Genomic DNA, 69,085 nt, shown 5'->3' on the forward strand with positions numbered 1-69,085 from the left:
ATTTTAATATTCATAGTAGGCTTAACAGCAATAGAATATTCTGGTATTTGATAGCCTATGTTATGTATGATAGGTATTTTGCAAAAGACACACGATATATAATATATACACACACATAAAAAAACACTAATGGTCTATATATGATAGAGAAGCATATTGTGTAGGCCTATACTCAGCTATTTTAATAAATTGAAAAATGAAGAAACAATAATACATTATACATAGACAGAAGTTATATCATCAGTAAAAATGAATATCTATGTCATAAAAAATGAAAATGTACTTCTACATCTATATAAAAAATGTAAATGTTCAAGTTAAACACAAGAACATGACACCACCCCGCCCAAACCATATTTACACAAAGTTGCTCATGACACCCGAATGCCCCGTGCATGCGGCTCCTCCAAAGCATGACTGAGAACCTCTTTCTCATATCTTTGTCTTTGGGAAACCATCAAAATAAAAACGGGAGATTTGAGAGTCAACACAAAAACATTTTAAGAAGGAGGTCAAGCTTATTTTCTTCCTTCTTCTTCCTAGATAGATTAGATTAGATTTTAGATTTAGATTAGGACCCTTTGTGTTTCAGGTGACAAAGACTTCGTCAGGTAATATGCAATGGGAGCCTTCCAATGTCCGTGTAGGCCAACCACCATGAACACAAGAGCCTCAGTAGCAGCATCGGTTCATTGTTTCCATCACCCATGTCTACAAAAGCAGACATTGACTGGTTATGTGGATTATATTGCACATGTTTTCTGATGGCCATGTCATCCAACATGAGTGAAACACATCCATTTAGCCTGGTCGTCCTGGCATCTTCTCTCCAGCATATCCAGCATCATCTTGTTCAGGCCAGGCTTGCCATCCACCGAACACAGCCACCTGTAAAAAATTGAGAAGTAGCTATTTAACGTACTTGCAACCGTAATTTCCAAAAATGAAATTGAACAACATTAAGACTACCTTTTTTTGTAGTCTCTCTGAGGTATTTGTATGCCTTTGGACCATGTAGATGGAGTGTGAGGGCACTCTCTGTGGTCCTTGGAGTACTCATGGCCCTGCTTTGCCTTCAAGTCTATTTGAAGATCTGAAATTGTATGAGAAAAAATTAATAAATCCCCTTCATATAATAACAAAGGAGTTTAATAAAGAGTGTAAGAGTAAGATGTACATGAATTTCAAAGTGCTACTTTCATCTTACCTGAGTAGAAATCAAGCCTCTTTGAGTTCTTCATTAATGAGGTTCTTTTCCCTCAAATCCCCCAAAAGACTCCTCACTGTGGTCTCTGCCCTCTTTTCTCTAGCCATGGCATTCTTCCTCTCTCGCTCGAGACTCTCCACTCTTGCTAAAGCTTCATTGAGTCTGGCCTTAAGAGCAGTAGGAGAAGCAGGCGAGACATAGCTATGATCCTAGAAAGAGGGATGAACATGGTTTGAGTGATGTTTCACTTCACACACATCACTTTGACACAACTAGAGTATGGCCCACATTCTTTCTTATAGTCATCACCTGTCAAAGCCACTGCCAGCATCATGCGTGTGTGTGTGTGTGTGTGTGGTGGTGGTGGTGAGTGAGTGTGCCAGGAATGCATGTTCAACATGTCTTCAATTGTGTGTGTATGTGTATTTGTGAGTGTGTTTAATATGAGTGGCAGCAAACAAGAGAGATTTTACTTTGTCTAGGACCATTATGATGATGTTGAAAATAGAAATACTCACATCATTAGGCTGAGGTTGTGAGTGTGAGGTTGAAGCTTCTGGGTCGTCCTGAGGGGCCACAGACAGGCTCTCTTCAGCTTTTCTGGAAGTAGACGTAGTCCTGCCCTTTTCTGGCTAAAATGAAAAAGCAGAAACCACACACACACACACACACACACACACACACACACACACACACACACACACACACACACACACACACACACACACCACACACACACACACACACACCACAACACACACACACACACACACACACACACACACACACCACACACACAACACACACACACACACACACAACACACACACACACACCACACCCTGCCCTATTGATAATAGAATATTTACATTTATGAATGCTAATAACCGTATGATGATACACCTACTCTTTGGAGGTGAACCGGGAAGCTGAAGATGGAGGGAAAACACCATCTCTGAGTCGGACAATCTGTCCTGTCAAACTCGTCCTGCTTAAAATGCTCACTGCAAATCACGGATGACTCGCTTGCAGTGAACCCTTCCCTCCTCAAAGCAACTTCCCACTTCTTTCTCATATCTTTGTCTTTGGGAAACCTTCAAAATAAAAACGGGAGATTTGAGAGTCAACACAAAAACATTTTAAGAAGGAGGTCAAGCTTATTTTCTTCCTTCTTCTTCCTAGATAGATTAGATTAGATTTTACTTTATTCATCCCACAACGGGGACATTCACTTGTTACAGCAGCGATTTATAAAGTCTCAGTTGGCCATGAACATAATTTTGCTGGCTACGATTTCGCTGGCGGACATCAATACAGTACAATAATATTCTATTTACAAAATACAACCAATTATAATGTGAATCTTACTTGTGAAAAGTAATCCCCCGACCCCTGTTCGCAATCGTCCGCCGATTTTGCACAGCAATATGCTGGCACAGTGCTCTGGCATCTTGAAACCGTCTGCTGTCTATGGGGTAGAATGTCTGTAGGATGACCGGTCCAAGATGGCGGCCGTATTTCTTGCGCCCCAGCAGCCAATGCGGTGTCTACTCTTTATATGTCTATGGTCCAGGAGTCCAGGGGGGAAATTTGAGTATTGAGAAGCCTCTCATGTTGCTCCTCTGAGCGGTCATTTTAAAGAGACGTCCATTAAGAGTCAGATGCTTGACAACATCTACTAATACAAAGTACTTCATGCTAGTGGTCAGCTTTTATACACAATAGTGTATCTTCGGTAACTTTCTCAGAGAATTTAAGCATAAATCTGTCAAATGTTCAAAACAGCCTTGTTTCACTGACATAGCCTCAAAATCACAAACTGCCATTAAGAGTCAAAATCTTAACGAAATCTACGGACACAAAGTCTACTTCATTATCTACTTTTCAGCTTTGAAAAATGTGTATATGCTTGACGAAAACTACTAAAACAAAGTACTTCATGCTAGTGGTCAGCTTTTATACACAATAGTGTATCTTTCGGTAACTTCTCAGAGAATTTAAGCATAAATCTGTCAAATGTTCAAAACAGCCTTGTTTCACTGAATAGCCTCAAAAGACAAACTGCCATTAAGAGTCAGATGCTTGACGGAAATCTACTGACACAGAGTACTTTCATGGTAGTGGTCAGTTTTAAAAAGAAAAGTGTATCTTTCAGTAACTTTTTGAGAGAGTGAAGCATACATCTTTCAAATGTTTCAAAAACAGCCTTGTTTTACTGGCATAGCCTCAAAATCAGAAATTGCCATTAAGAGTCAGATGCTCTTAAGACTCTTAAGGGCAATTTGTGATTTGAGGCTATGTCAGTAAAACAAGGCTGTTTTGAAACATTTGAAAGATTATGCTTAACTCTCTCAAAAAGTTACTGAAAGATACACTTTTCTTTTTAAAAGCTGACCACTACCATGAAAGTACTCTGTTTTATTAGATTCCGTTAAGATTCTGACTCTTAATGGCAGTTTGTGATTTTAGAGGCTATGTCAGTGAAACAAGGCTGTTTTGAACATTGACAGATTTATGCTTAAATTCTCTGAGAAAGTTACCGAAAGATACACTATTGTGTATAAAAGCTGACCACTAGCATGAAGTACTTTGTTTTAGTAGTTTTCGTCAAGCATATACACATTTGTATTCAAAAGCTGAAAAGTAGATAATGAAGTAGACTTTGTGTCCGTAGATTTCGTTAAGATTTTGACTCTTAATGGCAGTTTGTGATTTTGAGGCTATGTCAGTGAAACAAGGCTGTTTTGAACATTTGACAGATTTATGCTTAAATTCTCTGAGAAAGTTACCGAAAGATACACTATTGTGTATAAAAGCTGACCACTAGCATGAAGTACTTTGTATTAGTAGATGTTGTCAAGCATCTGACTCTTAATGGACGTCTCTTTAAAATGACGCTCAGAGGAGCAACATGAGAGGCTTCTCAATACTCAAATTTCCCCTCCTGGACTCCTGGACCATAGACATATAAGAGTAGACACCGGCATTGGCTGCTGGGGCGCAAGAAATACGGCCGCCATCTTGGACCGGTCATCCTACCCATATTGTACAGACATTCTACCCATAGACAGCAGAGGGTTTCAAGATGCCAGAGCACTGTGCAGCATATTGCTGTGCAAATCGGCGGACGATTTGCGAACAGGGGTCGGGGGATTACTTTTCACAAGTAAGATTCAACATTATAATTGGTATGTATTTGTAAATAGAATATTATTGTACTGTATTGATGTCCGCCAGCGAAATCGTAGCCAGCAAACATTATGTTCATGGCCAACTGAGACTTTATAAATCGCTGCTTGTAACAAGTGAATTTCCCGTTGTGGGATGAATAAAGTAAAATCTAATCTAATGTATCTAGGAAGAAGAGGAAGAAAATAAGCTTGACCTCCTTCTTAAAATGTTTTTGTGTTGATCTCTCAAATCTCCCGTTTTATTTTGAAGGTTTCCAAAGACAAAGATATGAGAAAGAAGTGGGAAGTTGCTTTGAGGAGGGAAGGGTTCACTGCAAGCGAGTCATCCGTGATTTGCAGTGAGCATTTTAAGCAGGACGAGTTTGACAGGACAGATTGTCCGACTCAGAGATGGTGTTATTCCCTCCATCTTCAGCTTCCCGGTTCACCTCCAAAGAGTAGGTGTATCATCATAAGGTTATTAGCATTCGTAAATGTAAATATTCTATTATCAATAACAGGGCAGGGTGAAGTGTGTGTGTGTGTGTGTGTGTGTGTGTGTGTGTGTGTGTGTGTGTGTGTGTGTGTGTGTGTGGTGTGTGTTGTGTGTGTGTGTGTGTGTGTGTGTGTGTGTGTGTGTGTGGTGTGTGTGTGTAGTGTGTGTGTGTGTGTGTGTGTGTCGTGTGTGTGTAGTGTGTGTTGTTCAAGTTATTCTAGCTTTTCATTTTAGCCAGAAAAGGGCAGGACTACGTCTACTTCCAGAAAAGCTGAAAGAGAGCCTGTCTGTGGCCCCTCAGGACGACCCCAGAAGCTTCAACCTCACACTCACAACCACAACCTAATGATGTGAGTATTTCTATTTTCAACATCATTCATAATGGTCCTAGACAAAGTAAAATCTCTCTTGTTTGCTGCCACTCATATTAAACACACTCACAAATAAACACATACACACACAATTGAAGACATGTTGAACATGCATTCCTGGCACACTCACTCACTCACTCACTCACTCACACACGCGCGTGCACACACACACACACGCATGATGCTGGCAGTGGCTTTGACAGGTGATGACTATAAGAAAGAATGTGGGCCATACTCTAGTTGTGTCAAAGTGATGTGTGTGAAGTGAAACATCACTCAAACCATGTTCATCCCTCTTTCTAGGATCATAGCTATGTCTTGCCTGCTTCTCCTACTGCTCTTAAGGCCAGACTCAATGAAGCTTTAGCAAGAGTGGAGAGTCTCGAGCGAGAGAGGAAGAATGCCATGGCTAGAGAAAAGAGGGCAGAGACCACAGTGAGGAGTCTTTTGGGGGATTTGAGGGAAAAGAACCTCATTAATGAATAACTCAAAGAGAGGCTTGATTTCTACTCAGGTAAGATGAAAGTAGCACTTTGAAATTCATGTACATCTTACTCTTACACTCTTTATTAAACTCCTTTGTTATTATATGAAGGGGACTTATTAATTTTTTTCTCATACAATTTCAGATCTTCAAATAGACTTCAAGGCAAAGCAGGGCCATGAGTACTCAAAGGACCACAGAGAGCTTGCCCTCACACTCCATCTACATGGTCCAAAGGCATACGAATACCTCAGAGAGACTAAAAAAAAAAGGTAGTCTTAATGTTGTTCAATTTCATTTTTGGAAATTACGGTTGCAAGTACGTTAAATAGCTACTTCTCAGTTGTTGTACAGGTGGCTGTGTTCGGTGGATGGCAAGCCTGGCCTGAACAAGATGATGCTGGATATGCTGGAGAGAAGATGCCAGGAAGACCAGGCTGAACATGGATGTGTTGCACTCATGTTGGATGACATGGCCATCAGAAAACATGTGCAATATAATCCACATAACCAGTCAATGTCTGGTTTTGTCGACATGGGTGATGGAAACAATGAAACCGATGTTGCTACTGAGGCTCTTGTGTTCATGGTGGTTGACCTACAAGGACATTGGAAGGCTCCCATTGCATATTACCTGACGAAGTCTTTGTCACCTGAAACACAAAGGGTCCTAATCTAAATCTAAAATCTAATCTAATCTATCTAGGAAGAAGAAGGAAGAAAATAAGCTTGACCTCCTTCTTAAAATGTTTTTGTGTTGACTCTCAAATCTCCCGTTTTTATTTTGAAGGTTTCCCAAAGACAAAGATATGAGAAAGAGGTTCTCAGTCATGCTTTGGAGGAGACGCATGCACGGGGCATTCGGGTGTCATGAGCAACTTTGTGTAAATATGGTTTGGGCGGGGTGGTGTCATGTTCTTGTGTTTAACTTGAACATTTACATTTTTTATATAGATGTAGAAGTACATTTTCATTTTTTATGACGTAGATATTCATTTTTACTGATATATAACTTCTGTCTATGTATAATGTATTATTGTTTCTTCATTTTTCAACTTATTAAAATAGCTGAGTATAGGCCTACACAATCTGCTTCTCTATCATATATAGACCATTAGTGTTTTTTTATGTGTATGTATATATTATATATCGTGTGTCTTTTGCAAAATACCTATCATACATAACATAGGCTATCAAATACCAGAATATTCTATTGCTGTTAAGCCTACTATGAATATTAAAATACGCCGAATCATGTGTCCGGTATCATGTCTACATATATGACGTTTGCAGAAAACCCCCCCCGTGAAAATCAGTTTTGTATTCAGCGAGTTATGATTGATAAAATCCGCTGACACTTCATTGCGCCTGCCAGACAGATTACACTGAGTGGAGCGGGTGACCGGTCCAAGATGGCGGCCCCACGGCTCGTCAGCGCCAATAGGCAGTAGCGGTCGATGCGGCGTCTACTCTTTATATGTCTATGTCCAGGGCTGAAGTCGAATAGTCCATTTAGCTTAGGAACCTTCCTAAAGGAGTGAAATGACCCGGAAGTCCCTCAGTGGCAGCCATGATAAGTGCCGTTCGAATTCTCTAGAATGATGAGAATGATAGGAAAGGAGGTTTCAAACTTGCTTTATAACCTCCTTTAGCTTAGGAACCACTGGACCTCCCTCACCGACAGGAGAAGCGAAAATGCTGCCCCACAATGCCTTGCAGCCGCAGCATTTGCCGTCACTCAACAGTCGGCCGTTCACGGAAACAACCGATTATGACCGAGAAATTATATCATGAAAGTTACGGTGCTTATTAAGCATTTTAAAACATAGGTGGTAAGTTGCCAAAGTGCTTTGTTTTGAACGTTCATCAGTATTATAATCAAAAAGAGAAATATGAACGTTAGTTTTCACTGAAATTATCAAATAAAGTCAACATTTCAGTCTTCACTGAGCTGTGTGGGGTTTTTCAACTTTTAAAAGATGTTTGAATGGTGATATACACAGTGATAGATGTTAGGGACTAACGTTTATAATAAATACATCTGTATTGATTTTAAGATCTTTAGTTCATACAATCATACGTATTGGGATCATTTGTATTAATGTGGACCGGAGGGAGAGGGTGACGAGCATAAGTTTCACTTTCCTTTTTTATTTCAATTCCAACTTTGGTCATGAAGAATATGTTTCTCTGTTGTCCACGTTCATAAAGCAAAGCAGCAGCATCAGAGCACGGTGCAGAGTCTCTAGATGAGTTTACAGTAGTCCGTCGTTCTTATTAAACATCCATGTTGTAGTCCGCTGCGGCTGTATAGAAAACTGTGGTTTCCATAGTTTCCCCACAGCAGCAGACGCACACAAACGTTCGCTGGCGCATCATAAACACGTTGGATAGTGAAAGTGCATTCGGATTCTCTAAAGTACCGCAGTCTCTTCTCCTAAGTCCTTTTGAATTCTCCTATCCACTATCCCTTAACCCCGTGACGTTTCACTCAGAGGTCAAGGAATAGACGATAGGGTTAGAACTTAGGAGCTGATTTTTAAACTATCCGACTGCAGCCCTGGACTCCTCGGTCATGACCCGGAAATGAATTTCAGTGCGCCATTTTGAAGGACGTCTCATTTCTCTAAATGCACACCGAGGACCGAGGATCGAGCGTCGAGGAGGCTCTCTGGAGGAGCTATAACCGAGGATACACTGATGGTTCCTCCACGGCTCCTCCGCGGATGCATTTCCGGGATCGGTGGAGGCGTGACGCACGGCCGGACTTATCTCAGCCAATGACAGCTCTGCATGCATCCCCTGGATATTATTTTAGAACCTGCTCTCATCGCAACGCGATGTTTACAGTGAGAACAGCTGTGAGGTCCTTCAGAAAGCAGAGCAGTGTGTACAATATATATCACTCAGTATAACAGGCATACTCTCTTTATTTGCTTTAGTTTAGTAGATATCTACAAACAAAGAGTCGATATTTTTCTAAAACCATTTAGTGCTTCACATAATAAAATACACAACGGCTGTAGCCTGATTATGCTTTAGGAGCTGTAGGTGTGTGTGGTGTGTGACACACACCTACACACTGTACCACACGCACCTATACACTGTAACACGCACTGGTACAGTGTGTAGGTGCGTGTTGTACAGTGCGCAGATGCGGTGGACAGACAGGTCTCAGTTGGTTTGGTGTCCTTACTTTTAATACTTGCAAATACAACTTTTGGCCCGTAATTTCAATTCCCCATTTCAGCGACCAGAGAGAGGGGGGATATATATCCAGTCTCTGATTGTGTTACGTTATTATGAGAGTGCTCTCATACTTTAAATTGTAGGCTATATATTTATATAAATATATTTGTGTGTGTGTGTCCACATCTGTAGCCTGTTATTGTCTCATACCGCACTCTCAATGAATTCAAAGTAAATATGTGGGGGAACAATGTTCAGCTGATCTAACAGAGATTATAAAATATGACGAAACACCCGACAGCTGATGCAGCTGTTGCCACGTAATAATGAACGGACGTCGCTTTAATATGACCGCTCAGAGGAGAGGAGTTCTCATTTCTTTAAACGTCTGCTGCTTCCCCTCCTCGGTCCTCCGCTCGCATCTCCTGTGGGCGGGACTAAGTCTCGAGGAGGGGAGTCGAGGAGGGGAAATTTAAGAATTGAGAAGCCTCTATGGTCTAGCTACGGCCGCGGCCATAGACATATAAAGAGTAGACGCCGCATCGACCGCTGCTGCCTATTGGCGCTGACGAGCCGTGGGGCCGCCATCTTGGACCGGTCACCCGCTCCACTCAGTGTAATCTGTCTGGCAGGCGCAATGAAGTGTCAGCGCATTTTATCAATCATAACTCGCTGAATACAAAACTGATTTTCACGGGGGGGGGGGGGGTTCTGCAAACGTCATATATGTAGGCATGATACCGGACACATGATTTGGCGTATTTTAATATTCATAGTAGGCTTAACAGCAATAGAATATTCTGGTATTTGATAGCCTATGTTATGTATGATAGGTATTTTGCAAAAGACACACGATATATAATATATACACACACACATAAAAAACACTAATGGTCTATATATGATAGAGAAGCATATTGTGTAGGCCTATACTCAGCTATTTTAATAAGTTGAAAAATGAAGAAACAATAATACATTATACATAGACAGAAGTTATATATCAGTAAAAATGAATATCTATGTCATAAAAATGAAAATGTACTTCTACATCTATATAAAAAATGTAAATGTTCAAGTTAAACACAAGAACATGACACCACCCCGCCCAAACCATATTTACACAAAGTTGCTCATGACACCCGAATGCCCCGTGCATGCGGCTCCTCCAAAGCATGACTGAGAACCTCTTTCTCATATCTTTGTCTTTGGGAAACCATCAAAATAAAAACGGGAGATTTGAGAGTCAACACAAAAACATTTTAAGAAGGAGGTCAAGCTTATTTTCTTCCTTCTTCTTCCTAGATAGATTAGATTTTAGATTTAGATTAGGACCCTTTGTGTTTCAGGTGACAAAGACTTCGTCAGGTAATATGCAATGGGAGCCTTCCAATGTCCGTGTAGGCCAACCACCATGAACACAAGAGCCTCAGTAGCAGCATCGGTCTCATTGTTTCCATCACCCATGTCTACAAAAGCAGACATTGACTGGTTATGTGGATTATATTGCACATGTTTTCTGATGGCCATGTCATCCAACATGAGTGAAACACATCCATATTTAGCCTGGTCGTCCTGGCATCTTCTCTCCAGCATATCCAGCATCATCTTGTTCAGACCAGGCTTGCCATCCACCGAACACAGCCACCTGTAAAAAAATTGAGAAGTAGCTATTTAACGTACTTGCAACCGTAATTTCCAAAAATGAAATTGAACAACATTAAGACTACCTTTTTGTTGTAGTCTCTCTGAGGTATTTGTATGCCTTTGGACCATGTAGATGGAGTGTGAGGGCACATTCTCTGTGGTCCTTGGAGTACTCATGGCCCTGCTTTGCCTTCAAGTCTATTTGAAGATCTGAAATTGTATGAGAAAAAATTAATAAGTCCCCTTCATATAATAACAAAGGAGTTTAATAAAGAGTGTAAGAGTAAGATGTACATGAATCTCAAAGTGCTACTTTCATCTTCCCTGAGTAGAAATCAAGCCTCTTTGAGTTCTTCATTAATGAGGTTTTTTTCCCTCAAATCCCCCAAAAGAGTCCTCACTGTGGTCTCTGCCCTCTTTTCTCTAGCCATGGCATTCTTCCTCTCTCGCTCGAGACTCTCCACTCTTGCTAAAGCTTCATTGAGTCTGGCCTTAAGAGCAGTAGGAGAAGCAGGCGAGACATAGCTATGATCCCAGTAGAAAGAGGGATGAACATGGTTTGAGTGATGTTTCACTTCACACACAACACTTTGACACAACTAGAGTATGGCCCACATTCTTTCTTTCTCACCTGTCAAAGCCACTGCCAGCATCATGCGTGTGTGTGCCAGGAATGCATGTTCAACATGTCTTCAATTGTGTGTGTATGTGTTTATTTGAGAGTGTGTTTAATATGAGTGGCAGCAAACAAGAGAGATGAGATTTGACTTTGTCTAGGACCATTATGATATGATGTTGAAAATAGAAATACTCACATCATTAGGCTGAGGTTGTGAGTGTGAGGTTGAAGCTTCTGGGTCGTCCTGAGGGGCCACAGACAGGCTCTCTTCAGCTTTTCTGGAAGTAGACGTAGTCCTGCCCTTTTCTGGCTAAAATGAAAAAGCACACACACACACACACACACACACACACACACACACACACACACACACACACACACACACACACACACACACACACACACACACACACACACACACACACACACACACACACACACACACACACACACACACACACACACACACACACACACACACACACACACACACACACACACACACACACACACACACACACACACACACACACACACACACACACACACACACACACACACACACACACACACACACACACACTTATTGATAATAGAATATTTACATTTATGAATGCTAATAACCGTATGATGATGCACCTACTCTTTGGAGGTGAACCGGGAAGCTGAAGATGGAGGGAATAACACCATCTCTGAGTCGGACAATCTGTCCTGTCCTGTCAAACTCGTCCTGCTTACAATGCTCACTGCAAATCACGGATGACTCGCTTGCAGTGAACCCTTCCCTCCTCAAAGCAACTTCCCACTTCTTTCTCATATCTTTGTCTTTGGGAAACCTTCAAAATAAAAACGGGAGATTTGAGAGTCAACACAAAAACATTTTAAGAAGGAGGTCAAGCTTATTTTCTTCCTTCTTCTTCCTAGATAGATTAGATTCGATTTTACTGTATTCATCCCACAACGGGGACATTCACTTGTTACAGCAGCGATTTATAAAGTCTCAGTTGGCCATGAACATAATGTTTGCTGGCTACGATTTCGCTGGCGGACATCAATACAGTACAATAATATTCTATTTACAAAATACAACCAATTATAATGTTGAATCTTACTTGTGAAAAGTAATCCCCCGACCCCTGTTCGCAATCGTCCGCCGATTTGCACAGCAATATGCTGCACAGTGCTCTGGCATCTTGAAACCTCTGCTGTCTATGGGTAGAATGTCTGTAGGATGACCGGTCCAAGATGGCGGCCGTATTTCTTGCGCCCCAGCAGCCAATGCGGCGTCTACTCTTTATATGTCTATGGCCGGGGCCAGTACACGGCGGTACACGATGGTACACGACACGCCCACCTGACACGACACTACGGTGGCTGAGAGACACCACCGTTAAAAGCGAATTGACGAGATTTACATCATACAGCCCATGTAGTATAAACATTGATTTTCATTTCTTACAGTAGGAGAGGTTTTGGGGTTTAGGTTTAGGAGGGAGGAAGGAAGATTAGGATTAGGTAAAAATGTAGGGAGTGGTTAGGGTTAGGATGGGGGGAAGGGAAGGGTTAGATTGAAGGGAGGGAAGAGAACTGCTACCCGGCAACGTTCATACTGGGTAGTTTATTTAGTTTAAAAAAAATTATCCAACGAGTTAGAGACCACAAAGGAATTGTAGTACCGCCGTTTGGCCACAAGACTCCGGCGCACTCCTGGGGGCTTGGTTCAACCTCCACTGTCCGCGGCCGCAGCTAGACGTTCTTATTATACATCCATGAGCTAGACCCTTCTCAGCCACCGTAGTGTCTTGTCAGGTGGGCGTGTCGTGTACCATCGTGTACCGCCGTGTACTGGCCGCGGCCGCAGCTAAACCCTTCTCCAGAGGAGAGGAGTTCTCATTTCTCTAACCACCTGCTGCTTCCCCTCCTCTCTCCTCGGCTCCTCCGCTCGCATCTCCTGTGGGCGGGACTAAGTATCGAGCATAGGAGTCGAGGAGGAGATCTAGAGAAATGAGAAAGGGCCATGACCAATGAGGGCACGAGATACGTTTGTTCACGAGATGGAAGGCTGACAGGCACTTAGGCCATCCAGTTATTTTAGCTGGGCCGGTATCTATGGGTGTAGGTACTAGATGTTATTTTCACAAATAGAATAAAGGTTTCACACATCTCAAACTGTTATAAAGAATCTTTAGAGTCTCTGGGATAATCCAGTCCAGATTTGATGAGTCTAGGTCTAGTGGTTTCAGATCAGGACCTGGTCTAATGTGGTCTACATGTGAAAAAAGCACTGAAATCTCCCTTTTTTGTATTTTCACAAATAGAATAAAGGTTTCACAAATCTCAAACTGTGTTATAAAGAATCTTTAGACTCTCTGGGATAATCCAGTCCAAATAAATCGGCTATGCAGCGATTTAAGAGGTTCAAACACGGAGGATTGTTCGCTCAGCGCTGTAAATTAAATGTCCCTTAACTTTCCCCTTAACTGCCGAATCGGATGCTCTGAATCGGAAACCAATTTCAGGGTCGTCTCCTTTATATATACAGTCTATGGTCGTCTCTGACGAGTCGTATGGCGGGAGTTTTAAATGCTCGCGATTTTACAACGGCTGGTCAAATCATCTCTTCTTCATCGTGGCGAACTGTGAGTCATTTTAATACATTTATCCCCAAAACCATTGCACTCTACTGAATAAGATGACTAGCATGCAGTACATATATGCTTAAGTGTTATAGCTAAACGGTTAACAGTAACTTAAGTTTAAATGTCCTCCACTTCAGTCGAAGTTAGCTAGTGAAGCGCTTTCTAGTTAAGCGTTTATGCTAACTGGAGTGAACAGGCTAACTAATACACATCTGTCAGCACCTGCTGCTCCTAGAAAGACATGGCTAGCTAAAATGGCTACTAACTTTCTCTCTTTACAAACAGGTAATCAAACGCAATGAATCACATCAGAAACATAAAGGAGAAGCTGAGCATACCAACAGGAAGCAGGTAGTTAAAGTAGCTATTTAAGAATGGTTTCCAAATATTGTTTCTTTATCTGTGAATAAGGTTATGCACAGCTGTGATCAATCGTTTTTAAGCTGACTAACAGTGTAATAATAACACGTAGTCATTAAGCCCTACGTTTGAATAGCAATATGTATAAGTCTGTCTGTGTTTACCTTATTTCTATAAACACATTTATTTTAACAAAACATCAGCAGAAATGTGTCTACCAGCGGCTACTCCAGCTTTACAGACTCGCAGCTTTTCTTCGGGTCTCAGTTTTGGCCTGAAAATTCTCAAAGCATGTCTCAAGAAATGAGTTTGTCATCCAGGAACTCCCAACAAAGTTCACAGGAGGTGAGTTTTATCATCTTACAATTGGTTGTTGGTGAAGCAGTGATATATTTGAGGCCCAAAATGAATGGACAAATCCATCTGGTTTAGTGGCATTATTACTTATGCAGGTTACACTCAGTTTACTATTAATTACAAGTGAGTTAAGTAATGGGTCTGATGGGGAAGTTTGCAGGTGTGTTGTTCTGTGAAAAAGAGTTTAAAAAAGAGATGTGAATCTAATTTCAATAGAACGATCCAGGCACCTTCATTCAAATCGGCAGTATGTCATACTGCATATTTGCTTCATTGTTTGTTAGTAACAAGCACATTTGTTCTTATATTGCAAAATGAATGACATTGAGGCATTTAATTACAGTTTAATGGACCACCATAAGTGAATGCAGTAATTCAGGAGGCAACCTGTTTCTTCGAATTAAATCTTTTATTTGTTATCATACCTTCATATGGATGTATTTATTGTTACTGAAATGATGTGAAAATCACTTCTGCCTTGTGTATCTATAAACCTCATATTGTTTTACTTTTTTTTTTAGGGAAGTGACCCCAAGTTTATAAGCAGTTATCACACCAAACCTTTCTTGTTTGGAGAATTAAAGGACAAGAGCAAAGCTTTTGGGATACTCGACAAGTTTGAAGAGGACAAGAAAAGGGCAAAAGAACAAACTGACAGGTCCGTAGCTACATGCAATACACTTTTTATTTATACTTGTGGGATATATATATTTTTTTAAGTTGGCCTAATAACTTCTGACATCTTCAAATCTATCCTTTTTGTTTTAACAGTGATATTTTAGCCAAAGAATGTAATCACTTTCGAGAAACCCTCAACAATGTAAGTGTTCATAGACATCCATGCTGTCACCTTTTTGGATTTGAAAGCTTCTCTACTGTAGATGTAACATGTTCAACTATGCTGCCATGCTTTTCAGATCCAACAACTGGTCGCTGGCACTGAAAAAAATACTTGTGCGAGCGAAACGGTCCTTAAAAAATTTGACAGTTTTTCGTCAACAAGTACGTTTTCTTATTTATTGATACTTTTAAATGAAATTTGAGTTCTAATTAGGGCTGCTCGATTATGGCAAAAATCATAATCTCGATTATTTGGGTCAATAATTGATATCACGATTATTAAAAACGATTATCCATTTACTTTGAAAACATCCATTTATTGCAAAAAACAGTTGATTACCCTTAACTTTAAGTATAATTCCAATTTGAAAAAAGAAATACGTTTTATTTCGATTATGTTGTTTTCATAATCGTTGCAAGCCAAAATCGTAATTGCGATTAAAATACGATTAATTGAGCAGCCCTAGTTCTAATAATATTTGCCAGTAGATGGTGCTCTTTACCAAATGAATACATGTGGTTATATTATCTTCGATACATTTGTATTGTATTGAAATACGTTTTATACATGCATATATCTTTTATTTCCATTTATCACAGTGCAAACTAATATCAACAGTCTTCAGATTGACATTTCACAGCAGTTTGAGGCTTTACTGACTAAAGTGAACTCCCAGAAAGTGCTGATGGCTGAACTCGAAGACAAGATGCAAAAGGTGAACAATATTGAAACTTTTAATCAAGATTGCTGCATATTAATTGAGGTGAAAGTGTATTTGATTGGCTTCCAGTTGTATAAATGTACATTTGACCATTTAGACTGGGGACACCACGGTGGCATTTGGTTCAAACCTGCAAGGCTTAAAGGATGATCTGGGTTGTCTGAGAGAGGAGCAGGAGAGAGAGCGAAACATGCTGGAAGAGGCTCTGAAGCTGCTCAGCACCTTAGTCTCAGAGCACTCAGCCAAAGCCAGCTCTGAGAGGGTGACGGACAGTGCCAACCAGACATCACCAGAGCTTGAACAGTCTTTCTCCAACATCCTACAGGAGAACAAGCTTGAAGGCACACAGCTAATATGCAAGTCATACAACCGTGAGTGCAATCAGGTTCAAGTTGCCCCTAAGGGTCCCATCATAGGAAAGAGGAAAGTCCCTCAGAGAGGCCAGAGGAGGTGCAGAAAGAGGCCGCTTGTGCTCTCACAGAGGAGTAAGGGCACTGTCACAAATGAAAACAGTCAACTACTCATGAACTGCGACAAAGGACAACATGTTACTACACCTCGATGTGAGCGTCGTGATTCGAACATGGTACCAAGACGGGACCATCTCGTTGTAGAACGTCGAATACTGCCAACCAGGAAGGTGAGATCAATAGCTAAAGGGTGTTACATCACCCCACTCAGCTGCTGGTCTCAGGACAGCAACAGCTCCGTGTGCGTTGAAGGAATCGAACCCATCTTGGCGAAACCCTCGGCTGAGTCCAAAGCGGTGACCCCAGTGAGACCCGAAGGCCTCTGGCAGCTGTTTGATATAGATGGGAGTTCTGATTTAGGCTATTAGAGGAGGAGTAAAAGAGTATGAAGTGTACATTTTTTGTTATTTTCAGAGTAAAAGCCTGAAATGTGTGTTGTTCTAATTATCCTTACTCTGGACCTATTATACTAGTTGTACAGTTTCTCAGTTTGTAGACAAATTAACACATTGATAAATGTTTAATGTTCAAAAAGCTTTAGAGGGATGTAAAAAGGTACCAATAAATAAGTTAAGAAATGACTAACATACAAATACACCTTTTAAACTTATTTCTGCTGAGATACAATATGTATTTGATTAATAACTAATGTATTCTGTACTTACACTTCTGAGTACACAATGTAAATAAACAACAACAACTGTATTCAAATAAACAAACGTTTTCCATAATATTATGTATGACATGTCAACTTATTTATAGTAAATTGACATTGCCATACAATTATTGATTGACAGAAAATTCCTTGGCATAATCGTTTCAGTCATTGTTTTTAGACACAAACATTATTCTGGATTAAGCGACCCATAGAGATGTTTTTTTCTATTTATCTGTGTGGTATATTTCTGTACCATATATGTATGTCTTGGTAATTTTGTGCCACACAGCTGCAGGTTTTAGGGGATCAATCTCTGCAGATCTTGCGCAATAAGATACAAAATGACAATAACTGTATTTACAAATGTTCTTTTGTATTCTCATTAACAGGAGAATCTCTTGCGACAGCGTGCAAATCATTAACTACAGATCCTCTTCCATGCAGGAAAACAATGAACGCCTTTAGCCCAGCATTAAGTGCATTAATAATGAATCATTCATTTCCTTTGCTAATTCTCCAACACAGACTTTGGCCTGATCTGAGAGGAGGGGTCACTGTTTAACTAAGTCTGCAGGTGGGGACATGAGTCCCCTCGGGTTGAGACTTGCAACTAAGCAGACGTCATAGTTATCATGCATCAGAGCGTGCCGAGCCACCACAGTCCACCGGCCCCCCCATGGATCCAGCTCCAAAATGTCCTTTGTTATATCGTCATGACGATCTAAAAGTAGTAATGAAACAGATTTCAGTCCCATGGAAACATCTTTCAAGCACTTTTAATTAAATGGATATGGATATTTTTTCTTACCTGCTCCTTTGTAGTATCCACACACATAGATCTTGCCTCCCACCACTCCTGCGTTTGAGGCATTGGTGCGCAGAGAGAGCTGTGCGAATGGGAGAGGAGGTCCATCCCTCCACTTATTTTCATCTGGGTTGTAGATCTCCACAGCATCAAGGCAGTGGCGTGATTGCCCACAGTCACTGCCCTCACAACCAATACCACCTGCAAAATCCATATTTCATCAGCAAATGGCTTAATTCTCTCAAACTATTTCTAACATGAATCAATAAAGTTGAATTTGTTTAGCAGAATAAGTGCAGCACAATCAGAGTTTCCCTACAATATTGTAATATCTATAGAAAATGTGCTATCAGTCAACACCCTCTAAAAGGATCATCAAAAAATATTGCATACCAAGAGAGATTAAAAAGAAAACAATACATAATCTTACCCATCACATAAATGTCACCATTGAGTACAACGGCACTGCAGCGATACTTTGAGTACTTCATGGGTCCTAACTCTGTCCACTTATTTATGTTTGGATCATACTCCAGCAGTCGGTTACTGAGACGGTCCGGCTCATCATCCGTACGGTATGACTGGTTGAAGGGGAGGGAGACAAAGCAGTCAGAGAGGGGTCATATACAGACACTCGAGGTTTTTGCAGGTCTCAAAAGTCTCACATTCACTTTAAATGTATGACTAAAATGGTTGTACGTTTTTTCTTTAGCCATTAAAATAATGTTAAGATATTTTGATATTACCTGTGGTGTTCGACCCCCGATCACATAAAGGCGATCTTTCATTCCGACTGCGCTGTGATAGGCTAAAGGCAGAGGCAGGGGCGCTGCACTGCGCCACGGCCCTCCTTGCAGAGACCACCGCTCCACACAGTTAGTGATGAGAAGTTGGTTCTTCAGCTTCATCTGCCCCCCCAGCAGGTACAGAGTTTCCCCCAGTGATGCCAGAGCGTAGGAGTCTCGGTATTCTGCTGACGACAGGCACTCCCAACTTCCCTGCGCCTCCACTTTGTACCTGGCCAACAGGGAAAACAATCAGTGCCATCTGAGTGGGGTAAGCAAATACACAGTTATCAAATGTGTCATCTAATGTCTTACCTGTAAATCTCAACGTTAATGTCTTTCTCTCGGGCCATTTTGCGAGTACTTGCCTCTCCTGCGACTATAATGTCATTTTTTTCAGTAACAACCCCGGCACACACAAACCCCAGAGCCTCTGCGTAGCGAGGTGAAGTGATGTAGTAGGTTCGGCCTGTGGATGGGGCATAGCAGAAACTGCGCTCAGCAAAGCTGCCATATCTCGATCTAATCCCACCACCATCGTTTCCAATACAGAGCAGCAGGTCTGTGGTCTCCATGCCGTAGCGCAGCTTTAGCTTGCGTGGCGCTGCTGAGGGGTGCATCGCTGTGACATCCAAGGCTTGATTGAGCATCTCAAGACACTCAGCGTCAGACAGCAGGGCCGTATTCCTCTTCATCGCCTCTTTCAAATTGTCAGGGTGTATCAGTGGCAGACGGACCTTCCTCAGGAGTTCAGGAAGGTGCAGATTACGGACCTCTCCATCTTCCACAGTGCAGTGTCTGACCCAGCGGAGGACCACATCCAGGATGGTCTCTTCTTGTGAAACATTAAGGTCATCAGAGGTCAGCAGCTTTCCCAGTTGATGGGCCTCCAGCTCCAGGACCTCCTCATTTTGGCAGACTTGGACAAAGTTCTGCCCAAGAAAGCGCTGAGCATGTTCAGCTAAATCCTCCGCTCCAAGGTCACGGGCAAAGTAATACACACCGAGGCAGTTGGAAGCATCCATGTTCTCGGTCATGTGCAGCTGACAGCGATGGAAGACGTCGTCCATCTGCAGGAGAAAAGATGCAATAGAGATGCCTTGCACATTGGCGTTGGTGAGAGCAAGATCTGAGCAGTACATGTAGTTTAGCAGGAGGGCCAGGCTGTCTGCAGGGGTGTCACGCAGAACTATTTCTCTAGTGTTGCACTCGCGAAGGCCGCAGGTGAACATAACACGAAAATAAGGACTAAAAGCGGACAAAACGACCCGGTGACAGGGGAAGCTGATTCCCTCAGCAACCAGCACCACATCTGTCAGATGCTCGCTCTCCCTCATCTTCCTCAGCTGGTTGAGCAGCACCAGCCCATGTTTGGAGGTAACATCCATTTTACCTCAACTTTTTAGTGACAATAATATTTACAAAAGTTAGGAAGTGTTATGCAATCTGAACACCTGGTCAGGAGATTGTCTCTAGAAAAACAAGAAGAAAACAAATGATTAGAAGCCATCAATATCATAAGAAACAGTAGTTCAAAGTATAATTAATACTAAAACTTCTATTCAACATTTGTTAACATTAAAGAATATCCCAATAAACCAGAATGGGTAATAACCATGATATTTAAAAATAAATGTTATGTCATCTAAAAAACAAACATATAATATTACATACATTATAAATAATGATATAGTTGTTTTTTTCTATCTGGCACAAATTAGACTAATGTGCCAAAAACAGACAAACAATTGAAGATAATTTTGCTTATATTTGTGTAATTATTATAATTATTTTTATAATATAATTATTATTTTAATCATGATTATTTGCAGTATTATTAGCATTATTAATATCATTATTATTATCTTCTATTTATATTGCGATAACATTGTTATTGTTGTTTTTATGGCCACGGCAATCAAAATGCAGCTCTGATTCTAAAAATATACATTTTCTATTAGCCTTAAATATATTCAATACTAGCCAAATGTCCACCACCATTGTCCATATAGCCTGTACCCTCTTATAACTTAGCACCACATCTGTCCTTTGTATTACAGCATGCCCTTTTAAAGCCTTACCATAATCATTAGCTCCTTGGTAATCTTTAGTCTAAAAAGACGAGTACATTTCCATGTGTTGTTGATGTTGCTGAATTGGTCAGTCAGCTGTGTTAGAGAAGGTCCGAGAGATTGCAGGACACTAAGATATGTACCCCCTCCTCTGCTGTGGCCCTCTGAGCTGCCAACCCAAAATAGACAGTGTTGTTACCGACAGCAAGTAGGTCAGAAGGTTTCCCTGGTCAGGACAGTGTTAACTTGTAATCTAAGACATGATAGAGACATACATTGAATTATATTGATATTCTTTATTAGATTTATTGGGATTATGTTGTACTTTGTGAGCATGTAATGTTACATGTTGTTTGCCTCAGTCACGTATGTGCAGCTCTGGAAGGACTGAAATGAAACATTGCTTCGAGTTCGGATTCAGATTTCATGACGGCACTCTCTTAAAGGCCCAGTGTGCTCTCTGCCCACATGTTGCAATAATCACATTAAGTTTGAGAAATGAAATCAGGACTTTTGCACCATCCAAAAGGAAGTTTATATACTCAATGTATTATTTTTTAAAGAAATTATTGAAGGCCTTGGTACAGAGCAAGTATGTAAAAAATATCTAACGATTACGTAAATATCAGTTTGTAGAATAGAGCGGATACAGAGGAGACATTTTACCAATGAAGAAACAACAACTGGGTTCCATAGCCATAGTTATTAAACAAATAGGAGAATTATTGAAAAGCATGTGTGTTGTATACATACTACATACACACATACTACATGGACTTCTTTTTTTTGGTTCAGATGTTTTCCATGAGCAATGCATTGAGTATAAGGAGACTTTTCATGCTTCATTACCTCCATTTTTGCAAGTGAATGGGAAAAAAAACTGGAAGGATGTGAACATGCCTGTCAAACATCCATTGACTCTCACCAGAGTTAATATTTGTCCTCTTTAACACCATAATTACATCCTTAGTGTTGGGGAAACTTCTGTGGTGCAATGCAGACTCAAAAGGAGACACGAGGAGAGCTGGAGCTTTGATGTCAAACACTGATGGTTTATTTGGAGTATTGGCCAGAGAATTCACAAAGCATGTCCAGAACCAGAGGTCTGACTACACGGTAGAGTTCAATTCTGAAGCACCTCTCTCTGGATAGACCTTTTAACTAGTTTGGAGGAGAGTAATCAACATTCTTGACTAGATAGACTAAACAGATGGGGACACTGAATTACTTGCAACTGACGCTTATGGCCTCGAAGATTTCACACCTTGGAGTCAACAAGCCCCAAAAAGGAAGCGTTCCTTTTGTCCCCATAACAATAAACTATGTTTGACCGAAAGGTGCCTGGTCATAAACTGGCAACAACAACATATGGCTGAAGCAGCCCCATCCTTAATTAAGGGAGATAACAGATGCCAAGGCTGGTCATCTGTGTCAGAGGGCAAAGGAGAATTTTTCCCCAACAGTTAGCTTTTTCCAACCTAACATCCTCCTTTAGTTAACCATTAGGCAATATGGTGTACATATGCACAGTTGTTCTTGTGACAGACGAACAGGAGCATCAGTAGTAAAGGGTAAGAAAAGTTGCAAAGATTCAGACCAATGGACTCACGCAGATTTGGGAAATACATTGTGGAGCGGGAGGTGCTGGATGAGCAGAGACTGGAAGAGATAACGCAGAGAAAAACTCACTCTGACAATCAATCTTCTCTAACTGAACGCCTAAAAGACTCCTTAAGGTAAGACACATTTCATGGCTTTCAAATGTACTCTACTTTAGATGTAGATGAATGGTCTGATCTTCTATTCAAAGATAACCACAGACCCATTTCAGTTATTTTTCCTTTAAGCTTTATCCAATATAAAAACTTGTTTCTATATCCTTCACATCTCTTCCAGATGTACAGTACCCAAACTGAAACACAGCGTGATGAGCAGCTTGCCGGTGTTGTACTGGCTGCCCAAATACTCAGTCTGGGACTATGGCATGCCAGACCTCATCTCCGGCATCAGTGTGGGCATAATGCACCTGCCCCAAGGTATGACAATGGTCCATTATTTCATGACTTAAAGGGTGAATGACAAAAACCTACTAGTTCAACTTTAATCCATCATTTAATCCAGTAAAATGCTGAAGCTTCATACAAATATTCATAAGTAAAGACTGAGATTGGTGTAACCAAACTTGTGTTTTCTTACAGGTTTGGCATATGCGATGTTGGCTTCCGTACCTCCTGTATTTGGGCTGTACTCGTCCCTCTATCCAGCATTGATCTACTTCTTTTTTGGAACATCACGTCATATCTCTATCGGTATTCAAAAGAGAGATTGAAAGTTAATAGAGCACATAGAGCAGTACTGGTACACAATATAACACATAATATGTTATAAAGCAAGGATAAACTGACCAAAATATGCTATTATATTAAGTAAATGCTAAAATAAGCTATATGCAGTATAATAAAAGAGACGTTACACCGTTATCATTACAACCTCTGTAATAATACTTTTCTTCATTGTGTTCAGGGACATTTACTGTGCTCAGCATCATGGTGGGCAGTGTGACAGAGAGACTTGCTCCAGATGTGAATTTCCTCATACAAAATGGGACCAACGTCACTGCAGAGGTGAACATAACTGCCAGGGACTCATACAGGGTGCAGGTAGCGGTTGCTACTACGGTCCTAGGAGGACTAATTCAGGTCTGAACCTTTTTGCTGAAATCATAACACGCCATTTTGTTGTTGAAGCTGCCAAAACTCACATTTACACCTGATTGTTTTCATAGGTGGCTCTGGGTTTGGTGAAGTTTGGATTTGTGGGAACGTATTTGTCCGAGCCTCTGGTGCGGGCTTACACAACGGCTGCTTCAGCTCATGCTGTGGTGGCACAACTGAAGTACATCTTTGGAGTCTCACCAACACGGTTTAGTGGTCCCTTTTCAATGGTGTATGTGAGTACTATCAAGTCATTTCTTCTGATGACTTCCTACCAGGAATGACAGTAACACTACCACACTCAAAAGAGGTTGTTGTGCGTTTGTCATAATTTTATTTAAACTTGTATTCAACTGGAAATCTTTGAAATGTGTTATCTCTTTTATGTAAGAAAATATATTTATATCACACATACTTCCTTTTTAAGACACTCTCTCCAACTGTAATGTATTTCAGGCTTGAAACAGGACATAGCTGAGGTTGGACATATCAGGGATCAATTAAATAATATTAGGGATGGGACGATATAGGTTTGAATTGGAATGAAAACGATATAAAACATTTACAATAAGTTCACTGTGGTGAATTTATTTGATCAAGAAAGATGTGAATACACTTCCATAAAGTTCAATAAACATTGAGCCAGTAGTTCTGTAATCCTGCTGACAGAAAACAAGCCAGTACGAAAACATGTCTCCCTTGAGGGATGTTACTATGACTCAAAATCATTTGGTGTGTGCATCAAAGCATGTATGTGTTTTATTATTTACAGGACTAAGCCATAACCACCTACTGCTTTTTATTTTCCATTTTCAGACTCTGAAGGATGTTTGCTCCTTGCTGCCTTACACTCATCTTCCCACACTGGTGGTCAGCGCTGTGTCCATGGTGTTTTTGATTGCAGCGAAGGAGCTCAACTCTTTCATCAGTCCAAAGCTGCCAGTGCCGATCCCAGTGGAGCTCATCACAGTCAGTTGATAAGACGACACACTCTCTGGCCTCTCTTCGTGTTATCCCCTCTGTGCTCTGCGCTGCTGCTGCTGATGTTGCAGCTTTAAAAAGCACAGACACAGAAAGCTAAGCAGCTGAATCAGCAGTTGTGCCTGGGCCTCTGAGTTTGTGCAGTTTACAGCAAAAATTGAGATTCTTTAAGGCTAATAATTAGTTTGACCTCTAGCATATGGTTAACAGGTTTTTAATGATTCTTGTTAATGGATTAAAAGGTGTTGTTTGTGGTTTCATCTGTATTATTTCAAATTATGGATTTAGATTGTGGCGGGGACATTGATATCAGCCTATACCCACTTGAACAGAAACTACACTATTTCAGTTGTTGGAGAAATTCCTAGTGGGTAAGCATTTCGATTTATTTTATACTGCTGTAATTCTTTTTTGAGTCACATTCCCCATCTTGTTTTGCAAGGCGCAACCAACAATCATTTTCATTTCCCACTAATCTGCTGATTATTTTTTAGATTAATCAATTATCATTTGTATGTTTGTAATTGTCAGCACCAAACCTAGTGGCTGAAAATAGCATTTCTACTTTTTTTTATGAAATTGTATTCTTCATCTATTAATTTATGGGGATTATTTTCTTTGTTTATACCTCTAAACGTTGAAGCTCTATTGTTTATTACTAACTGATTTATTTTTTCCTCTACCTTTTCACCAGTCTAAGTCCTCCCAGTGTTCCAGATGCAAGTCTCTTTGGAGAGGTTATTGGAGATGCTTTTGCATTGGCCATGGTTGGATATGCCATATCTATTTCACTTGGCAAAACATTTGCACTGAAACATGGATACAAGGTTGATAGCAACCAGGTAAATAATGTCTTTAATAAACTTTATTTCTGAAGATACCTTTAGTGTACAATCATTTTCTCACACCTTATTTCTCTTCTCATTCAAATGTTTCTTTCTCCACCCTGCTTCAGGAGCTGGTGGCGCTGGGTCTCAGTAATGCGGTGGGAGGATTCTTCCAGTGCTTCTCCGTCTGCTCCTCTATGTCTCGAAGTCTGATTCAAGAAACCACCGGAGGGAAAACTCAAGTGAGTGAGCAGCAGAAGTAACAAGATTATATCAGCTTGACCTCACAAGTACTGTGAACATGCAACATGCAGTAGTTATACTCTATTATGACCCATTTAAGGATGATTGAGTAAGAGTAAAAAGCAAATAATGTTTAATTAAATAAAACCACATTGTGTACGTAGGAAAATCGAACACTTTTTTATTGGCTTTCAAAATACAGCAACATTGTTATTTTTGTTACCATGTTACCATTACTGCTCTGAACACAAATAGTTCAAAACAACCAGAAACTTCATGTTTTTATTGCAGATGGCCGCCGTTGCCTCGTCTCTAATTGTGTTGGTGACTATACTGAAACTTGGACCCTTGTTCCAGGAGCTGCCAAAGGTTCTGTTACTCGAACACTCCTCTTCACTACAAAGTAGACTTAAAGTTAATATCTAATGCATGAGATGTTATTGTAATGGATTGTTCTTATTAATCATGTTGGTTGTGCTTGTTTCAGGCTGTCCTTGCAGCGATTGTCTTTGTAAACCTAAAGGGCATGTTCAAGCAGCACTCGGACATTGTTACACTGTGGAAACGCAGCAAGATCGATCTGGTGAGAGGTTACATTATTATTCATTTGAACAATACCCCTACAAGAAACAACTGCAACATAATCAAGTGTGGTGTTGAATCTAGAAACAGCCATTGTTTTTGTTTCCTTTTCATTATCATGCTGCACCCCCCCAGATGGTGTGGTTGGTCACTTGGGTGTCAACACTGCTGCTCAATCTGGATCTGGGTCTGGTAGCATCCATCCTCTTTGCTCTGCTGACTGTCATTTTCAGAACTCAGATGTAAGACACCTCTGAACTTTATCATATTATTTCTCCCTTCAGTATCTGAGTTATACTGTGTATATGTGAGAATATATATAAGCCAATGGTGTTAGGATGCAAATGTAGCCAGATTGCAAAAATAATACTGTATAGAAACATAATATTTTGTTGTCTTTTATTCCTTTAAGGCCAACATACTCTGTTCTGGGAAACGTTCCAGGTACAGAACTGTATGTGGATATAGAGACCCACAGAGAGGTAAAACAAGAGGACTAACCGTACATAAGATCTTTCCCACACTCACAAGAAAAATGCGAATAACCTTTTGCTTTTTTACAGGCGAGAGATGTTCCTGGTGTTACTATATTTCGCTCCTCTGCTACAGTTTATTTTGCCAATGCTGATCTGTACATCGAGGCTCTGAAAGAAAAGGTTTGTTCTCTTTCATAGTGAAAAACAAAGTAAAATAATCAGTCCAGTCTCTACATACTGGCCACAGAGGATGTTGCCAAAGAATCAGTCCAATATGCCACCTTCAAATGCTTTGCTTTATATAAACACTACAAAACTGATTTTGACCATTTTAGCCAAGTCTGAAGGTCTCTAAAAAAAAAAAGTGTATAATTTGGTGTTCGGGTCTGGGAAGACCCAGCAGAATTGTTTTGGGTGACTCTGGGTCAAATTTGGCCCAATCAAGGTTCATCTTAGACAAAGCATAAATATCTTGTTTTTGTTCCTTAATATTTTTAAAAGATGCAGATTATGTATTATTTTTCTTGTTGATCTTTTTTCAGAGTGGGCTTGACATCAGTAAAATGATTATCTATAAGAAGAGGCAGGAGGCCAAACAGAGACGTAGAGAAAGGAGGGCCGAGAGGCGGGCAAAAAGGCAAGCCAAAAAAGAGGTGTGTACACTTGAGATGTATAATACAACTGCAAAAATAATACTTTAAAAAATAGTAAAGATTTTAACGAACATTTGCACCTTTTGCACCCAAATCCTGTGAATTAAAAAAAGTAGGGCTGCAAATGGTGATCAAATTATTTATTAATGATGTCAATTAATTGCTTTATCTATGAAATGTAAAAATGGCTGGTCGATAATTGTTTGGATTAGTAAATTACTCGACTAATCAACTAACTAATAATTAAAGTAAATGGCTGAAGAGTAACACTGGACAAAACTACAGGTGACCAATGATCAAGCTACCAAAAAAGTGCTCTTTGTTAAAAGGAGTTTGACTGATTTGTTTCTCGTACCCCTCTTCAGAGACGGGCAGCACAGAGGGCAGCCAAACATCTATCTGGAGCGCCGGTGTTCTCTGTGGAGGAAGAGGCCGGCAGCTGGAGAAACACCTGTGTGGACGGGGATGTTACGGACAGAGAGCAGCAGGGCTGCACTGAGAGGGAGAACGGGACAGTGTTCATCATCCCAACTACTCCTCGAACCCCCGACAGATGGGAGTACCTGAAGGGAGGAGAACCAGACTGCACGAGCTTAGGGTCCATCTCCGAGCTGCAGGAGGGGGACACCACCACCCTGGACTCCAGCAGCGATGACACGCTCAGCCGCGATCTGGAGCGCATCTCTCTTGGGTCACTGGGCAAGTGGACCTGGGATATTCACTCAATCATTATCGACCTCTCCACAGCTAACTTCATTGACATAGTGGCAATCAAGACTATCAAAAATGTAAGTACTAAAGTGAGAAATATTTAATTTAAGGACAAATGCCTTTAAAGTTGTCATTCGAAAATGTCCGCATTACAATATCTTTAAATTACTCGACCTATGTTATATTTTGTTGAGTTTTTTACTTGCAGATCTGAAAACACCTGGACCTGACATATAATTATATTGCTAAGGATACAAAAAATCCTTGCTATCCTTTTGATAAGGGAATGACAAATCTTCAACACAAACAAAACTGATTTTGATTTAACTTTGTCTTGATGTCACTGAAATGGGAGTTTATTATATACATAATGTATAGTACTCTTTAACTGTTACATAAACTATGATGATTAACTGTGAGATAATTAATAAGGGTGATTAGTTGCAACTGATGGGGAACAAACAGCATACATATTCTGAATTTTCCTTTTTGCAGATTATCCATGACTTCAGTGAGATTGATGTAGATATCTACATTGCTTGTTGTCAAGGTAAGTGAACCACTTTTCCTGAAGCCTGCACTGCATGAAAAGTCTCCACTGTGGTAGTAAATTGTATGTAAAATGTTTTTTCCTCAGCCCCTGTAGTGGAACAATTAGAGCTTGGTGACTTCTTCTCTGAGACGATTACAAAGAGAAGTCTTTTTGTCTCTGTTCATGATGCTGTGCTCTACTGTCTGAACCACCGCGGAGCCACATCTATCCCCAGATACGAGCCATCAGTGGTGAGTATGTGCAGCTGATGTCCAGGTGGACGTGCAAGGTTGATACTTAACATTTTGATTAAACTAAACTGCTTTCTGATTGATTTCAGGATACATACGATGGCACAAAACTTTAAAGGGTTTTAACCAGAGGACATCCAGCGCTGAAGATGGAAAGAAATGTCTCAACATGGGGGGGGCAGTCAAAATATTTTATGGAATTGTATTTATAAAGTAATGATGGACAATTGTTGTGTTATATTTATACATCTTATCTTTCAAGTAGGAAAACTGATGACACATGATCTTTTATAGAGTTTTTATTCAATGTGGAAGAGAGATAGAGTGCATTGTAGAGAAAAAATAAATAAAATCCATGAAACACCCAAACGATACCTTTGAAGAAGAATTTGGTAGAAAATAACGAGGAATCCAAAGAACAAACATAGACAACATGCATCATGGTGACAGTGTGTCAGCCTTTTTTGGTAATGGCAGCAATAACAACGTAGGACATTGAAATGTTTACAGTAGCCATTTCAATTTTCAAGTGCAATTTCTGCTCATAGCAACAGCTAAATCTGTGGAGCTAATGCATGCAAAGGGAATTTTTTTTGTCCTAACTCTTTTAAAGAGTTTCTAATACAACATTCCTAAAATGGTAAATTATGAGGGATTAAAAAATAACAGGATAACAATATCTGAGCAATACTTAACAAAAGCATCTCTTTACAGTTGCATAAACCCACTGTGACCTCATTCCCTGAATAAAACTTGTCTCCACATACTGGCCACAGAGGATGTTGCCAAAGACTTTGTGCACATGACTGAGGAAGGCTAGGTAGGTTTTCTTTTTCATTTTGGTTTATGAGCTACAAGTCTTGATGGATATCAGAACTCTGCGTGTCCTGGTTTAGAGTCAGATCTTCATCATCATCCTCTGGCTGCTGTGAAACCAGCTGCTGGTAGCGAGCCTGCCGCTGGTAATCCGGGTCGATGTTGATCCATTTATTTGCAACCCACTTAGTGCCCTGGGTGACCATGCACCCTCCATGCAGAGCGTATTCATCCTGCTCTCCTACCCAACCTTTTGAGAGAGGAAAAATAATAATTTAACTCAATAAGCCATTCAGATTTCGCTCCGCTCCCCCCACAAGTTATGAACCTGAAAATGAGCATGATATATCCTTTAATGTTGATGAGCAACTTCCTTTTTATCATGTCTGTTTTTTAGGGCTCACACTGATGTTCTGGTTACAAAACCGCTTGGTCATGATAGGTTGACAAAGATAATGACGTTTTTTTCTTGTAGCTAACACCTGAGTTTATTAGTTTGACTAGAAATCAACCATAGTGCACTCAGACTTTGTATTCTTACAGTTTGTAGCTGTCTTTCTAGATAACCTTTAATCTTTACAACATCAATTTTTTATCTGAACACTTTGACTCCAGTTAATATGTTTACTCTAATTTTGTGCCACCAAATTGTGATACTTACATGTGAATTGCCAAGATGTATGACATTTAAAATACAGTTTTAGGATTTACTGTAGGCCTATGCTAACAGGCAGCCTATGGGGATGGCAATGCTGGCCAATCGTTTTGACTAAATATCTCTGCAACTATTGGATTGAGTGTGACAACACTTTGATGACCCTCAGGCCTTTTTATCTGGTGTAATGATCAGGTCAGAGTTTTCAATTAGTCAGTGACATAAACAGAAATTCATGTTTTCTGGACAGTGTATCCTAATGAATTTGGTGATCCTCTGACTTGTAATCTAGTGCTACAATGAGGCTAATGTGTCAAATTCAAATGACTGAATCAGCTGTATTGTGTGTTTAGTGCTAAATGGCTAATGCTAACACGTTTGGATTGTCCTGATGAACGTTAGCATAGAGACATTAGCATTTACCTAGCATTTAACATTTGAAGAGCTGCGATCTGAGCTGAGGACTGAAAGTCTTGTTTACTTTTCAATAATATTGTGTAAGGTTTTAAAAACTATTTGTCAACAGACTTTACCTTTTGATATTTGCGCTGGCATGTGTATACCGGAAAATTGTTAATTTAAAATAAAATTCTAAATGTGCTCTTAAATTGATTGAAATTAGTGTTTGCTGATTAGCATCTTTATTGCCACATAATGTTAAAAAGTGTGATTTTTAATGGGAATCCTACCTTTTCCATCTGAAAGATAGTTGTACCAGAAAACAGCTGTCCCTTTGGAAGGTTTCACCCTCAGGTTACTCTTGTCACAATTCCTTCTGGTGTCCAAAAGGTCCACATCATTCTGTATGAGGGACTAAAACACACACTAAACTCAGTGACACAGTTTTCTGAACGTCCAAGCCTTTCACTCACTGCCAAACATGTGAGTTAACACAGATATGAAAGACATGCACAGTATGTACACAATACTTTTCCAAGGCTCTCCCTACACATTTCAAGGCCCACACACAATTACCCACCACTTCATCATAGGTCCTGTTGTCTGCCACAGGGAATGCGGTCTCCCCGCCCCCCTCAACAGAGTTCAGGTAGAAGAGAACTGTGATGTACCTAGGTGTGCAACACAGATTTAAATTGACACACACACATTTGGTGCAAACAAACAAACACATACTGTACAAACACTTTGTAAGCAGTAGACGAGCACACACATTTTTCCCAAGTTAAATCCCACAAACTACCATGCAGGCTTTCAACATGGAGTTTAGTAATCACACTGCACAGATTAATTCAGATCTGGTTGGCCTACACACTTGTCTCACCTGCAAGACGTCTCGAAAGGAGTGGAGGTGTTGGCCGCGAGACGTGTGTGCGTGCAGGCAGTTTCAGGATACACAGGGCCGCTGTCATGGTGGGCATGGTAGTGTCCTCCCTGCTCATACCGTACCACCTGTAGCGGCTCACTGAGGTCCACTAATGAGGGAGGGAGCCGAGTGAGGCGAGTCACCCTGTGTTAGAGAAAGGTGAAGAAAAAATATGTTAAAATTGTTATTTGTGATAACCCAGTTATTACAGGAATAGACTTGCTTACTTTGTCTTGATGTCTTGGAGGACCTGATGTGCTCCTTTGCCCTGATACAGCCAGGTGTGTCTGCTGTTCCTCACCAGCTGACTCTTCTTCACCCCTCGCTGCAGCAGGAAGCGCTGGAAGGCATCGTTGCTCAGAAGCCTGAACTCTTCTAGACTCAGCAAACCTGTCCAGGATATGTGAATGCACATATCAACCTGATGCCTTGGGTACGTTTTAATTTCATGCATCATTGACACTTAGCGTTGAAAATCCTGGGAATATTCAAAGTGGAAACTTCAATTTGTATTCACTGGAATAAATGGAAATATAGGGTTATTTGCTGAGGCTCTTTCTGTTAGGTCAAATGCAGATAAAATAAACCTTTAATCAAATCATTAGTATAAATAATAATCCTTATAATAGAAATTAAAACAATAATATTGTTGAATTCTATTTAAATAAGTTGACTAATTTAACATTAAGGTAAAAAAGAAATCTAAAACTAATATGGAAATAGATATATTTCTGTAAAACAAGTGCAGTTTCTTTGCCCTATTTTTACCATCGCCATCCTTGTCAGCTTTGAGACCAGTATAGATTTCTCGCAGATTCTCCGGTGTGAGCCAGATGCCGTCCCTTACTCGAGAATGGGTCAGTATCTGTTGGAGGCATAATAGTGAAGACAGGATGAGTTAACTCTGAACTAAAAACTAGTGCATGTCATACATTAATACAGAACATGCCCACGATCCACAAACAGACATACACCTCATGAAGCTGCAACTGTCCATCTTGGTTGATATCAAGAAGGTTGAAGATCTCGTCTGGACTGAGGTTGAGCTCCTTAGCCAGCTCTTCCTGACCCTCCTGCACCATCAGTTGGCTCTCCATTAGACCCTTTAGCTGTGCAAGCTGCATCACAACACGGCACTCATCATCCGACAAAAACCCAGGGATCTCTGCAGACAAACACAGAGACAAATAAAGTTACACAGACTACTCTTGGGTTAAAAAAAGATAAAACATCATTGCTTTTATAAAGTAGTATTCAAAACCTTTCTCCACTTGAAGGATTTGCTAATTAGTCACCTTTGAAATATTTTTTTAAACCTGTCCTTTGTGACATTTCTTGTTTCTTTTAAGGGTTTATTCGAGAAAATAATCAGCATTTAATTGACACTCAAAATGATAGTTTATTTTATTAAAAACAATGCAGACCCATGATGCCTGGTGTAAACAATAACACAAAAATTAGAACAGTTATATAACCCTACTGTATAGTTGATCTATGTTTGTTATACCACTACATGCCACTAATAAAGAGAACAACAAATGTAAATAAAAACAGTTGAGTATACTAAATGTTTTTACTTAAAAACGTTTGTGCCATCTTTACTTCAGCACATCTAAAAACTTAATTTGTATGTTTTATATTGTTAGTTTATATCTGTAGCCAGTCAGTTATAAGCCCTTAATTGCAGTAGTTGCCTCAGGATCTATTGACATATGTTATATTGCATATGACCTCAGCATGCACATATCTGTTAATAGGTTATGTGTTTGGGGGTGGAGAGTGTTATGAATGCATGTTTGATTTGAGGAGAAGAAAAATAAGCCTCTTTTGCCACTGAAGCTTTATATATAGGCCTACCTCTATGCAATGAAGGCAAATTTGTTTTGATACACGGGTGCTTTGTTTCTTACCAAAAAGCAGAGGTTTCATACTCAAAGTCCTCATTTCATGCACTTTGTTTTGCATCAGTGACACCTTTTGGACGTGTCCCACCTGAGAGATAGATCAGAGAAGTGATGTAGTGCTGCTACAGTGTTTAAGAGAGAAACACACTAGATGAAAGAGTGGGATTGATGCAAACATGTTCACATTACTCACCCTAATCCCCTCGATCCTTGTCAGAGAACTGACGCGCAGAAACTCGGGCTTTGATGGCGGACGTGGCGACTCGGGCTGCTGCTGGTTGCTGCTCGGAGCATCACGACCCTGGCTGGTATCTTCCTGCCCGCTATTGTAGTGCACGTAAAACAGCAGTGCAATAACATTGATGATGTATACATGAAAAAACACCATCACTACTACGAAGTAGGAGCGGGAGCACACGCCGGTCTTGTTGCAAGTGGGGCGGTCGGAGTGCGGCCGGAGCGGCAAGGTCGCGCTCTCGGACGGTGTCGTGTCCTCAGCATCTGATGCTTCCTGGTTGTCGCTCATTTTCCCGAAATTCAAGGAGACGATACTTCCTCAGCAGCAAAATACATGCAACTGCTCAAACGATGTAATGAGCATCTGGTTGTTTCTTAAAGGTAGCAGATGTGCAGACTGACAGTTTGATTAAAAAAAGAAAGCCAGTTCCTCCGCTGCACTGAAAAAAAACACGGAGCATTCACGACAATACACGTTCTCGTTTAAGATGAAGAGTCCACTATCATTGGCTATGTGTCGTTGTGCTTTTGGTCCACAGACAGCTGTAGCAGGATCGAACAGTGTTGTTTACACTGCAGCAGTCCCAGTCAGCAGCGGGAGCAAAGCGCACTGCGCACCCAAAAACACAGCGGAGCGCATCTTACAAACCTGCTCCATAAACCTGATCCAGCATCAACAGAGTACGATGATTACCCTTTAAGATAAAATAAACACGACACGTGAACATAAAATACAAAACACCACGGCTGTGCAGCATATTCTACTATTTACGACCGAGCTCCGTTGTTCACATCAACAGTCTGCCGACTGTACAATACTGACCTCTGGTGAACTAAACAAATAATACACCACCTCTCTACTCTCTCTCATACATTTTTAATCTCTAGAAACAAAATATAATATATTGTAACAATATAGATCCAATTTGTAAGGAAACCATGTTAGTTCATACAGTTACACATTTAGCAATAATGATTAATTTCTTCTTTTTATTATCTTTTATTGTGTTTTAACTTTTTTTGTATTCTTTTTTAATTTTGCATTAACTACTGTGGTTTGCCCTAGGGGCATGTTAGAGAAAGGATTACAAAAACAAACTTTTGATCATATTTCCAAAATATGTAGCAAATATGGACAAAAATAGTTGTCACTTCCGGTGACCATCTTAGTTTCGCTCAAAGTGTGCAACTTCCGAGACAGGTAGAAATCATGGGTAGAAATATTATACTTGTGCAAGCCAGTGAAAGAGCTTCAACAATGCCGACATATCTTTTAAGCCCGAGAGATTCCGGTACCCGGGCCCTCCCTCAACATCTTGCAGGAAACAGTGTCTGAGGGCATCTTAACATTTAATAAACTATGAATATTTTATATCCATAATGGGAAGAAACTCATCTAACTGATCATTTACATTTTTTTCTTCAAAAAAACCTCCACAATGCTAACGCTGAGCCTCTGAATTAGCAACGAGCGAAACATGCTAACAGATTACTGCACCGAAACTCACTCATAAAATCTTATTATTTATCTTTCTGCACATCCAACCCATCAATTCGCATCTTGAGATGACACAGAATCGATGGGTACAGACCTATGGTACAGACATCATCACTCCATGATTAGAACTCGCGACTTTATAAACAAAAACAGACATCAAAACATGTGGCGCTATGTAGCTAAACACGCTAACATGGTTTACCTGTGTCGTTGTCTGGTCAAAAGTGGTCTTCAATGGCATTAAAACGATAAAACGCTGCTGAAGTTAATCCAATGTGTTTTTGTCCCTTTGAAATGATTTCTGATAATCCATAGCAATAAACCTGCTTTTTCCGTTTCCAGGGGCCTCATTTATAACGTTGCTTACGTAGTAGAAATCCCAAAAATAGGTACAGAAATTTTCAGAAATTTTCCGATTCACCAAACATTGCGTACCGGCGAGGAAAGTGCGTACAGCACTTCCTACGCCGGTTTCCCTTTATAAATCACAATCGACTCGAAATGCGGTGCAGCTTTTGCGTGCTTCACGTAACGCCCATATTTGCCTATAAATAGTCAAAGAAACGCCCATTCATTAATTCATTTTGACTGACTGCATGAAGAAGATAGCAGGAAATGACGACAGAACAGCTAAAAAAGACATCTCACACCATGTCAGATTTTGGTTATTTTGGGGAGGTGGAGATAAATCATATTGTTTGGTGGATGCAGTTTGAACCAGAGTAGCAGCATGGAGGTCGGATCGTCACCAAAATAAATAAATAAGTGGTCCGAAAAAGGTTCATGACAAAAAAAATACACATAGCCTTCCTCAGGCAGTGTGTGTTGTACCGGGGACAGGAGACACCCCCTCGATGAGAAACTGTAAGAAATGATCGGGGAATCCCTCCAGAATGGAGTCATGACGACTGGATAATATGAATTATGTTTTCGTATTTGGTGGTTTGTGTCCCAGCTGTCGATCAGCTGTGTGCAGCGTCTCCAATGCAGCCTGTGCATCTCAACCCCCCCCCTCCCCGCAGCAACTCTATATCCACCAGTCAGAGGAAATACAACTAATGTGTTGTGTTATATTAGCTGTACAATTTACCACATATGGTGTTCTTAGTTTCCATACCTCCTGTGTTTTATGAGCGACTTATCAAGTCTTAGCAAACGGCATAAAACATGCTCGTACAACCTATAGAAATGCAAAACCGCATCATTTATGAGAAAACATTTCACAACATATTCGAGGTGGTTTTAAATAACACATATCCGTATTTATTTATTTCTCCAAGTTATGTTTTTGTGTGCACTGAGGAGTCTCAAACAGGCGTTTGTTTAATCATTTTAAGATTGACTTTAATCAATGTTTGAAAATGAATTCTTCATATATGATAAATGAGAGGTAACATTTTATTTATGGTATTATTTCCACATATTTCTCTCCATTCTTCCTTCTGCCAACGGTGTCGCAGTTTCTCGTCTCTCCCGTTTGTGTGCTCAGTGCGTACGCATGGGTTAGAGTTTGCGTGGAGGACCGCATGTTTTCCCGTCAAGTTAGTATTTTATAAATCGCAAACATTGCTGGCGTACGCCATTTTTTGAGCGTATATCCCTTTAGAAATGAGGCCCCAGATGTCACTGATGCAAACCTGCATGCGCAAAGCCCCCCACCTTTTTTTTTTTACCGTGTGTGTGTGGAAATTCCCCTTCGATTCCATTGGCTCTAGCGGTTATAAAGAGATTTCATTCGTCAAAATCGACCAAGGGGGGCCAGAGATATGGAAAATCCACCCAAATGACCCCAGAAGTGTTTTTTTTGTTGCTAAATCTCTATAAAAAGGTCAAATGTCACTTGTTTTGCATCAATCCTGATACAGGGTACTTATTATATGTTGTACTTTGGATTCCTAAAGCTTTTAGTCTACCTTACCATCATCCAAGGGTAGTTTTCACTATAAGTACAACATAATTTTTGGACGGACACTATCATTTACAATTTTTTACTATGTTCAATCTGAATTTTCTTTAAAATAAAAAACATCTATATTGATTCTGACTTTTCTATATCCAACTCACAGGTTTATCATTACTTTGAGAAAAAAGATTATTAATTTAACTCTTTTAGAAGGGAAGATGTGGTCATTTGTTCTGGGAATGTCATTTTTGAGCCTGAGACCTGAAAAACAGGCTCAGGGCTTAACAGGTTGGGGGAATTGTTGTCTAAAACTGACAGCCTTTGTTATCTTGGTTACTTTTTGAAGTAAGGAAACACTGCGTTGCTTGTTCTTAATGAACATCACCTAGCTTTTGTCAAACTGGCTAAGCAGTCACAGATCTGCTCATACCTTGTTTTTCCTTTAGCATCTTTCTAAGATCATGTTAACTCAAGTCTCAGCCAGAGCATGGTGCAAAGTAAGTAGATCTACTCAAATAAAATGTTGAGGGATTTGTAGTTTACGTGAGTATTTACATGTTTACATACCTGGTGAAAGTAATAGATCACATTCTAAGCCCGTGAGGGCTTGAAAACAATCAGTATTGATCAATTTTAAATATTAAATTATTAAATTAGTAAAAAGTTAAAGAACAACAATATGCAACAAACTACTTTTTATTGACCTTTGGTTATCACAGCATGCTAGAATGAACAATTAACAAGATACTCATATTATATGGCTTCTTGCTACTGTATAATCTTGATTTCTTCTTCACTCCTCTTCATCTTTGGACTGAAATGACAGAAGATTAACATATTACACATAGAAACATATTAATTAAAAAATAAATCGCAAACGTTATTCCTCTCAGATAGGTATTTTTTTACCTTGACAATTTCCCGACTCTTTGCCCTCAACTTGTTGACTTGAGACTCTGCGATGTCAGCGCGTTCCTCAGCTTCCTCCATTTCATGCTGCACCTTCCTGTACTTGGAAAGGTGAGTGTTGGCCTGTTCATCCTGTTGGATGAGCCACAATGAAGTTAAAACCTGTGGACTGGGTGACATTCTCAGGATGTGTGCTTTATAAATAATTAGGTGTACTCACAGCTTCCTCAGACTGCCTCTTGTAGGCCTTCACTTTCAGTTGCAGCTTGTCCACCAGATCCTGAAGTCTGGCGATATTTTTCTTGTCCTCTTCAAACTATGTAAATCAGGAGTGAAAGACTTATTAAATACTAATATAGGCTTACTGTTTTCTTTACCATATATTATTGTAACAATTAACATTTGCAGTAGCTTACGTTTTAGTAGTTTTAATAGCAACTTACTTGATAGGAAAGCTCCTTCACTTTTCTTTCATATTTTCGCACTCCCTTGATGGCCTCAGCTCCTCGTCTCTGCTCAGCATCAACTTCACCCTCCAATTCTCGAACCTTGAAAAAAGGGGAATGCAGTGATTTTACATTGCAACATGTCATCCTGATTTAAAGTAAATACACATAGATTTGTCTTCATGGCACTAACCCTAGCCTCCAGTTTCTGGAGCTGCTTCTTGCCGCCCTTCATGGCCAGATTCTCGGCTTCATCCAGGCGGATCTGCAGGTCCTTCACTGTCACCTCCAGGTTCTTCTTCATCCTCTCCAAATGAGAGCTGGTGTCCTGCTCCTTCTTGAGCTCTTCTGCCATCATGGCGGCCTGAAATGTTTTTGAATTTCAGATTGCATATTAGCCTATTGCAGTCTAGTGTTTCAACTGCCCTTACTCTAGATATGGTAGAGAAAGGGCCTAATAAACAATCCTATACACTGACTTATTATTCCCTAGAATGTGGTTTCAGTTTACATTGAGGAATGTAAAGATAACTCACATCAGTGATGGCCTTCTTGGCCTTTTCTTCAGCATTTCTTGCTTCCTGGACAGAGTCTTCCACCTCACCTTGGATTTGGACAAGGTCAGTCTCCAACTTCTTCTTGGTGTTAATGAGACTGGTATTCTAAATAAACAATAGTTAGGATTAGACTGCATTATGTCATTATCAGTTGTCAGGTGTTTCACATGTCATTGTCTTTGATTACCTGAGAGTGCAGCAGTCCCACTCGCTCGCTGGCATCAACCAGCTCCTGTTCAGCCACTTTGCGGCACCTCTCCGTCTGCTCCAGTGCTGCTCTCAGCTCCTCGATCTCAGCCATCATCAGGTTGTTCCTGCGCTCCACCATGGCAACCTGCTCCTTCATGTCTTCTTGACCTCTTAAGGCCTCATCAAGGTGCAGTAGTGAATCCTTTAAGGAATAATACATTAAAAAAACATGTGCCATGCATTCTTAAAGAAGTAAAACAATACATTATTGTAGTTAAATGAACCACCATACCTTTAGCTGTCCCTGAACGTTTCTCAGCTGTTTCTGGGCTTCAGATGCCTGGCGGTTTGCGTGGCTCAGCTGAATCTCCATCTCATTGAGGTCTCCCTCCATCTTCTTCTTGATTCTCAGGGCATCATTCCTGCTCCTGACTTCAGAATCCAAAGTACTCTGCATGGACTCAATCACTCTCTGGCTGTTCCTCTTGATCTGGTCAATCTCCTCGTCTTTCTCTGCCATTTTTCTGTCAACTTCACCCTTGATTTGGGTAAGTTCAAGCTGAACACGGAGAATCTTGGATTCCTCATGCTCTAGTGTAGCCTTGAAAAAAAAATGACACGTTTTCTATCTCCAAGATCCTTTAAAATGGTGTTTAAATGACAGATATGTTGTCAGACAGTACCTCTGCCTCTTCAAGTGAAGTCTGGAGTTCAGACTTTTCAGTCTCTAAAATCTTTTTCCCTTTCTCCAGTTCATGAAGAGTTTTTCCATTCTCACCAATTTGCTCAGTCAGGTCAGAGATCTCCTCTGTAAAAATGTTCATAAAAGCAGTTGTTAAATATGTGTGAGCTGAAATATCAGTTTGGTCTATATGGCAGACATTTAAACTCAATATACCATTCACTTGTACATTAATGAAAACGCTGATAATTGTATTACATTTGTAGTCAGTACAAAATCATAGACTGTGCTAATTGAACCTGTTTGCCCACCAGGGGGCGCACTCGTTCATTATTTTCAAAGCAAATGACACAGCTCCAATTATGAAGTCTGCAAAACTCTGCTCATCAGGCTGTTATCGAGGATTTTTAGTAGTTGCCAATGAGAGTATTTTGCTTTTTTAATTACGTTGCAGGTTCTTGTTCTCTCTCTTCAAGGACTCCAGATGGTCCAACGCTTCTTCATATGAATTCTTCAGCTTGAACATCTCTGTGCTGAGAGAACGTGCTTCTTTTAGAGATCCCTCCAGCTCTGCCTGACTTTCCTCAAACTTCTGCTTCCACTCTGCAAGAACCTGAAAACATTCAAATAGACCCATGTTTTTCAGTAATTCACAATTCTATGTTTTTGATTTACGTTTAAAGGCACAAATAAATATCTGACCTTGTCAAAGTTTCTTTGCTTCTTGTCGAGGTTAGCAGCCAGAGCATTAGCTCTCTCCACATCGATCATCAGGTCCTCCACTTCAGCATGCAGTCTCTGTTTTGTCTTTTCCAGAGAGGCACATTTCGAATTCACAGCCTCGATAGATTCCTCTGCATCCTGAAGACGCTGGGCAAGCTTTTTCCTGTTAAGATTATTTGATTCACAAACTTTCAGTTTAGCATAAGTCATACTCAGAAGTGGAGGTTGGATCTAGTTAAAATCGTATGGACTTACTTAGACTCCTCCAGCTCCTCAGTGCGCTGAATGGCGTCAGTCTCGTATTTGGCTCTCCACTGAGCCACCTCGCAGTTGGCCTTCGACATTGCGCGCTGCAGCTCAGACTTGGCCTCCTGCTCTTCCTCGTACTGCTCTCTGAGCAGGTCGCAGTCATGACGGGCCGACTGAACAGCATGAGCCAGGGCGTTCTTGGCCTTACAAAGAATAACATTGACATCATTTGTCAGCTAAAATTAATCATTTAAGTTCTGGGATTGTGTTGGTGATTTAATGGTCACCTACTTTAACTTCCTCCTCAATGTGCCTCTTGAACTCCTCAACCTGCTGGGTAAAAGCCTGCTTGCTCCTTGTCAGTTGAGAGATCAGGGCATCTTTCTCCTCCATCTGGCGACTGTATTCACCTAAGGAAATACAAATAATTTAGAACTAATCTAAATGCAAATATGTATGAATATTGAATTGGAAATGTAAGGTAAGGATCGGTACAAAAATAGTATATATGTATATATTTTTTTGTATTACCATTCTCAGTTAGCAGTCTTGCCCTTTGAACCCCAATGTCGTTGAGCTGTCGCACATGTTCTTCATTTTTAGTCTTCATCTCACTCAGTTGATCCTCAAGAGTACGACACATTTTCTCTAGATTGACCTGAAATTGACAAACATGTTGTTGATTTAATCATGTAATGTAAATTGGTAAAAGCCAATTAAGGCAGATATTTTACTAAGCAATTTTTGTTGCAAGTGAATTTGTTTAACTTTACCTTTGATTTGGCAACAGACTCCATGTTGCTGCTGAGGTCATCGATCTCCATCTTGTACTCGCTCTTCTCTTTCTCCAGCTTCTGTTTGACTCTCTGGAGGTTGTCGATCTGTTCTCCGAGCTCTGCCACGCTGTCAGCCTGCTTCTTACGGAGAGCTGCAGCGGTGGCCTCGTGCTGCAGGGTGGACTCTTCGAGGTCACGACGCAGCTTCTGAAACTCAGCCTCACGCTTCTTGCTCATCTCGATCTGAACAGACGTTGCTCCTCCAGCTTCTTCCAGCCTCTCGCTGATCTCCTCAAGTTCCCTGGAGAGATCAGACCTCTGCTTCTCCACCTTGGCCCGAGCAGCTCGCTCGGCCTCAATCTCCTCCTCCAGCTCCTCAATACGAGCCTAATGTTTACATGTTAAAACAATAGAATAAACATAGCAACAATGTAAGACAATTCTGTCCTTATTATATATACTGTACCAACCTGAAGTTCTTTGATCTTTTTCTGAAGCTGAGCAGAAAGTGTTTGCTCATCCTCAATCCTGCTAAGAAATTGGCTTGTTTCAAAGTCCTTCCTGCGTGGGGACAAACGTTTTCATAAACATTACAAGTAAGCAAAATCAAGTTGAGTTTTTTTGTTTTCAATAATGACCTTAGGTTTCTGACTGTCTATTGTTAGTTGTCATTGTTAAAATACTGATGACATCACATTTCTAACTTTCTCACTGCAGATTTGTGTACACATTTAGTTTCTTTGTCTACAGGAAGATTTTATTCTGGCTTTTGTTTGCTGGATAAATCCAATAAGGTAGAACATGACTGCACTGAATTGATGACTACATTCACACTCACTTCTTTATTTTCTCATCAGACTGCTGCTTGTCATTCTCCAGATCCATGATGGTTTCATGGGCCAATTTAAGATCACCTTCAAGCTTTCTCTTTGCTCGCTCAAGGTCCATACGAAGCTTCTTTTCTTGCTCCAAGGAACCTTCAAGCTGTTTTAACCGAGACAAGGTTTTATTTTTGTATTTCATTTCCCAGGGACTAAAATAACTGTTGCTAGTTACAGGTGTTACTATATACATACATCATCGACTTGTTGCTCCAGCTTGACTTTAGCCTTGGTCAGAGTGTTGACTTTGTCTTCCTCTGCCTGCAGATCATCGAGGGTCTGCTGATGGGCCTCTTGGAGGGCTTTCTTCTCTTTGGTCAACTTGGCAATGATTTCATCTTGAGATGACATTTCCTCAACAAGGTTTTTAACCTGTATTCACAATAGTTTGAACATCATTTTAAAGGGTTTTAGTGTTATTTTAAGAATTGTCTTTCAGACCTTATTGAAGATATACAAACCTTGTTCTCAGTGGCATGTTTCTCCTTTTCCACTTTGGCCAGGGTGAGCTCCAAGTCATCGATGTCTTTCTTCAACTCAGAGCACTCGTCCTCCAGCTTCCTCTTCTTTGCAGTCAGCTCACCATTCATTTCCTCCTCATCCTCCAGTCTCTCAGACGTCTCTTTGCATTTGGCCTCAAGCTGGATTTTTGCCTTAATGAGCCCCTCACACCTCTCCTCTGCATCACAGAGGGTTTCACCTTCCTAGATTTGCAATGACATCCAGTTAAAATGATTAGGTTTTTGTAAAAAAGGAGATGATTGAAGAAACAAATTCCCTTTTTCCTTTTAACGTACAGACTGCATTTGTAGCTGCAAGTCATTCTTCTCCTGCAGCAGAGAAACCATCTTCTCCTCCAGCTCCGTCTTCTTTGACAGAGCCTTTGCTAGATCTTCTTTCATCTTTGCAAAGTCCACTTTCATTTGCGCCATCTCTTTTTCACTCTCTGCACTCTTCAGCAGAGGTTTAATCTTAAAGTAGAGCTTCATCCATGGCCAGGTTTTGACATTCATGAATGAGCGGATGTTGTACTGGACGGAGTAAATGGCCTCCCTGCGGAAAACAGGGATCAAAGTAAAACAACAGATTTAATTTAGATCCTTAAAGCCATATTGATGAGAAACATGGATTATTTTCATTATATTCAAAATAAATGTATGTGGTCAACATGGCAATCAAGTTGTCCTTATGAAAATCCTTAGATTTATAAAGCTAACTGACTACAATACCTGCGCTCCATCATCTTTTGGAATTCTGTCCTTGAGAGGAAACCTCTGCTAAGAGCCTGAGTCATTGTGACCAGTTTAGCCAGTTTATCATCTCGCATCTCCTCCAAAGTCCCCAGCAGACCAGCTTTGAAAAACACCTGAAATAACAAAAAGGGAAGTATTCCTTGACATGATGGTAACATTACTTGCAGTATCAGGGAAAGCACACCATTTACAGACAGACGGATTACCTTTGTGTGTCCAAACTTGTACTGAGTTGGGTCAACATCAATAGAGCCCAAGAGTTTCTCTGAGGCCTTTTTGTTGTCCATGAATTGTCCCTCAGGAATGACACTGGCATTCAAAACTTTGTATCTGATTAAAGATAAATTAATTGACAGTGAATCATTTATTAAAATATCGTCAAAATATAGCAGATCTTAGTTTTGGATTACCTCTGCTTGAAGTCAGCGTATTGGATCCTGCTGGGGAAGCCCTTTCTGCAGATCCTGATACCTTCCAGCACACCATTACACCTCAGCTGGTGGATGACCAGGAAGTTCTGCATGAGACCTTAAAGACAGGATAAGTTTAGTCTTGTCATGAATAGTTACAGTAGTGCTTTAATGCATACATTAAACTGATCTTCAGCTTACCAGGAGTCTTTGATTCATTTGGAATCAAACAACGCACAAAATGAGGATGAGTGCTCCTTAAGTTCGTCATCAACTTTCCTAAATTCTCCTGAATGGAAAAATTCAAATTGTTAAAAAAATAAATAACTTGGCCTTTTTCCTAAGATGTGACCTTTAAGCAGCATTTGGGAAATGAAGTAGTTGAAATACTGTTTTATAGTTGTGTAGTGAGGCAGTCATTTGTCATACTTACCCTGAAAAGAGCAGATACAGTCTGGAAAGACCCACCCTTCTTCTTGGCTGCTTTCTTCCCCTCAGCTGTAACAGGGCAACTTCATGTGAGATTTTATGTTGAACAGATATGATACACTTTCACTCTAAACATAATTATTATGCATCTCCAACTTATGTTCTTTTAAATAGAGTCTTTCTTTACCTTCTGCTGCATTATGCGATGCATAGAGGAGAGCCAACAGTTTGACTGAAGACTTCTGGTAGAGCTGAACCACTGAGTCGTTCAGGGGGTCTTTGTTCTTGTCCAGCCATCCGGTGACGTTGTAGTCGACGGTGCCGGCATAGTGCAACAGAGAGAAGTGAGCCTCAGCTTTGCCTTTGGCAGGTTTGGGTTTCTGGAAGGCTGCACTTTTACCAATATGCTGGTCGAACAGTTTGTTCTTGAAGGTGACGTCTGATGCCTTGGGGAACATGCACTCCTCTTCAAGGATGGAGAAGATTCCCATTGGCTGTCATGATGAAATGATAATTAAAAACAAAGCTTAAAGTCATAAATAGTTTTCTGTGTGCGTTAATAAACTGCATGTAGCTCACCTTTTCAATCAGCTCAATGCAGGCAGCCAAGTCCATACCAAAGTCAATGAACTCCCATTCAATTCCCTCTTTCTTGTACTCTTCTTGCTCCAGAACAAACATGTGGTGGTTGAAAAACTGTTGCAGCTTCTCATTGGTGAAGTTGATGCACAGCTGCTCCAAGCTGTTATACTTGAGATGGGAAAGAAGATGTAATGTCAAACTTTCATTGTGCTGTTTCACTCTGTAAACCTGACAAGTGCTATGTGTGTTTTAACTTACATCGAAGATTTCAAACCCGGCAATATCCAGGACACCAATGAAGAACTGTCTGGACTGCTTGGTGGCCAGCATCTCATTGATTCTGATGACCATCCACAAGAACATCTTCTCATAGACAGACTTGCAGAGAGCACTGACATTATTGTTCACCTGATTTGGAAATTAATAATGCATAATTAATAAGGATGTTGTTGCTTTAATTTCTCTGCTTTTTACATGGTTTTGTTGATATTCCATACCTGATGGACAGTTTGACCTTTGGTCACATACTCATTTCCAACCTTTACTCTGGGGTAGCATAGTGCTTTTAGCAGATCAGCCGAGTTCAGACCCATGAGGTAGGCGATTTTATCAGCCACTAAAAGAAAAACAAAAATAGTCATGAACAAAAACACACTTCTAGGATACCTTCTTCTACAGTACTTAAATAAACGTGAACACTAAATAAAAACTAATAGCCTACTGTAGGTTCCTTACCCTCAGTGCCATCGGGCTCGGCCTGCTCTTCACGCTGCTTTTGCTTAAACTTCATGTTTCCGTGATGCATCACAGCTCCAGTCTGCTTGTACATGCTTGCCTTCTCATCTAAAGTGAAGCCGAGGATGTCAATAGCAGCCTGTAAAAGAAAGAACCAGTTTAAGACTACAATTATTCTTTTTCACGTCTGTGCTTTGAAGCTAAAGGCAACAGATACAAATATTTGGAGTAATCTCTCTCATACTCATTAAACTAAAGAACACATAAGGTATGATGTAGTGCAGAGTAGTAATACATTGGTTACTTAGTGTTATAGAGTAATAGTAGTGATCATAATAGTGATGATGATTTGTTGTCCTTACATCAGTGGCGATGAATTCTTCAATGTCATCTATACTCTTGACGGTGATTTCCCCCTGACTGATCATGTGATAGTCATATGGATTTTTCGTAATCAGGAGAGCCTCTGGAAAATAAAGAAGATGTAAATATAACAATATACTGTAAACCTGTGATAAGTAATTGTTTAATAACTGCCAGTATTATTCACTAATCTCACACCTAGTAGCTCAGGTTTGTGGCCGGTCATCAGCTGATAGAAGATGTGGTAGCTCCTCTCCGCAGACAGCTGGAACGTCACTCGAGACTTCTCCAGCAGATCTGTAGGGATTTAAGTTGGCGGAAAATGTGAGGACATTTCCCAATGAAGCACAGCTACAAGAATTGTTCTTGATGTAACACAGTGATAAGTTCCACAAAAATCTTACATGTTTCAATATCAGCTGAAGCCAGCTTTCCAGTTGTTCCAAAGTGAATCCTGATAAATTTTCCCTGTACAAAAAATATAACATTCAAATTAATGTCATGGTGAATGTTTTTTTGTCATAAAGTCAGACAGTAACATACAAAATCCCCCAAAATACTTACAAAACGTGAAGAATTGTCATTCCTAATTGTTTTGGCGTTACCATAAGATTCCAACAGTGGGTTTGCTGCAATGATTTGATCTTCCAGTGACCCCTAAAAATAACGTCCATTTTGTCAATATAACAAAAGTCATAATCATTTTGACTTTTTCTAGTTATTCTAATATTATTCAACTTTTTTACCTTCATCTTGCTCGCTTGCTCCATTTTCTTTCCTCCAGCCACTGCGATTGTCGCAAAGTACTGGATGACACGTTTGGTGTTGACAGTCTTTCCTGCACCGGATTCTCCACTGGGTTGATGGGTGTGTTCATAAATATTATTAACAATGTCTGACTCTAATTCTGCTGACAAGTCTTATATCTTAGATTATATACAAATATTTGGCACTTACGTAATAAGGATGGACTGGTTTTCTCTATCTGCAAGACATTGAAATGGTGTGCAACAGTTAGAAGTTGACCTCTACAGCTTTGATTTATCTGGACACACAATAGCTTTCAAACTGTCTGATACCTTGGAGCATGAACTGATAGGCGTTATCAGAGATGGAGAAGATGTGGGGTGGAGCCTCAACCCTCTTTTTGCCTCTGTATCCATTGACAACCTTTGAGTCATACACTGGGAGCCACTTGTAGGGGTTCACAGTGACGCAGAACAGCCCTGAGTAGGTCTACAACAGTGTGAAATATCAAAGAATTATCAATCTTTTTACAAATACATGTGCATACAATAAAATAAAGCCTCCTGCACAAAACTCACGTAGATCATCCATGCTGCATAGCGCTCTTTGAGGTTATACAGCACAGAAGGTTCACTGAGGTGGGTCATCATGGCCATGTCCTCAATCTTATCGTACTTTGGAGGGTTCATGGGGAAGATTTCAGTGTCTTTAACAGTGATAGTCTGTTAGAAGGACAGAAGAGGCAGACACATATAATTAATTCATTTCCAGCAGTCATGTTTGCTGTACTGTCAGATTTTACTCTTAGTTGCTAATCCTAAATTATACATTTGTCTTCCAGCAAACAAGCTTTTGAGACCAGGATTAAAACATATATATATATTGGGCAAGACACTTTACCCGCATTTGCTCCTGTGGGTAATGTCCGCAGTAATGACTCTTACATGTCTAATATGTGTAATGTGTACTTGTAAAGCGCTTTGAGCACCTGTAAAAGCGCTCTAATAAAAAATGTAATGCATTATTATTATTATTATTATTATATATATTTTCCTTAACTGATAGTTAACACATGTCAGCAGTTCAGATTTTACATCAACTTGTTAGAAACATGAAATCTAATGCATTCCTTCTCACCTTTCCACAGAGGGTGTCCACGGTGACTTTGCCTCCCTCTTTCTTCGTAAGTTTCCCCTTGAGGAACATCTCTGAAGGCTCGGTCACAAAGAAAGCTGTTTTAGCATCAAAGGGAATTGTTTGAGCCTGAATTCTCTCTCGTGCTGGCTTCCGGAGGTAAACGGCCGCCGGGCCAAAACACTCCATTTCCGAATCCCCCATGTTGAGTGTTTACTGTATGAGAGGAAAACATTATTACAGTCAATTGAAAATGTCAGAGACAAAGATGGATTAGTTCCCAAGTACTGGGTAGCTCTAAATCTTGGTTTTAAAAACAGATTGGTACTATATCAGAACTAACCAAATTACTCCAAAGATTAAACCATATTACATCTTAAGTCATTGTCTCGGATAAATATGAAGCCTGATTTACCTTGAAGGACCCCAGGTGAGCAGACTTTAATGCAGATTTCTGAAAAAATGAAGCAAAATGTTTGTTTAGAAAACCTACTTCATCATACTTTATCTGAAAATAATGTGAGAAATATCTAATGCGAAATAATTATACCATAATAGTCATACAAATGTTATATTCTATATTTTCAAGACATACAAATGATGCATAGCAGTATTATAAGTATAATATCTATCATATTTCTCTGAGCTACTAAGAAACGTACCTTTGCTGGGTGCCTGTCCTCGTTGGTTTGCTGTGCCTTTTATACAGTGTGATGGGAGCCTATCACGCATGTATTTCTGTATTTGGTCATGTTGCCTGGCATAATGTGTGTGCAGTGCATAGTTCTCACCTCTAGATGTCACATTACGACGTTTACGGGGTGTCTTCCATCATAGATCATTGTCAGACTTAGAATGTGTTTTGGCTTTAGATTATTGACCAAAGAATAAGCTGTTGTGTTGCCATCAGTAATACATGTTGCTATAAAGTGGGAAGACAGTAGCAATACCTTGAGATGTATCTACACATTTTTATTATGAGTTTGATACATTCTTAAATAGCGTGCACATGTGAAGTTGGATACTGTGAATGGTAACGGGGGAAATATGTAAAGTAGGTTCAGTTTATCCACAAGGTCAGAACAAACAGTCAAAAGGTATGACTAATGTATCTCTTACATGTCCCTTGGCTCAGCAGTAGCAACCTTGGTGTGTTGCGATGAAGCTTTAAAATGTCACTGATATAGGATTTCAGAGTCCTTACAAGTAAGAAATTATTTTAAAATGAAATGAGTTCCAATGAGCTTTAAAGAAAAGGAAAAGATTGCCAGGGGATTGTTTCTCGAAACAGTGCCAACAGCTGTTCTCATTCTTGCTCTTAAGGGATAAACAAAGGAGCCACAGGCAACCCCTAAATGTAGAGCAGCTGAGTGATGTACTCCAGCTCTATTTCCTTTATGTTTACAAATAACCTCACTATGACTCATTATCAGTGATTATAATGTTAGCGTTTTCAATTCGAAGCTGTTTTATTTATTAAAGTATGTACAAAGAACATGTTTCCTTCTTCCAGTGCAAGTGGACTCATTACCAAAAGATTTTGCCAAGAACGTTGTGGCACAAAAAAGTATGGGTAGACCAGACTGTATTGGGTAGACAGGCATTAGGCATCGTTTCAATTAGAAAAAGGGTATCTATTTATATAGCAGATGATAAGTAGAAGAAATTGTGAAGTGGTTACACACAAGATATAATGAGCCTCTGTCTTCAATGAATATGTGTTACATGATACGTCCTTTTAAATCTTCTCTCTTATTAGGGCAAAACTCAAATATAGCACCAGCCTTGTATTGATACTCAAGCCAAATTGTTAAGGGGCTTATTGTGTTTTTTTATGGGCTTTGATCTCCCTCTGTCACTTTCTTCTTTTGTCAAGCAGCAACAACTGGGCTCAGGATTGCAAACCAAGGTGAGAGTTGAGCAACATTCCAGTCTACAAGCCGGGATAAAGTGCACAGACAGATATTTAAAGTCACAGTAGCATCCATCCTCAACTCCGTAAGTACAAACACTTTGTTACCTAGTTATTATAGTGATTGTTGTTTTGATTATATACAATTTAACTTCTGTAGGTGTTGTGCGTGTGTTTTAAAGTTCACTAAAATAGCTTACTTCAAACCCTGAGTTTGACTGTATGCTGTGATATGGGAGACATTCAGACTATTTGAAATCGTATAGTGGGATTAGAACAGTAAGACAAAACGTTTACAACTTTTATTGCTTTCCGTTTGGTTTGTAAAACAAGGATGAATATCTAAAGCTCACTAACTGTGCAGCTGTTACTTAAAAATCCCTGGCCATCTCAGGAATGTATTTTCTTTGTACGTACTTATTTTTAAGTACTTCTGTATTACAATTGGATGCTCATAGTATTATTGTCTTGCAGTCTTTCAACGGAGTTGGGGCAGGGGTTGCGGATTGTGGGTTAAAATTAGGTCTGGAGTGGTTACTTGTCCATCTTGCAGTAAAGCCTTTGGGATTAGTGGTGGTGAAGGTGAGAAGTGGGGAGTGACCCCATCACTCCATTTGACATACATGAATTTGGAAGCTTATGGCTTTTTGTAAGTAGAGGACATTTGGCGTCAACATGCCGATGAGCAAATAATGTTTACAATTCTTAAAGTCACTATTATTGGTCTTGCTGTTTCAACTGTATGCTGAAAATAATAGCGAACTGTAGCCCTTGTGTATTACTTTGGAATGACCGCATTACAAGAGGGTTCTTGGGTGCTGTCAGTTTCTTGGTGGTGTTAATTGCTTGAACAAGATGTGTTTATAAATGTTTGTGGAAGAGGTCAGTGACATCTTATAAACACCAGAGGGAGCCTTAAATTGCAAAGGTGAAAACATGCAGCTTATATTACCAGCATCTATCATCAACCTCTGAAGCGTTAACACAACACCACATCACCAACTCATAATGAGGGAAGTGAGTTTTGAATAATATAACATGAGTTTTTAATGATGCGATATTATAAATACCTATACAGCACTATGAATTCATTAATATATATTTGGATATGTTTTATCTTGTCTTTCTTCTTGTTCAGGGACACAAAGGCATGTTCGAATCTCCCACCATACATTGGACAGAAAGCAAAGAAACACCCAAGAGAGTTCATTGTAACCCATTTCAAAATATGGTATGTTACATTTACAGACCTAGATATCAAAGAAATGTGATTCATCTTTAAATGTTTGAGTATATTAAAAATCTATTAGGAAGCTGCAGCTGATTCAGAACGCCGCTGCTCGAGTCCTCACTAACACTAAGAAAGTGGATCACATCACTCCTGTTCTGAAGTCTTTACACTGGCTTCCTGTGTGTCAAAGAATAGATTTCAAAATATTGCTGCTGGTTTATAAAGCACTGAATGGTTTAGGCCCAAAATAAATTTCTGACCTCCTGCTAAATTATGAACCATCCAGATCTCTCAGGTCTTCAGGGACTGGTCAGCTTTCTGTCCCCAGAGTCAGAACTAAACATGGAGAAGCAGCGTTCAGTTATTATGCTCCAAATATCTGGAACAAACTCCCAGAAACCTGCAGGTCCGCTGCAACTCTTACTACTTTTAAATCCAGCAAGAAGACTTTTCTTTTTGTCGCTGCTTTTAATTGAACTATTCATATCTTAAACTGCACTGTAACTTTTATCCATGTACTTTTTCTTGTAATGTTTAATTGAACTATAAATATTTTAGACTGCACTGTAACTTTTATCCATGTATTTTTCCTTAATGTTTATTTTATTAGCTTTTCTTTTTTAATGCTTAATGTCTTTCATTTTTTTTGTAAGGCACTTTGAATTGCCTTGCGTTGAAAAGTGCTATATAAATAAACTTGCCTTGCCTTGCCTTGCCTATATACACTGAACAAAAATATAAACGCAACACTTTTGTTTTTGCTCAAATTTTTCATGAGATGAACTCAAAGATCTAAAACATTTCTATATACACAAAATAACCATTTATCTCAAATATTGTTCACAAATCTGAAAAAATCTGTGATAGTGAGCACTTCTCCTTTGCCGAGATAATCCATCCCACCTCACAGGTGTGGCATATCAAGATGCTGATTAGACAGCATGATTATTGCACAGGTGTGCCTTAGAATGGCCACAATAAAAGGCCACTCTGAAACGTGCAGTTTTGCTTTATTGGGGGGGTCTGGGGGGGTCCGAAAACCAGGCAGTATCTGGTGTGAGGGGTAGGGGTAGGGTTAGGGTTAGGGTAATGTTGTGAATCGAGTGGCCTGTGTTCGTCGTCCATTACATACGCCTGCCCATACCATAACCCCACCACCACCATGGGCCACTCGATTCACAACATTACCCTAACCCTAACCCTACCACTCACACCAGATACTGCCTGGTTTTCGGACCCCCCCAGGCCCCCCAATAAAGCAAAAATGCACGTTTCAGAGTGGCCTTTTATTGTGGCCAGCCTAAGGCACACCTGTGCAATAATCATGTTGACTAATCAGCATCTTGATATGCCACACCTGTGACGTGGGATGGATTATCTCGGCAAAGGAGAAGTGCTCACTATCCAACACACTCTCACTCCCTAAGCGTCCAATAGCGACGTTTGGTCAGTGTCCGTGGCGTCCAATTGTGACGCTCCTAGGCTCCTTCAGCGTCATAAAGGGACGCAAATAGCTTTCAACTGATTGCAATGTATTCCCATCTGCGTCGGGATTTGACGCTCATGGAAGCACGGCATTCGTTTATGTCGGCTGCCCTTAAAGGTAATGTGAGCGTCCATTCCCAGGAGTAAAGGATGGCAGAAGACACTACACTACCCAGAATCCCCAGCTATCGTTTGGACTACACCATGTGCTCTTGACAAACCCCGTGATAGTCCTCAAGCTCTGTGATTGGAGAGTGTGCTCCGAGGGTTAAGCCGATTCTCGAACAGCACTTGAAATGGGATGGAACCACGGCAGACTGTCCAAAACTGGATTTGAACGTGTCCACCGCGTTCCCCCTCCCCCACCCCGTCCCCAGAACTACACATGCTGGCTATTCTGTTTCGCAACATGTTCTCTATGGCACGTCTCTACTGGGAGTTGTAGTTTTAAAAGACGTTTTCGTATTTCCCATAATAAGAAGTTGCCAGTATTAAACTGTGTACATCCCTGGAGGTTTAGGGGATAGGAAACACTCACATTTAAAACATATAATTAATAAATGGGTGAAATTTGCTTGTGCCCATTATGGGCAGTATTAATATATATACCCACATGCCAGCTAAGGTCAGAAGAGCTTTATTTAACAGCTGGTCTTATGTGTGTGACCCCTGTGATAACATTACATTACATTAATTGATAAGCCTGAAACATGCACTTGTCAAGGTTCAGAGGCACATTTTGCAAATATGACAGTAGCCATCGATCAGCTTAAGATAAGATATACTTTATTGATCCCAAGTTGGAACATTTGCGTTACATCAGCATGTGTAACAGTTAAATATGCAGTTGTGTTTATTTGAAAATCATTTAGTATAATCACATAAATTCTGTATTTTATATTCAACAATTCTGTGTTCTTTATTTATTGATTGTTCAATACCTGACAAGGCCGGAGATGAAATATCTACATACATCTTATAAGAGTATAATACATTATGTATAATATCAGTTAAAATAAGTGCTTCAACATAGTTAACATTGCTGGAGGTATGCACAAATATTGATAGATGTCTTGTAATGCACTATTGAGGAACCTGCGACCCAAGTTTTTCATTCAGTGCAGAACTACACCATAGTTGTGTAGGCCTATATGATATGTCAATAAACCTTAGAAAATCTTGAAATCTTGAAAGGGATGTGCAAAATAGTCATTACATACAGTCTTTAATTAACAATTAGTAGAGAATAACGAGTAATGAATATACTTTATAGGGATCGTATTAATATCTAATAATAAAAATATTGAAATTCAATAACATGCTTTAACCACCAGGTGTCCCTTTATATCAGCTGTGCACCTTTATGGTGTAAATACAGCCTATCTACCAATTGGATCAAATATAAAAGTGAGCCGAATTAGTGTTGATACTGCAAGGAGACGTATTGTGTGAAAAGAAATGTAAGATGTTGTTTAATGGCTGATATATTTATGATTCAAGCTACCTAACTTCACTCCTTCCACCTTTGAATTCCATGCCGTCACAGTGACCCATCCTATACAACTAACCATTGTTGTTCTCTACCGTCCACCAGGCGCCTTGGGGGACTTCTTGGAGGACTTAGATCATCTCCTCTCACACATCCCTGAAATCGGCCCTCCCGCTGTACTTCTCGGAGACTTCAACCTCCAGACGGGGAAGATAGACGAACTAACATCTCTGTTAACCGCCTTTTCTTTCTCACTGTCTCCATCCCCACCAACTCATAAAGCTGGCAATGTCCTTGATCTCATATTCTCAAGGAACTGCTCTACTTCTAACCTCTCTGTAAACCCGCTCCACACATCCGATCACTTCTTCATTTCATTCTCTCTACCCCTTTCCAAACATAACAAACTAATCTCTTCGCATCCTGCACTTGTCCGCCGTAACCTCCGTTCCCTCTCCCCCTCTACTTTTGCCTCCTCGGTGCTCTCAGCCCTCCCTTCCTCTGACTCCTTCCAACTCCTGCCTCCAAACTCTGCTGCAGAAACTCTCCTCTCTACTCTCTCTTCCTCTAAGGACTCTCTCTGTCCTCTCACATCTCGGCAGGCTCGTCAGTCTCCTCCTGCTCCCTGGCTAAATGACGCACTGCGTGCTAATAGAACCGTCCTTCGGGCAGCAGAGCGGAAATGGTGGAAATCCAAACACCGCGACGACCTCCTAACCTATCAGGCTCTCCTCTCCTCTTTCTCTTTTTCGATCTCTCAGGCAAAAAGCACTTTCTTTCAAGACAAGATCCAATCTTCCTATTCCAATCCTAAAAAACTATTTTCCATCTTCTCCACCCTCTTGGACCCTCCCAAAGCCCCTCCCCCCTCCTCCCTTCTGTCAAGCGACTTTGTTAACTACTTTGAAAAAAAGGTTGACGATATTCGCTCGTCTTTTTCTGACTCACCTTTACTCACTGCTGGATCACCTGACCGACGGTCAACCGGCACACTAACTACTTTTTCCCCTCTCTCGCCAAGTGAGGTTCTTACCCTCATTACCTCTGCCCGCCCTACCACCTGTCCTCTGGACCCTATCCCTTCTAACCTCCTTCAGACTATCGCTCCTGATATTCTACCGTTTTTCACCCATTTCATCAACACTTCTCTAACTTCTGGTCACTTTCCAAACAGTCTCAAGGAGGCAAGAGTAAACCCTCTCCTAAAGAAACCCACTCTCAACCCGTCTGATGTTATAAACTACAGGCCTATCTCTCTCCTCCCGTTCCTGTCTAAAACACTTGAACGCGCTGTCTTTAAACAACTCTCCTGCTATCTCCATCAGAACAACCTTCTGGATCCGCACCAGTCTGGTTTCAAGGCAGGTCACTCCACAGCAACTGCCCTCCTTGCTGTCACTGAGGAACTGCACACTGCTAAAGCAGCCTCCCTCTCCTCTGTCATCATCCTGTTGGACCTGTCTGCTGCATTCGACACGGTGAACCATCAGATCCTCCTTCGCACTCTCCAAGAACTTGGAGTTTCAGGCTCTGCACTTTCCCTCCTCACCTCATACCTCAAAGACCGCACCTACAGGGTAACTTGGAGAGGGTCCGAGTCCGACCCTTGTCAATTAACTACAGGGGTCCCTCAGGGCTCTGTTCTTGGTCCCCTCCTCTTCTCCCTGTACACAAACTCGCTCGGATCTGTCATTACCCCGCATGGTTTTTCATACCACTGCTACGCTGACGACACCCAACTAATTCTGTCCTTTCCCCGCTCAGAGACCCAGGTGGTTGCTCGCATCTCTGCTTGTTTAGCTGATATCTCTCAGTGGATGTCCGCTCATCATCTCAAGCTCAACCTTGACAAAACTGAAGTGCTTTTCCTTCCGGGAAAAGATTGTCCCACTCTTGACCTGACCATCAACATCGGCACCTCTGTTGTCTCCCCGACCCTGACTGCAAGGAATCTGGGTGTGATCCTGGATAACAACCTGTCCTTCACTGCAAATATCGCTGCTACTACCCGCTGCTGCAGATACACGCTTTTCAACATTAGGAAGATACGTCCCCAGCTGACCCAGAAAGCGACGCAGGTTCTGGTCCAGGCTCTCGTCATCTCACGCCTAGACTACTGCAACTCCCTCCTGGCTGGTCTACCTGCATGTGCCATCCGACCTCTGCAGCTCATCCAGAATGCAGCGGCTCGTCTGGTCTTCAACCTTCCTACATTTTCCCACACCACTCCGCTCCTCCGCTCCCTCCACTGGCTTCCGGTAACTGCTAGAATTCACTTCAAGACACTGGTACTTGCGTACCATGCTGCGAATGGATCTGGCCCTTCCTACATCCAGGACATGGTTAAACCGTACACCCCAGCGCGTGCCCTTCGCTCTGCATCAGCCAAACGACTCGCTGCACCCTCGCTGCGAGGGGGACCCAAGTTCCCATCAGCAAAAACACGTGGGTTTGCTATCCTGGCTCCTAAATGGTGGAATGAGCTCCCCATTGACATCAGGACGGCAGAAAGCTTACACACCTTCCGGCGCAGACTGAAAACTCATCTCTTTCGACTCCACTTCGAGCGATAGAATGACTAACAAAGAACTGCTAACAGAGCACTTATATACTAATAAAGGACTGGCTTATCTAAAGCCAGTTGAGTAGCACTTGAATGATTGGCTCTTTGAAACCTGATGTTCTTATATGATTCTGTTTTCCTCAAGGTTGTGTCTTCCTGGTCGAATGTACTTATTGTAAGTCGCTTTGGATAAAAGCGTCAGCTAAATGCAATGTAATGTAATGTAATGATCCACGTCACGTTTTCAGTTCCTCATGTTTGTCTTCTCATCAGGGCTCTATAAATACAGAACTACGGCAGATATGTAATATGTAATGCAGCCGAACCGTGTATTACAATGCCGTTATGTGATGACTTTCAAAGAGAAAAGCAAGCACACTCGGAATAAGGTATTATTATTATTTTGGTCTGTTTCCGGTATTTATTAATGACGATGTGCTCTGAGATGTGAGACTGGAATTGCACAGGGGGGAAATAACGTAGGCTATCTTTAGATGCGGATTTTGTTAAACTAATATGTTTAGGCTGTGGACCAACACTATACATTGACGGGGAAGGGGGTAGCAATAAAGATAACACCATTAAACAGTTACACAACATAACAGAAATAATATCGATAGCAGCGTCCCTAGCAACCACCTTGGTAACAATGAAAACGTCGCGATTTCCTGATGTAATCTTCGTAATAACTAGCAAACTAAAGATCATGTACATCCACTGCACACATAATCTGAAATAACAACTCATATTTCTCGCATCAAATGACATCAAAACGCATTTTAATGGCCAAACTAACTTTAAAATAGGCATTTTCTACCGAGAATAAAACGAATTTCGGCCATGTTTTCTTTTTCTGCAGGGAGAAAGCCAAACGATAGCTGGGGATTCTGGGTAGTGTAGTGTCTTCTTCCATCTTTTACTCAGAAAACATATTTGATTCTCCGAATCGAAGGGGAAAAATACAAAAGCATTGCACACAATTTAAACCAATCAATGTTGTGTAATTAACAAGGATAATCTGGTGTTTTTTAGTCGATGAGTAGTGCAGATATCACTGTAAAATCAATCGACAGTAAGAGGAGTACTTACTTCCGGGTGTAAAATTCTCCGTTATCCAATGGGAATGGATGCTCACATTGCCTTTAAGGGCAGCCGGCATAAACGAATGCCGTGCTTCCATGAGCGTCAAATCCCGACGCAGATGGCAATACATTGCAATCAGTTATAAGCTATTTGCGTCCCTTTATGACGCTGAAGGAGCCTAGGAGCGTCACAATTGGACGCCACGGACACTGACCAAACGTCGCTATTGGACGCTTAGGGAGTGAGAGTGTGTTGCACTATCACAGATTTTTTCAGATTTGTGAACAATATTTGAGAGAAATGGTTATTTTGTGTATATAGAAAATGTTTTAGATCTTTGAGTTCATCTCATGAAAAATGGGAGCAAAAACAAAAGTGTTGCGTTTATATTTTTGTTCAGTGTACATGTCGGTAATTGACAGTGTTTTGAAAGATTTTGTATACATTTTATGTTTTCAAATTAAAGTAAAGTTATCATTAAAGAATTGTTTTCTTGTATCAACCTTTTCTGGGGTTAGGGTTTTCTAATGTTTACTCATTACTTGACCATTGTGTTATGTGATTCTAAAAGTGGTGGAGCTGGAACCAATTACCATTGTTATTAATTAACTGCTCATTAATTTATTAGTTGATAGTTTGGTCTATAAAATGTCCGGAAAATGTCTGTCCAAGTTTGTTGAAGTCCAACGTGATGTCTTCTTATATCTTGTTTTGTAATTTCAAAACCAGAACAAATTCATTTCATTTGTGAAGAAAAGCAGGAAAGCTCAATATTTAAGAGGCTAAACAAAATATCCCCACCATCTTTGTATGCAAAATAACTTTAAAGATGATCAAAGTACTTGTTGATTATTCTGTCATCAATTAAATCAGTTTTCGACTAATTGTAACAGCTGTAAAACGAAGGGAAGTACTGAGGTTTATTGTTGAAATAAATATTTGGCAGCTTTTCTATTGCCTATTGAGAGTATGATTTGCAATGTGTAAACTAAAATACAAATTCCAGTAAGGCGATTCTAGAGTTCTGTTACAACAAGGCTGTTATGTGACACCTTCTGTATGCAGCTGACGTAATGCACCAAAGATAGACGCCTAAATCTTCATTAATTAATTTACTCCCACATTGGTATTCCATCTGTCCCAAGGGGCCCACAGTGAGCGTCGCAGTAATGCTTTTGTTAAAGGGTCGAGGCAAACAAAGTAAGAATGTATTTTCTAAAGTTAGTCTTTTTAGTAAACATTTCTTCCTTGGTTTTTCCCCAGATAGTGTTTACTGTCTAATATGAACCATCTGCTTTAATGTTCATAAAATACTGAGCTATTAGAATAGTATGTTACCATAGCTAAATATTTTTGTAATGATTAAGCGCAGGTTAGCGAGGAGGATTCATAATTGACAATCATTGTCATTTATTTACAGAACATTCAATCTGCAATTGATCCAGGACCAAGTAGAACATATTTGATAGTAAAGGCAAATAATATCAACAATTCTCAATATATCAAATTACTTTATTTGCATTTCTGTGCATATGAAATAAATGGCAAAATACAGGGGTAGTTCAGAACAATTAAATAATAAACATGAACATGCTTTTTTAAACAAAATTGATTTGATTTAACCATCAGTTATTATTGGCTTACAGTATGTAACATCAACAGTAAGTCATTTGAATGTAATTCGGATCAAAATTAAGAAAGTTATCTTATACACACTAATTAATAGATCATTTATACTTACAGTGTACCATGTATACATGTATATACTACATACAAATATATACAAGGATATACAAGTCAAATATGTCATTCAAGAAATTAGTTAAAGAAGAACAAAACACTGCCCCCAGTGCTAAAGATCTGGGGGCAGAATACTGTACACTTTATCTTTAACTTCATCAAACCAACTCATACAAAGTTTATTCTGACTGAAACTTCAGCAAAATATGACCTAGGGCTAATTTTGATAAATCACACTCACACTGACATTATTACATCGAGGTTTCAGTCATTATGAAGTTTTTTAAACAAATTATACGAACTCCATGAAGAGAAGGAATTTAATGATGTTGGACATGATATTTTAACCTTCTTTAAAGTTTCACTTAATGCAAAAGGCATTTCACTCTCAGGCAAGATCAAGGATTTTCAGCATGCACCATTCCATCGCTGCATAACATACACAATACATAGGTATTAGGACAACACAAACATAATGCACAATAGAGATTTAAAGTTTAAGATTAAGAAATTCAAGTTACGTTTTATACTTAACAGGAAACTGCTTTAATATTATGGATAATGTACATCTATGCACATGAAACCCTGATATTAAGTACATTATTATCCATATATGCTTAATACAAATACAAAATACAATTGAAAATGTATTTTAGATTTGTAACTTACTTGAAATTGAAATCTCGCTCAATCACACTTTTCCTCATTGCCCTTCTGCACTTAGTAACATACATTTCTTTATCACACAAAAGTAAAACTAAAACACACACAAACACATTTGCAAGCACTCTAATGCACACATATATACACAAAATATTCAGTGTGCTGCCTACCACCTGCACAGAGATGTCTTATTTATCACACACATGGGAATAAAAGCTGCTTTGGAATTTAGAAATGTCTTGGCCACCCTGAAGACGCGACTGTGTTTACTTACAGTAAAGCCAGCAGCCAGGTCTATTACTGCTGGCTACAGCTGGTATATTGACAATGTGTTAATCTCTTTTCTTTTAGGCAAATATTTGCATTGTTTTTTTTCAAACACATTGATGCAATGGAGGCAACTAATTGAGGATTAAGTTCCGAAAATAAAGCAATTTGTAAAATGAACTACATATCATCTTATACGGATCATATTCATTTAAATCCCATATTCATTTTATTTACCTTGTTTTAAAGACTTTACCATGATTACAGTACAGTAGCTCTATAGTGTATTATTTCCTAGTGTGGCACACGATATATTTTATAACTGTTTACCACATTTACATACATGCACAGCACACTGTAAGTTAAGTATTGGCTCCAAAAGATCCATCCCACACTAAAATGGTGTATCGAGTGCAAAGTTCCACATTAATAGTTTGTTAATTTCATTTTGATTTGGTATTTTATCTGACCCACGCAGGATAAAAACTCTACACAAAATGGTGATGAGTTTAAATGTGAATTGAGAAACCACAATGAACCACTCACACTAGTCTGAAGCAAGAAGTAGATCCACAGCCTGGATTTCTTTCCGAAGTGCTCAGTAACAGGATGCTGAAAACATCTGAGGTGTAATTAACAGAAGCGTTCAATGCATTTGTCAACAATTTCAATAGTAAGAGCATGGGAATTTGCAAGCGGGAGGCTATTTCTGCTTTAAGTCCTAATAAGCCTGTAAAGAAAGGCCAGACATATCCAATATCACCTTTTATTGCAACTTAATCCCGCCACAAGAGAATACTTTCACAGCGTCACAGGTGTCATCTTTCTTTAGAGAAATCACAACAGTATAATGGACCATAATGGGGTCTTAAATTAGCCTCAACTGAACCCTTGGGCCTATGCTCAAGAGATGTTTAAAAAAATGTGACTGCCAAAGGTTTGTTTGATGCTAAAAAAAGCGTGTGTGCAAATTGATGAAATATTCTTGTAATAAAAGTCCCACATTTACAAAAAATGTGAGTTATATCTTAAGTCTTAATTTTCCTTTATACAAAAAAGTAATAAAGTAACTAATAATTAATAGGCCTTCATCAATAACTCCTGGTAATTTAACCAAGAACTACAACGTATTGAAATGTGTAAACTCATAGTCATAATAACAAGGTGGTTGTTCTTACTTCTTTCCAGGAATCTGCAGTTTAGTTCCATGGTTTCACTTAAAGTTAATGTTGTTCACGTATCATACAGGATAAAGTGACACCAGCCGTGATGATGGGTTGGAGATCTCATACTATTCTGAAGCACAGTGACCTAAACGGGAGGTCTGCTCCTGCGGGGGTCCAGAGATTTCAGTATAAAAGACACACTCCCAGTTCGTCAGAAGTTTTGTACTCACTGACTACCAACGAAGGTGAGTCTTTCTGCTGTGATCAGTGCATTTAATGAGTTACTTTAAGAGCAGCTCTTTTGCCAGATTGCAGAAAGTTGTTAATCCTGTTGCCTTATAGAGACAGGCATATGATTAATTTTCTTTTTTTCTTTAGTATCCATTTAACAACTGCATCACTTGGCAGAAAAAAAGGTAAGTGACTCTGACTGGAAGAAGGAAATCAAGCTTAATACTAAATACTACTTTCATTATTTTATTTATACATTTTTATTTTTTTACAGAGGAACCATGGACGCTGAAATGGAGTGTTTTGGGCCGGCTGCCTTATACCTCCGGAAGTCTAACAGGGAGAGAGTAGAGGCTCAAAATACTGCGTTTGATGCTAAAACAGCTTATTACGTGACAGAGCCTGCTGAGATGTATTTGAAGGGGAAACTCGTGAAAAAGGAGGGTGGTAAAGCCACAGTTGAAGTTCAAGGTGGAAAGGTATGTATACATTTATTCATGTAGTCATGTATACATTAGACACAAGTAAAGGTAATGTCTGCGGACCCTTACCATATATTTTCTAATGGTGCTGCACATCCTCAAAACTTGTTTTTATTCTTTGTAACAGAGTCTCACAGTTAAGGATGATGACATCTTCCCCATGAACCCTCCAAAGTACGATAAGATTGAGGACATGGCCATGATGACCCACCTCAGTGAACCTTCTGTGCTGTATAACCTCAAAGAGCGCTATGCAGCATGGATGATCTACGTAAGACCAGTTAAACATTTACCAAATCTGTTGCACTGTATTTGATCAAAGTGTAGATTGCAAGTATGAATGTTTAATTGAATATGTATTTCCTCTTTCTGAAACAGACCTACTCAGGGCTGTTCTGCGTCACTGTGAACCCCTACAAGTGGCTCCCAGTGTATGACTCAGTGGTTGTCAATGGATACAGAGGCAAAAAGAGGATTGAGGCTCCACCCCACATCTTCTCCATCTCTGATAACGCCTATCAGTTCATGCTCCAAGGTATCAGTCAGTTCTTAGGCTGCAGTCTGTACTCAATGGTCACCCTATAAGTGGGGCTTGTGTTTCACTGTTTTGTGTTGTTTCCACAACAGTTTGTTGTCCTTGGTAAACATGCAGTTTATTGTGAAACTAGAACTGTGGTCTCATACAATTCATAATGCAATAATACTTTTAAGAATATAAATGAATGCAATAACAGAATGTGTGTGTGTAAATGTCATTCTCTCAACAGATCGTGAGAATCAGTCAATCCTGATTACGTAAGTCAATTCTCAGGATAACTTATTTAGACTGATATAACACTGATTATTTCTGTGTCTATCATTACTTACTTACACCGACACATTTGTCATATTATGCATTTTAGTGGAGAATCCGGTGCAGGAAAGACTGTCAACACCAAACGTGTCATCCAGTACTTTGCGACAATCGCAGTGGCTGGAGGAAAGAAAGTTGAAGCAGTCTCTGAAAAAATTCAGGTGAATGATTTGTATATATAATAAATGTATATAAATATGAAATCTATAAGAAGTGTAAATACAAACATGTGTCATGTTACATTGTTTAAAGGGCTCGCTGGAGGATCAAATCATTGCAGCCAACCCACTGCTGGAGGCTTATGGTAACGCCAAAACCGTGAGGAATGACAACTCATCCCGCTTTGTAAGTTTTGAGTCACAACATGTGACAGTTTTACCTACAAAGGCCTGCTACAGGATGTCAAATATAATATTTTACTACCAAGTATAAATATGTGTAATAGCAAAGGGAATCATAAATATGCCCACACTGATAACTGTATTTTTCTGCAGGGTAAATTCATCAGAATCCATTTTGGAACAACTGGAAAGTTGGCTTCAGCTGATATTGAAACATGTAAGCCTTCATCCGACTATTATCCAGAAGATGTAATCAAAAGACAAACAGTAAAACACTTTATTTATTATATCACCTTTTTTACAGATCTGCTGGAGAAGTCTCGAGTGGCGTTCCAGCTGTCTGCTGAGAGGAGCTACCACATCTTCTATCAGCTGATGACCGGCCACAAACCCGAACTCTTGGGTCAGACATTTTAGATTTCCAAGCCCATTTATAACCTGCTGTATCGTGTATTTTTGCTTTAAAAAGTAACCAAACACAATCTTTTCTCAGACGCTCTCCTGATCACCACCAATCCATTTGACTATCCCATGATCAGTCAGGGTGAAATCACCGTCAAGAGTATAGATGACGTTGAAGAGTTTATTGCCACTGATGTAAGAAAATTATCAAATTAAAATGTTCTTTATTCGTTCAAAAGCAGAGAGTGCAGAGTTCATGTGTTTTCTTTGAATATTCTTAGACTGCCATCGACATCCTGGGCTTCACTGCTGATGAGAAGATGAGCATTTACAAGCTGACTGGATCTGTGATGCATCACGGCGGCATGAAGTTCAAGCAGAAGCAGCGTGAAGAGCAGGCCGAGCCCGATGGCAATGAGGGTATGTGGGACTTGAAAACTCGAAAACAAGTGAAAATGAATAAATTGAAACCTTTTTTAATCCCTATAAGGGGTGCAAGATAACATCGCCTCTTCTTCAGTATGGGCTGATACAGGCTTTGAAATACAATATTTACATTGTGCAACATTGAACATTTAATACAATATGACAGGCTGAAGGATGGGTACTGAAACCAGGTATTAAATTGCCAATTGGTAAATAATTGAAACTAAATTGAAAAGTAATGGTTGGACCTGACATTTTGCAGTTATTTTATGGGTAGTTTTTCTCTCTTTATATGCAATTATATTATCATGCTGTAGCCTCTCCTTTGCTCTCTGTCAGGATGTTGCTCAACAGGAGGAATGACTGATAATGACTGATGACTTTCTCCTTATGCTTTCTAGTTTTCACTCAGATCTATTATTTATTTTAATGATATGTAAAATGAATATTATGACTTTTCATGGTTTGCTATTCTTTTCAGTCGCCGATAAAATCGCCTACCTCATGGGCCTGAACTCAGCCGACATCCTGAAGGCTCTGTGCTACCCAAGGGTCAAAGTCGGAAATGAATTTGTGACTAAAAGCCAGACTGTGCCTCAGGTAAAATCTTCTCATACAGTCCATACAGCTTAACCCCTAAAACCTTTGGTTATTGATAATAATATTTCATTATTGTTGTTTTTTTCAAATCAGGTGAACAATAATGTCAGTGCTCTCTGCAAGTCTATCTATGAGAAGATGTTCTTGTGGATGGTCGTCAGAATCAATGAGATGCTGGCCACCAAGCAGTCCAGACAGTTCTACATTGGTGTCCTGGATATTGCCGGGTTTGAAATCTTCGATGTAAGTTAAAACACACATAGCACTTGTCAGGTTTACAGAGTGAAACAGCACAATGAAAGTTTGACATTACATCTTCTTTCCCATCTCAAGTATAACAGCTTGGAGCAGCTGTGCATCAACTTCACCAATGAGAAGCTGCAACAGTTTTTCAACCACCACATGTTTGTCCTGGAGCAAGAAGAGTACAAGAAAGAGGGAATTGAATGGGAGTTCATTGACTTTGGTATGGACTTGGCTGCCTGCATTGAGCTGATTGAAAAGGTGAGCTACATGCAGTTTATTAACGCACACAGAAAACTATTTATGACTTTAAGCTTTGTTTTTAATTATCATTTCATCATGACAGCCAATGGGAATCTTCTCCATCCTTGAAGAGGAGTGCATGTTCCCCAAGGCATCAGACGTCACCTTCAAGAACAAACTGTTCGACCAGCATATTGGTAAAAGTGCAGCCTTCCAGAAACCCAAACCTGCCAAAGGCAAAGCTGAGGCTCACTTTGCTCTGTTGCACTATGCCGGCACCGTCGACTACAACGTCAACGGATGGCTGGAAAAGAACAAAGACCCCCTGAACGACTCAGTGGTTCAGCTCTACCAGAAGTCTTCAGTCAAACTGTTGGCTCTCCTCTATGCATCACATTCTTCAGGAGATGGTAGAGGTTTTATTTTTATATTTAAGTGACTACACATCACATAAGATGTTAAGAAATGTACTAATGCATGGTATTTCAGCCAGACAATACGGGTACTTTGTATAGTCAATTTGTTATTTTGGGAAGGAAAGAAGGAAGCTGAGGGGCTTTAAACAAAATTACCCCAAAGGAAAACTATTTATTATGCAACATGTGATCATACTTTGTAGTAATTTAAATACCAAAAAACTAAATGAAAATCTAACTATAAATGCTTTTTACAGATGCTAAAGGTGTAAAGAAGGCTGGTAGCAAGAAGAAAGGTGGATCCTTCCAGACAGTGTCGGCTCTCTTTAGGGTAATTATTATTGTCAGAAATAAAAAATGTTGGTCACCCTATAAATATAATTATATGACTATCCATCATCCAGGGAATTATGTAAAATAGGAGATGATAAAAAGTGTTAGAGATTAAGCATACAGTAAATGTAGTTTATCAGCAACTCCTTAATGCCATAGATTTAATATCAAGTTGATGCATTAACTAAGCATAGGAAGACCTTCAACAAGGCAAATTGTGGTTAAAGCAAGCGAGACGACACATTTCCTATACCTACAATCTGTCAAACTCTTTGAGGCTAAAACAAAAGTCAATATTTCATTTTGTTTGTACATACCTGCAGGCGTATCACAGAACTTTTATCATTCAACCTTTACAAACAAAAATGTGTTGAGCTCATTCATTTGCCACTATTTCTATGTAATGTGTTGAGGAGTTGTATGATCGAACGTGTATGAAACATGAAGTCGTGTCTGTGTCAAGATTTTAGAGAACATTTTAAAAGTTTGATGCATCCACAGGAAAACTTGGGCAAGCTGATGACTAACTTAAGGTGCACTCACCCACACTTTGTGCGCTGTTTGATTCCCAATGAATCAAAAACACCAGGTGAGTTATAAAAGTCATTTTATGATCTCTGTGAACCCATAACTATCCCTCTTTCTGTATGCTTGTCCTGTCTGCTAAATACACATTTTCTCAGTGTCACTGATCTGTGCAAAGGCTTCACTTCCAACACATTGTGCTTGCTACTGTTTAAGGTCTCATACAGAACTTCCTGGTCATCCACCAGCTGAGGTGTAATGGTGTGCTGGAAGGTATCAGGATCTGCAGAAAGGGCTTCCCCAGCAGGATCCAATATGCTGACTTCAAGCAGAGGTAGAGTTACTGCTTCTGTACCTCTCAGTCCACATTTGTTGATTTGTGTTCTGTTGAAGATCTGATTTAAAGTTAATTTTTTTCAGATACAAAATATTGAACGCTAGTGTCATCCCTGAGGGACAGTTCATCGACAACAAGAAGGCCTCAGAGAAGCTTCTGCAATCTATCGATGTAGATAAATCACAGTACAGATTCGGCCATACCAAGGTAAATAAACAGATTTAAATGCAATCATATAAGTAGCTTGAAACTGATTTTGATTGGTTAATATATTTGATCAAATCTATTGTCAGGTATTCTTCAAGGCTGGATTGCTGGGTACTTTGGAGGAGATGAGGGATGAGAAACTGGTCGAGCTGGTCACAATGACCCAGGCTCTCTGCAGAGGTTACCTCATGAGGAGAGAGTTCGTCAAGATGATGGCGAGGAGGTTTGATCAGTATTTTCTAAGATACACATACTTTAGCACTTATAGCAAAAGAAACATTGAAAGAGAGCTTTGTACATGTGCGGAATTCTTCGTGATTTTGAGTACCTGATTTGAACTCTATAATAACAACATGTAGGAAGACAGCTGGCAAAAAAGAGCTTTTGTACAAAGATGTCCTGGCTCCTCTGAATCTTCTCTCATACTGTAGCAATTCTTGGTCAGATAAACCACAGGATATGTGTGTTGCTCTGGTGTTTACAGCAGAGGTTTGTCAGATGTATAGATTTATAGGGTGGGTTTTTATAGCTTGATTGATCACCGAAGGAAACTGTCCACACTGTCCAACACAGTTAAATGTTTCCATGAGCTGTATTGGTGTCTCATTTATACACAAAAAGGGATGTAAGAGGTGCAGCAATAAGAAACTGTTCTTTTGTCTTAAATAAGTGTTTGTGAAAAAATTCTGATTTTTTTCTTTGTGTTGTGTCCCCAGAGAGGCCGTTTACTCCATCCAGTACAACATCCGTGCATTCATGAATGTCAAAACCTGGCCATGGATGAAGCTCTACTTCAGAATCAAACCTCTGCTGAAGAGTGCAGAGAGTGAAAAGGAGATGGCGCAAATGAAAGAGGACTTCGAAAAAATGAAAGAGGATCTAGCAAAGGCTCTGTCAAAGAAGAAGGAGCTTGAGGAGAAGATGGTTTCTCTGCTGCAGGAGAATAATGACTTGGAGCTGCAAATTCAGTCTGTACGTTAAAATAGATAGAGGCTATTGCTTTTTTAAAAATCCTGGTTTTAAAGTTCAATAAATACATGTTTTATTTTATTTCATTTCAAATCTAGGAAGGTGACACCCTCTGTGATGCAGAGGAAAGGTGTGAGGGGCTCATTAAGGCAAAAATCCAGCTTGAGGCCAAATGCAAAGAGACGTCTGAGAGACTGGAGGATGAGGAGGAAATGAATGGTGAGCTGACTGCAAAGAAGAGGAAGCTGGAGGACGAGTGCTCTGAGTTGAAGAAAGACATCGATGACTTGGAGCTCACCCTGGCCAAAGTGGAAAAGGAGAAACATGCCACAGAGAACAAGGTTAATGTCTCTCTTTTCGCTTTTTTAAGCTGTGCTTATTAGAAAATACACTGATTTAATAATGAAAACATGTGTTTATCTAACCTGTTTAGGTTAAAAACCTTGTTGAGGAAATGTCATCTCAAGATGAAACCATTGCCAAGTTGACCAAAGAGAAGAAAGCCCTCCAAGAGGCCCATCAGCAGACCCTCGATGATCTGCAGGCAGAGGAAGACAAAGTCAACACTCTGACCAAGGCTAGTGTCAAGCTGGAGCAACAAGTCGACGATGTAAGAGG

General features: G+C 40.0%; 6 protein-coding genes and 3 long non-coding RNA genes across 9 annotated transcripts in view; 4 read left to right on the forward strand and 5 right to left on the reverse strand.

The window, feature by feature from the left end:
- Window positions 1-1,032: 1,032 nt before the first annotated feature.
- LOC139433857 (uncharacterized) lies at window positions 1,033-1,851 on the reverse strand. The gene is made up of 3 exons (XR_011643262.1): window positions 1,726-1,851; window positions 1,208-1,416; window positions 1,033-1,093 (listed from the first exon to the last, which is right to left on the reverse strand). It is a non-coding gene; the product is annotated as an uncharacterized lncRNA (long non-coding RNA).
- An 8,116-nt stretch (window positions 1,852-9,967) lies between these two features.
- LOC139433860 (uncharacterized) lies at window positions 9,968-12,764 on the reverse strand. The gene is made up of 5 exons (XR_011643265.1): window positions 12,293-12,764; window positions 11,824-12,016; window positions 11,377-11,490; window positions 10,645-10,771; window positions 9,968-10,562 (listed from the first exon to the last, which is right to left on the reverse strand). It is a non-coding gene; the product is annotated as an uncharacterized lncRNA (long non-coding RNA).
- Window positions 12,765-13,657: 893 nt separating this feature from the next.
- Window positions 13,658-16,248, forward strand: LOC117447307 (interactor of HORMAD1 protein 1-like). The gene is made up of 7 exons (XM_034084006.2): window positions 13,658-13,819; window positions 14,105-14,170; window positions 14,383-14,524; window positions 15,058-15,194; window positions 15,308-15,356; window positions 15,454-15,538; window positions 15,977-16,248. Exons 2-7 carry the CDS (start codon window positions 14,118-14,120, stop codon window positions 16,246-16,248), a joined length of 738 nt encoding a protein of 245 aa, XP_033939897.1. The 5' UTR covers window positions 13,658-13,819; window positions 14,105-14,117.
- Window positions 16,096-21,049, reverse strand: LOC117447306 (kelch repeat and BTB domain-containing protein 12-like). Its single transcript, XM_034084005.1, has 6 exons — window positions 20,898-21,049; window positions 19,132-20,288; window positions 18,778-19,048; window positions 18,462-18,612; window positions 18,035-18,232; window positions 16,096-17,947 (listed from the first exon to the last, which is right to left on the reverse strand). Exons 2-6 carry the CDS (start codon window positions 20,202-20,204, stop codon window positions 17,778-17,780), a joined length of 1,863 nt encoding a protein of 620 aa, XP_033939896.1. The 5' UTR covers window positions 20,205-20,288; window positions 20,898-21,049; the 3' UTR covers window positions 16,096-17,777.
- Window positions 21,050-22,358: 1,309 nt separating this feature from the next.
- On the forward strand, window positions 22,359-29,227 carry slc26a6l1 (solute carrier family 26 member 6, like 1). The gene is made up of 19 exons (XM_034083566.2): window positions 22,359-22,624; window positions 22,785-22,924; window positions 23,087-23,197; window positions 23,412-23,587; window positions 23,674-23,838; window positions 24,419-24,571; window positions 24,872-24,954; window positions 25,278-25,425; window positions 25,539-25,652; window positions 25,945-26,022; window positions 26,141-26,236; window positions 26,371-26,477; window positions 26,648-26,717; window positions 26,799-26,891; window positions 27,254-27,364; window positions 27,730-28,152; window positions 28,571-28,625; window positions 28,713-28,858; window positions 28,948-29,227. The coding sequence occupies exons 1-19, from the start codon at window positions 22,488-22,490 to the stop codon at window positions 28,972-28,974; spliced, it is 2,433 nt and encodes an 810-aa protein (XP_033939457.1). The 5' UTR covers window positions 22,359-22,487; the 3' UTR covers window positions 28,975-29,227.
- Window positions 29,228-29,330: 103 nt separating this feature from the next.
- On the reverse strand, window positions 29,331-34,677 carry p4htmb (prolyl 4-hydroxylase, transmembrane b). The gene is made up of 9 exons (XM_034083568.2): window positions 33,751-34,677; window positions 33,564-33,645; window positions 32,628-32,818; window positions 32,422-32,518; window positions 31,881-32,043; window positions 31,612-31,797; window positions 31,309-31,399; window positions 31,019-31,142; window positions 29,331-29,924 (listed from the first exon to the last, which is right to left on the reverse strand). The coding sequence occupies exons 1-9, from the start codon at window positions 34,081-34,083 to the stop codon at window positions 29,710-29,712; spliced, it is 1,482 nt and encodes a 493-aa protein (XP_033939459.1). The 5' UTR covers window positions 34,084-34,677; the 3' UTR covers window positions 29,331-29,709.
- Window positions 34,678-37,875: 3,198 nt separating this feature from the next.
- LOC117446515 (myosin heavy chain, fast skeletal muscle-like) lies at window positions 37,876-48,728 on the reverse strand. Its single transcript, XM_034082716.1, has 40 exons — window positions 48,676-48,728; window positions 48,264-48,476; window positions 47,705-47,848; window positions 47,459-47,615; window positions 47,337-47,364; window positions 47,126-47,234; window positions 46,944-47,036; window positions 46,784-46,847; window positions 46,578-46,676; window positions 46,379-46,482; window positions 46,017-46,155; window positions 45,779-45,897; window positions 45,540-45,689; window positions 45,279-45,449; window positions 44,887-45,193; window positions 44,704-44,768; window positions 44,472-44,559; window positions 44,271-44,388; window positions 44,067-44,190; window positions 43,837-43,973; window positions 43,405-43,660; window positions 43,069-43,311; window positions 42,803-42,979; window positions 42,565-42,710; window positions 42,197-42,287; window positions 41,724-42,113; window positions 41,482-41,608; window positions 41,242-41,360; window positions 40,957-41,153; window positions 40,681-40,864; window positions 40,426-40,591; window positions 39,980-40,104; window positions 39,589-39,897; window positions 39,295-39,498; window positions 39,087-39,212; window positions 38,744-38,914; window positions 38,548-38,652; window positions 38,325-38,420; window positions 38,105-38,236; window positions 37,876-38,009 (listed from the first exon to the last, which is right to left on the reverse strand). Exons 2-40 carry the CDS (start codon window positions 48,462-48,464, stop codon window positions 37,989-37,991), a joined length of 5,802 nt encoding a protein of 1,933 aa, XP_033938607.1. The 5' UTR covers window positions 48,465-48,476; window positions 48,676-48,728; the 3' UTR covers window positions 37,876-37,988.
- A 1,450-nt stretch (window positions 48,729-50,178) lies between these two features.
- Window positions 50,179-55,004, forward strand: LOC139433820 (uncharacterized). The gene is made up of 3 exons (XR_011643224.1): window positions 50,179-50,258; window positions 51,311-51,403; window positions 54,483-55,004. It is a non-coding gene; the product is annotated as an uncharacterized lncRNA (long non-coding RNA).
- Window positions 55,005-62,364: 7,360 nt separating this feature from the next.
- LOC117447386 (myosin heavy chain, fast skeletal muscle-like) overlaps window positions 62,365-69,085 on the forward strand; it is a 15,634-nt gene continuing 8,913 nt past the window's right edge. The window contains exons 1-22 of the mRNA XM_071203126.1: window positions 62,365-62,569; window positions 62,700-62,843; window positions 62,951-63,107; window positions 63,340-63,367; window positions 63,475-63,586; window positions 63,678-63,770; window positions 63,920-63,983; window positions 64,071-64,169; window positions 64,260-64,363; window positions 64,450-64,588; window positions 65,076-65,194; window positions 65,288-65,437; window positions 65,528-65,698; window positions 65,784-66,090; window positions 66,363-66,427; window positions 66,931-67,018; window positions 67,171-67,288; window positions 67,375-67,498; window positions 67,585-67,721; window positions 68,215-68,470; window positions 68,566-68,808; window positions 68,901-69,077. Of these exons, the coding sequence (XP_071059227.1) occupies window positions 62,372-62,569; window positions 62,700-62,843; window positions 62,951-63,107; window positions 63,340-63,367; window positions 63,475-63,586; window positions 63,678-63,770; window positions 63,920-63,983; window positions 64,071-64,169; window positions 64,260-64,363; window positions 64,450-64,588; window positions 65,076-65,194; window positions 65,288-65,437; window positions 65,528-65,698; window positions 65,784-66,090; window positions 66,363-66,427; window positions 66,931-67,018; window positions 67,171-67,288; window positions 67,375-67,498; window positions 67,585-67,721; window positions 68,215-68,470; window positions 68,566-68,808; window positions 68,901-69,077 (3,093 nt within the window). The 5' untranslated portion in view covers window positions 62,365-62,371. The remainder of the gene's footprint in view (window positions 62,570-62,699; window positions 62,844-62,950; window positions 63,108-63,339; window positions 63,368-63,474; window positions 63,587-63,677; window positions 63,771-63,919; window positions 63,984-64,070; window positions 64,170-64,259; window positions 64,364-64,449; window positions 64,589-65,075; window positions 65,195-65,287; window positions 65,438-65,527; window positions 65,699-65,783; window positions 66,091-66,362; window positions 66,428-66,930; window positions 67,019-67,170; window positions 67,289-67,374; window positions 67,499-67,584; window positions 67,722-68,214; window positions 68,471-68,565; window positions 68,809-68,900; window positions 69,078-69,085) is intronic.

Source organism: Pseudochaenichthys georgianus, chromosome 5 (assembly GCF_902827115.2).
Source record: "Pseudochaenichthys georgianus chromosome 5, fPseGeo1.2, whole genome shotgun sequence".
NCBI classification, from domain to species: domain Eukaryota; kingdom Metazoa; phylum Chordata; class Actinopteri; order Perciformes; family Channichthyidae; genus Pseudochaenichthys; species Pseudochaenichthys georgianus.

Coding starts and splice junctions, on each gene's coding strand:
- LOC117447306 (XM_034084005.1), bottom strand. CDS start 20,204: ATGGATGTTACCTCCAAACATGGGCTGGTGCTGCTCAACCAGCTGAGG. Junction 19,049..19,131: donor ATTAACGTTGAGATTTACAG/GTAAGACATTAG, acceptor CCTGTTGGCCAG/GTACAAAGTGGAGGCGCAGG. Junction 18,613..18,777: donor TCGGGGGTCGAACACCACAG/GTAATATCAAAA, acceptor CCCTTCAACCAG/TCATACCGTACGGATGATGA.
- LOC117446515 (XM_034082716.1), bottom strand. CDS start 48,464: ATGGGGGATTCGGAAATGGAGTGTTTTGGCCCGGCGGCCGTTTACCTC. Junction 47,849..48,263: donor TGGACACCCTCTGTGGAAAG/GTGAGAAGGAAT, acceptor TCCTTCTAACAG/ACTATCACTGTTAAAGACAC. Junction 41,361..41,481: donor AAGACTGCTAACTGAGAATG/GTAATACAAAAA, acceptor GTATTTCCTTAG/GTGAATACAGTCGCCAGATG.
- p4htmb (XM_034083568.2), bottom strand. CDS start 34,083: ATGAGCGACAACCAGGAAGCATCAGATGCTGAGGACACGACACCGTCC. Junction 32,819..33,563: donor TATGAAACCTCTGCTTTTTG/GTAAGAAACAAA, acceptor GTTTGTCTGCAG/AGATCCCTGGGTTTTTGTCG. Junction 31,143..31,308: donor ACAGGACCTATGATGAAGTG/GTGGGTAATTGT, acceptor TGTGTGTTTTAG/TCCCTCATACAGAATGATGT.
- LOC117447307 (XM_034084006.2), top strand. CDS start 14,118: ATGAATCACATCAGAAACATAAAGGAGAAGCTGAGCATACCAACAGGA. Junction 14,525..15,057: donor CCCAACAAAGTTCACAGGAG/GTGAGTTTTATC, acceptor TTTTTTTTTTAG/GGAAGTGACCCCAAGTTTAT. Junction 15,357..15,453: donor TTCGAGAAACCCTCAACAAT/GTAAGTGTTCAT, acceptor CATGCTTTTCAG/ATCCAACAACTGGTCGCTGG.
- slc26a6l1 (XM_034083566.2), top strand. CDS start 22,488: ATGGACTCACGCAGATTTGGGAAATACATTGTGGAGCGGGAGGTGCTG. Junction 24,955..25,277: donor GTTGGAGAAATTCCTAGTGG/GTAAGCATTTCG, acceptor CCTTTTCACCAG/TCTAAGTCCTCCCAGTGTTC. Junction 26,023..26,140: donor TGTTCCAGGAGCTGCCAAAG/GTTCTGTTACTC, acceptor TGCTTGTTTCAG/GCTGTCCTTGCAGCGATTGT.